At 44.0% G+C, this 72,089-nt stretch overlaps 1 non-coding gene across 1 annotated transcript; it reads right to left on the bottom strand.

The window, feature by feature from the left end:
- Positions 1-1,266: 1,266 nt before the first annotated feature.
- Positions 1,267-1,333, bottom strand: TRNAP-UGG (transfer RNA proline (anticodon UGG)). Its single transcript has one exon. It is a non-coding gene; the product is annotated as a tRNA-Pro (tRNA).
- Between the last annotated feature and the right edge of the window lie 70,756 nt (positions 1,334-72,089).

Raw genomic sequence — 72,089 nt, 5'->3', positions numbered from 1 at the left:
TTAGAGGCATAGTCAAAAAGTTGTCTGCCTCAAACTCGTCGTTCATCCAGAAAGGTACAAAACTTCATCCCTTTTATCAGCCACAGTTTTCACCCAACTTCTTTATTTAGGTCTTTGGTCAGCTGGGTGAACCCATTGGCCACTCCAGTCCGAGGCTTGACCCCCCCACACACCTTGTTACTAAAACAATCCCAACAATATTCCTGTGTCAACAGACTTAAGCACCCAAAGCTGGATGAAGCACATTTTGTAATAAGCTAAAGCAAGGGCATGAATTAGAGTCTAACATGATTAATTAAGCAGGCTTATTGATATGCCGGTGATCTTTAAACATTAGACAATTAAAAGAGCTCTGCCAATCCCGGGAAAGACATGTTGTGCTAGCAGATCTTTGGAAATGGACTTCTCAGACCCAACAGTGTTTTTTAACTTTTAGAAGATGTTAAAGAGCAGTGACATTTTAGAAGCAGAATTAAATATGTCGTCCCCCCCCCCCCAATATTTCTCTGAAGTCTTTTATAGGCAGCCCTGACTTTTCTGCCTGTTTTAATAGGTATCAGTTAAGTCTAGACATGTATAATTTTTGAAACTTGTGAAGCCATGGAATACCACCCCCCCCCCACCGAACCCCCCCCCCCCAATTTTGGGGGAAATTGAAATACATTTATTTATTTAATTCAATTTATATCCCGCCCTCCCCGCAAAATCAAACAATTTCAAGTGCTATCTTTGAATTTTTTCTATTCTGTTCCAGCTGGGTGTTCTATAGAAAGACCGTTTTGAGGTGGTCCAGTTGTTTTGGAGTCTATCGTAGCCTGTGATCTTAATTTACAAATGCCTGGTGGAAGAGCACTGTCTTACAGGCCCTGCGGAACTGTGCGAGCTCTCGCAGGGCCCTAACCTCCTCAGGGAGCTCCTTCCACTAGCTTGGGGCTACAACAGAAAAGGTCCTGGCTCTAGTTGTCATGAGCCTGGCCTCTTTAAGGCCAGGGATTGAGAGCAGGTTTTGTGACCCTGACCGAAGTGCTCTCCAGGGAACATGTGGGGAAAGACGGTCCCTAAGGTATGCAGGTCCCTGGCCATATAGGGCTTTAAAGGTAAGAACCAGCACCTTGAAACAAACCTGGTACATATGAACATATGAAGCTGCCTTATGCTGAATCAGACCCTTGGTCCATCAAAGTCAGTATTGTCTTCTCAGATTGGCAGCGGCTCTCCAGAGTCTCAAGCTGAGGATTTTCACACCTATTTGCCTGGACCCTTTTTTGGAGATGCCAGGGATTGAACCTGGGACCTTCTGCTTCCAAAGCAGATGCTCTATCACTGAGCCACCGTCCCTCCCCGAATGGGCAACCAGTGGTATGCAATGGGCAACCAGTGCAGCGCTTTCAGCACAAGTTGAATGTATATGAAACACATTCCTATCAACCCTAAATAAATTTTACTACTTTAACTACTTTACTTCTTTAACAAAATAAAAGGCATCATTTATAACTTAGCTTATAAAACAGCAAAATTTGCTATATTTATGGAATGTAAAACTAAGTTATAAATTGCCTTAGTTTTGTACAAGCAAAATTGCAAGTGTACCCGGTACGTGAAAGAAAGCTGCAAGCTGATGCACTCTATGCTATGTTAGCACATGTACCACAATCTTTTTTTTTTTAAAACCCAACGACCCCTGGGCAGAATTGTTGCTGGCTTGAATCATCTGATGGTGAATAAGCCTTTCTCCCCCTCCCCCCCCCCCTTCTTTCTTTCTACAAGTGATGCTAGGTTTGTATTCTTGGTGCTGGGAAGGCTTCTAGTGGCCTGGCCCCACTGGTGGACATTCTGGTGCTTTTTGAGCATTGTGTGAGAGAATTTTGGACTGGATGGTCCACTGGCCTGATCCAACATGACTTATCTTATGTTCCTTTCCTTTCCTTTCCTTTCCTTTCCTTTCCTTTCCTTTCCTTTCCTTTCCTTTCCTTTCCTTTCCTTTCCTTTCCTTTCCTTTCCTTTCCTTTCCTTTCCTTTCCTTTCCTTTCCTTTCCTTTCCTTTCCTTTCCTTCCATTTCATTATTTCTTTCCTTCCATTTTTACTGGATGAAACTTTTCTGTTCATCATACTAGTTGCCAACATAGGAGCTCTGCCAATGAAAAGTTAGCACTCCCAGTTGTAGCCAGCTGGTGTTTCTATGAGATTTCTGTGTGAGTGTGTGAGAGTGAGAGGTGTGGGGCAGAAAGAGATTATTGGAGATTACTGTGGTATATCTCAACAGCACTAGAAGAGATGGTATTATGAACTTGCCACCATTTTACTGGTCCTGCTTTTAACAACTGTCTGATACCAAAATTAAATTCCTCCTGTAGATATTAAAAAGGATGAAAGAAGTTCACTGGCTAAATATCTGCACAACAGGTTGCTTTTAAAGGCATGGGAAACACAGCCAGTAAAAAGCTGCAAGCCCCTCATAAATACCCTTTTTTGGGATAACTGCAGAAAAGCTTGTATGAACTTCATATAACTTGAAATTAATTCATTAATTGCAGTACAATTCTCTGCTACCTTTCACAGCAATTTCCCAGTGTTTCAGCCAAGGGAATGTATGAAAAATAGCTGTCAAAAGATTTTCTTGAAACCAAGCAAGATTGGTTGTAGCTTGAGGCAGGGTTCCAGTAGTAGCAGCTGACGGAAGGGTCTACTAAATGTGTCAGCATATTTTGAGGTAGAGCAGCTGCCAGGGCCCAGTGTGGGTGGTACACAGCACTGGCATTCCTGATGGCAATGGCAACAGCACTCCCAACTGCATACACTGGCCAGTGCTGCTGAGGAAGGGGTGCATAGGTGGTGCAGGCAATTGAACATGAGCATTAGGAGTGCTTGCAAGCTGGAGAAGAACACACAAACAGATAGCTGCCTGCAAATGTGGGGGTGGAAAGAGAGGCCCCTGGGAATGTATGAAAAAGTTGCAGACCATCCACTTTCCAAGCCCATTTTGGCTCAGCATGAGTTTCAGAGAGATTTTTCTGAAAACAAAGTTACTTTAGAAGAAGAGGCAGATTTGAGGGAGTGCCCTGGAATTGACATCACAGGAAAAGGTGGAGTTTTGGTTCAATGTGCCCTAGAAGTGACATCACTTGGCCTTTGACCTGGAAGTGACATCACAGGAAATGACATAATCCCTGTCTCCTGGCTCCACCCTCAAAGTCTCCTGGCTCAACCCCTGAATTTTAGTGGGCCACGGAGGAGAAGTGTAAAAATAACCAGGCCACGGGGGTGGGGTGGGGGAATTTGGGAAACCCTGAGTTAGAGTGTTAAGGCTGCAGTCTGGGAGACCAGAGCTGAAATACCCACTGTGCCATGAAACTTTTTGAGTGCTCTTGGGTGAATAATTCTCTATCAACCTAATCTCTTCACAGGGTTATTTTAGGGGTAGAATGGAAGAAGAAAAGCAAAAGCTTCTTTGGAGGAAGGACGGGATAAAAATGTGCTAAATAAATAAAGAGGCAGACTCATTTTTCAGAACATTTTAAGGGGATGAGTGAGCCATACCCACCCATGCTTCCACAAGTTCAGAGGGGCTCAATGTGGTACCTATAAGGACCATGGCACCTGCCAACACCTTTCCTGGCATCCATCAAATGTTTTTAGAAAGTAGGCAGGGCCAGCTGAGGCTTTTGGCCAGCCAGCAAGGTTTCTAATCAGCCTCTGGGGATCTGAATAGTTGAACAGATTTGTAAAAAAAAATTGCCTGGGCAGCAGTTGCCACCACCGCACAAGGATCTTCACGGAGTGCACGAATGTAAACTGTGTGTTTGCAAGAAGACGTCTTTAAACAATATGTTCATTTTAACAGACATTGTGTTAAACAGAGATTCTGCCTGAAACGTTGAATATTAAAGTTATTCATAACTTTACTCCTCCATCTTTTGTGTTTGGTTTTGCCTCTGCAGCATCCATTTTCTGGTTGGCTTTTCCTCTAGTGGGAACCATTTTGTCGTTGTGCCCTTTACTCTGCGTCAGAATTCCACAGGTGCCCCACAAAAGTTTTTGAGTCCCGTGATCTGGTTATTTTCTGTTTCTCATAAAGGAAGCCTAGATCTCAGACACAGATACTTTGAAGCTGCATACAGAAAACATCCTGTGATAACATGCCACATATCCATTGGCCAGCTCTGAACACCACCAGTACCTTGGCCAGATCTTCTTGGTTACCATATATTTCATGTCTTTTTTTGAAATGCCATAAGATTAGGAATCACAGAACAGTCCTCGCTGTCTGTTTCTTATGCGCAAGCTTCCGACATACTTAACTGCTCTCCAGCTCTCTTTACATTGATCCATCCCAATAACCGAAGAGTGGCAAATTGTTTTGCTAGTGCAGGAACAAAATGCCCACTGTTTATTCTGTTTCCCATTGAGTTTCCTTAGCAAGATGAATCAACTGCAATTCAAAGTCAAAAATTATGTGAGAAGCATATCTAGACTATCAGAAACACAGATCTGGGAGGCAGTCATGGGGTTGTTTCTGTAAATCAGTCAGTTCCCTGCTGATGTGCCTTGCAGAGTCTCTATCACTACTGGTGTGGGAAATGAATCCACTGTGCATAATATGTACAGTAATCTGTACAGTGTAAAGGGAAAGCAGATGGCAAGGAGGTATAAAACTTTAATGTTCTCCAATCTGTTTACTTATTTTAATCAGGGGCCATAATAATCACCCACTGTGTGCTTTGTTTACACGGGGTAGTGCTGATGCATTCTCTTAGGAGAAGATCCTGAGCAATGTGTCAGTTCTAAACTGCTGGTTAATTAGAATTTGAAAGCTAATACTCCACTCAACAGATTATGATAATAGGGATTGTATTAATAAAAAGGGTACATCTGTGCAGGAGTCCCCTGTTCGGAGAATACCCTCTCTATTTCAAGATGTTAAAGCGTGCTCCCTGTATCAGCCTCAGATTGGTCCCATTACTCCCCCCCCCCTTTTCTCATGCAGGTGGGTGGGTGACCAATACAGTCTGGAAAATGAAAGGTAAATCCATGCTGTAAAGTTATTCTTGTATGTCTACAGAAGATCATACGTTTGAATGATCACCCACATTGGGGAGAAGAAGCCTCCTTACGCACAGAAATCTCAGCACGAGGAGAAGAGCTAGACTAGACAGAAATTGCCCTCCGTTCCTGTTCAACATACAGAATCATTTTTTTTTACAAGGTGGAACATTTAAACGTACTATAATTTCCTATAAGGGACAATAAGTGTCTGGAGAGCCAGTTTGGTGTAGTAGTTAAGTGTATGGACTCTTATCTGGGAGAAACGGGTTTGATTCCCTACTCCTCCACTTGCACCTGCTAGCATGGCCTTGGGTCAGCCATAGCTCTGGCAGAGGTTGTCCTTGAAAGGGCAGCTGCTGTGACAGCCCTCTCCAGCCCCACCCACCTCACAGGGTGTCTGTTGTGGGGGAGGAAGGGAAAGGAGATTGTGAGCCACTCTGAGGCTCTGTCCTTGAAAGGGCAGCTGCTGTGAGAGCCCTCTCCAGCCCCACCCACCTCACAGGGTGTCTGTTGTGGGGGAGGAATGTAAAGGAGATTGTGAGCCGCTCTGAAACTCTTCGGAGTGGAGGATAAATCCAATATCTTCTTCTTCTTCTTATGGCCCTCTGAGAATCTTTCCAGACAGGTTCATAAAAGTCAAAAGACGGTCTACCATTATTGACTGAAGGCATAGCTAAATAATTTGTGAATAACCAAAGCAGATGTCCAGCCATTATTTCAGAATATCTGCTTGTTGTGGCATGCTCCCATACCATGGCACACACTAAAACAGTGAACTTGGTCTGCAGGCCAATTCCCATAATGGAGAATACAGGTTGGCCTTTATTAGTACTTGGATGGGAGACCGTCAGGGAAGTTCAGGGTTGCCATGCAGAGGTAGGCAATGTCAGGCCACCTCTGTCTCTTGCCCTGAAAACCCTATGTGGTTGCCAGAAGTCAGCTGCAACCGGACAGCACTTTCCACCATAGGTGTTGGTGTGGTTCTTGTGGCTGCCGGGTTCTTTATCTCTGAAACGCAAAACATTTGAGGGATAGCCTTGGTTCATTTATGATTAGACATCAAACTTAATTTTTTTTTTGTGGTCCATTGGAATGAATATTTCTAATATAAGACCAGGAAAAAAGAGGGTACACTTTTTGAAAAAAGGAAGGGCACAGACCTTTGCTGCACCTGCATATGGGAAGGTGGAGCCACAGAACATAAAGAACTCGGCCCCCAACCAGCAAAGCAGCTGATTGGCTGCTAATGCTGGGGGCCATCTTTTGCCTTCCCTGGAAGGAGAGGAGGCAGTAGACTCTTCCTGGACATCTGGGAGCTCAGGAGCAGGGCACGGGCTAAAAAGAGCCAGCCCCGCTCCCTGTGGTGCAGTTGAGGTGCTGCTCTTGGCTGGGAGGGAGAGCACAGTGTCTCTCCGTGGCAGGAAGTGGCGGGGATTTTGGGCTTGTAACACAGCCTCGGGGGCCTCAGTGATGCATCGGGCAGTGGCCGGGAACATGGCAGTGAGACCCTCAGCAGTGCATCAGGCGGTGAGAGGCAGCAGCGTTAAGCGGCAGCAGCTGGGAACACAGCATCGAAGGCCTCAGCATCGAAAGCCTCAGCGGTGCTTCGGGCAGTGAACAGCGGTAGCAGGAGTGGCGATTGTGGTGGTTTGGTGGCTGCAGCTAGGGATAGTGGGCGGCCTGGGCCCTGAGAGTCCTGCAGGAAATGCTCAGGGCAGTGCCAGTGTGAAGATGCAGGGGACATCAGGGGGACTACCTGGGGTTGGGACCCCTTATGGGTCAGCCTTCCCTCACCAGTGCCCTGCCCAATGGGCAGTATCTTTGGGAGGGTTTCACCTTCAGGCTTAGAATTCCCTGTCAAGGCCCACGGACACCATTTTTCTGCATTCTGTTAAGGGTTTGGAGCACATTGTTCATGCAAAAATTAAGAAAGAATGTTCAGAGGATGGGTGTTGGGCCTTTTCAGGAACCCCCCCAGTGCCCATCCTGCGGGTGTCCTCTTTGGGGGTGGTACCCAAGAAAGCAGTGGGCAAGTTCTGCCTGATCCATCACCTCTACCCACATGGGCAATTGGTGAATGATGCCATCCCAGAGGAGTTGTGTTCTATGAGGTATACATCCTTTGACCAGATGGTGGGTATAGTCCGACGATGTGGTGTGGGTGTGGAGATGATGCAATGCAACATTAAATCAGCATTCCACCTCCTCCTGATTCATCCAGAGGACTTTGATTTGTTAGACTTTGCGTTCGAGGGCAGTTTTTACCTGACAAAGTGCTCCCCATTGGGTGCTCCATCTCCTGTGCTGCTTTTGAGCATTTTAGCACATTTTTGGAACGGGCGTTCCGATTCAAGTCTGGGCTGTGCAACACAGCACACTCTTTGTGGGCCCTGCAGGATCAGGACAGTGTGCTTTCTTGCTTTCGACATTCGAGAATCTGACCAGGGACCTGGGGGTCCCATTGGCACAGGAAAAGACAGAGGGTCCAGCCACTGTTTTGACCTTTTTGAGTATTGAACTCGACACTGTGTGGCAGGCTTCCTGACTGCCTGCTGGCAAGTTGGAAGACATTTTGATTAGGATGCAGGTGGTCAAGGGAAGACATAAGGTCTCCCCCCTAGGGTTGCAACCATAAGTCAGACACTTGAACTTCGCCTGCAAAGTGGTGGCACCAGGCTGGGCGTTTCTACAGTGTTTCTGTGATGCCATGGCAGCCCTTTGGTTACTGAGGGCGTGCACAAGGACCTGAGCATCCAGGAGGACTTCTTGAGAGCCTTTAATGGTGCCTCTTTTTGGCAGGAGGACATGAGACTGGAAGCCGAGCTCCAGATTACTTCAGTTGCCGCTGTCACCCTGGGCTTTGGGATCTCTTTTCAGGGGCACTGGTATGCTGAGTGTTGCCCCCTGGAGTGGTTGGTGTCTGACCTGTGCCGAAACCTGACCTTTTTGGAGTTTCTTCCCATCGTGGTCACTATTTTTTGGGGGGGGACATGCTTTGGCTAATCACGCAGTGCATTTCTGGTGTGATAACATGGCCATTGTATACGTAGTTAATAATTTGACTTCTAAGTCAGTGCAGGTTATTTATCTTGTTAGAGTGTTTACGTTGCGTTGTCTCCAACTGAATATATTATTCCTGGCCAAGCATGTCCTGGGCATTTATAATGGGGTGGCAGACACTCTGTCTTGCCAACAGATGGAGCACTTTTGTCAACTTGCCCCAGAGGCCGACCCACTACCAGTACGCAACCCTGCAAATCTGTGGTGGATTGGAGGGAGGAAGCTGGCTGGGCAATCCAACCCACCATAGCACCTAGCACCAGAAGGTCATATGACCAGGCAAGTCAGTTTGGCATTTTTAGGAGGGAGGTGGAGTTATCTGACAATTGGCCAATACCAGTCACTCATCTGATGCACTTTTATGTGTCCCAGAAAGGGAAGGGCTTAACAGTTAAAACCATCAGAGGTCAGCTGGCTGCTCTGGCCTTTGTGAGCAAGGCCTGGGGGTTCGAGGAGGCCACAAGGGACTTTCAGATTCAGAAAATGCTAGAAGGCTGGTCCCACGAGGCTGGACCCCGGGTGGATGATAGATAGCCCATTTCCCCCACTGTTCTAAAGGGTCTATGTGCCACTTGGGCATCAGTTTGCAGTTCAGTTTTTGAAGAGGTGCTGTTTCATGCGGCCACATTGATGGCCTTTTTGGGGGCCTTGTGGGTGTCGGAGTTGGTTGTTCTTTCTCGCCATGATGCTTCAGCAGGGGCCTTGCGGGCCGGGGGAGTTAAGTTCAAGGGCGATCAGGTGCTATTACATGTCCAATGGTCCAGATGGACCAAAGGCAGTGGAACTGTGTTATTACCCTGGGAACCTGCTCGGATCAGGAACTGTGCCCAGTTGCCTCCCTTAAACATTATGTCGGGTTGCGGGGCGGAAGGGATGGTCCATTGTTTTGTCACAAGGATGGGACCCCCTGATGAAGTACCAGTTTTGGATTATTATTTGTCGGGCATTGGCAAAGCTTGGCCAAGGGGGAGTAAAATTTGGCACCCACTCATTTCGGATTGAAGCCCCCTCTATGGCTGCAGCCCTGGGATATGAGGGTGAAGCCATCCAACGAGTGGGACACTGGAGGTTGGCAGCTTATCATTATTACGTGCAGCTGCTAGCTTTGCCTTGAAACAATGTCTCCCCCTGCTGTCACACCCCTGTCCCAGTTCTGTTATAATGACTATGGTTGTCGTGGTTAGTTTATGTTAAGGAGAAAGTACTAACTGTATTTCTTTCACAGGTGCTGTGGCCTGTGCTGAGAGGAGGAGGATTCTCATTTGTGGCCACAGTATGATCTTTTGGGCAGCCCATCAAGTCTGATGGACACCAGTTGGTTCTCAGCTGGGCCTTAGTAAATGCGTCATCTTCGAGTAGCAGAGCCACCGAGGCATGCGGTGGCCGGGGCTCCTGCTGCTGCTGCTTTTTGAGGGGAGGGTCCTCCACCTCATATTTTGGTGATCCACCTTGGTGGGAATGACCTGGGACTGATGAAGGGGAAGGCCCTTTCACTGCAGGCCCAGGCCAACCTTAACTTGATTTGTGAAAGGTGGCCTGGGGTCCTGATTCTGTGGTCAGCCATGCTGCCACACTGGGAATGGTGGACAGCTTGGAATCCAGGCGGCTTGGAGCAGGCATGCAGAAAAGTCAAAAGGCAAGGGCTGAGAAAGGTGTTGGACTGTCCAATGGGCACAAAGGCCTAAGCCTTGATGGTGGCTGTAGATAGTTGGGCACTAGTTATGTATGGGTATTGGTGAGCACCTGGGACACCGCACCATTGGTGGTGTAACAGACTCTCTGTAATGACCATTAAACTTTACAGCTCAGGGCCCAAATCTAGGTGGCTAGGGGATCTCCTCACAATGGGAGGCATCCACATCCCAGGCTGTACGGTTTTGGAAGGGTGGAGCTTCAGTAAGTGGGGATCATTTGGGTTTTGCCGGCCGGTTGGGAGCTGTCAAGAAGGGTTCACACTTGAGGCAGGGTGCTCATCCAAAACCAGGTCAAGGAGGTGGATAGGTGAACATCCCCTGGCTTGACCTGTCCCATCGGTTTGCCCTTGCCATTTAATTTAAGCTAATAAAGTGGCCCTTTAGTTCCAAACCCATGTCTGTCTCATTCCAACTGGGGAGGCAAGTTCTGCTTTCTCCCTTCAGTGGACATGCTTGAAGGTGAACGGTCCGTTCACCAGGCTGTTATAAAGAATGGGAGGTTTGTGTTTGTCAATCCCATATCCCGCCCTCCTTGTACTGCTTGATCAAAATTGACGCGAGTCTGAATTCCTCCCTGAGAGGATTTGTTGGATTTATTTTGGACTTTTTAAAATCTGCTTTTTTTCCAAGCAAGGACTCAAAGTGGATGGAGCATGGAAAGTATACACAAAGGCACCCTAATTTCCCTCTAAAGAAATAGTATAGCACCTGTGTATGCTGCAATGTACTGTAGGAAAAACAGAAATGGACAGTGAGAATTCTCCCATTTGCTGGCACATTGTGGGAAGAATCATGACCAATGTAGTTAGTTACTTAAGATATAAATCTGATGGAAGGGATATAATTCAGTAATCACAACTTGATGGTAAAACAAAAACAACTTAATGGTAAAACAAAAACAACTTAATGGTAAAACAAAAACATCTTTTGTCACTTTGTTTTTCTCTCCTTAAAAGTTTAGATTGGATCCCAGCCCAGTTGGGTATTGGCATTACAAGCATGTGACTAATACTTAGTTATTCACAGTATTGAAGGCACACTTTGGCACACCACGAACCCTGAATAAGGCAGAGATTTCCACTGCTGAATTGTGCAGCTGTAAATATTTCATACCAGACTGTGCAGTAATATTGCATTTTAGAAGGCAAGAAAAAGGAGACGTTGAAAAAGAGGGTGAAAAAAAGGGAGGTTTGATTTATATACAAAACATCTACATACATTGCTATATATATTTATATATACACGTAAGACACAGATTGTAAAAGAGCAGGATTATTGCTGTTATGGGAGAGCAGTTGCGCATGATGCATAATTAAAGACGGGGAAAATACTATTAATATAAAGGAACACATCTTTTGTTGCATTTAGGAGGATTAGGATAGATTTATATGAAGTGATGGAAAATATCCCTTTGCTTCATTCTTACAATGACGTCAATGTTATGGCACAGATGGAAGAGAGATCATAGATACACTTAAGCCCAAATCCTAGTCTTCACCTTAATTTTTTTTCATAGAGTGTTTGTTTAGCAAAAGGTATAACAAATACAATGGAAGTCCTGATTATAGCTTTCATGGAAAACACTCTAATTAGAAAATCCAGCTCTTAAATCTAATAGAGCTTACATATTTATATATGCATGTACTGAGATCCAGCATGTACTGAGATCCTTATGACTGTGTTTTTTGTTGTTGTTCTGCTTTTTCCATTTTGTGTCATGTGCAGGATTTTCCATTCTGTGTCATGTGCAGGAGAGCCAGTTTGGTGTAGTGGTTAAGTGTGCGGACTCTTATCTGGGAGAACCTGGTTTGATACCCCACTTCTCCACTTGCACCTGCTGGCATGGCCTTGGGTCAGCCATAGCTCTGGCAGAGGTTGTCCTTGAAAGGGCAGCTGCTGTGAGAGCCCTCTCCAGCCCCACCCACCTCACAGGGTGTCTGTTGTGGGGGAGGAAGGGAAAGGAGATTGTGAGCCGCTCTGAGACTCTTCGGAGTGGAGGGCGGGATATAAATCCAATATCTTTTTCTTCTTCTTCAGGATGAAAATATAATGAGTTGATCTTGCAAGGAAAACAGTAGGTGTTATGAGCTACTTGAACATGAGAAAACGGATGTTTGAAATCTGGCCTTTGTCTCTGAAGTTAAAGACAAGTTTCTCATTACATCCCACAGGAATAACATTGGTGAGGACCAATGGCTGAAAAATAAATCTGTAAAACAGAAGAGTAAGGAGTGAAAACAAAAGCAAACACAATAGACAGATATTTAAATAAACTATTGAAGAAATTTGTGTCTCAAATCTAATTTGTCACTGACAATTCATTATTTAAAGGGCCAGGAAAGAATAGGAAAGCATTGGATAGTCCAGCATGCAGTATCCATCTAGGGTTCATCACCGATCAACCCAACACTTTCTCTATTTCCTTCCAATGCCGATGGCGCAGACTAGTAACTCAATTACTTTTGGCAGCACTTGCATCCTCACACTTCCCTCTCTCAGGGGTAGATTTTCCCTCCAAAATGTTGTTCCCTTCTGTGACTGAGTCACCTCAAGTAACATGGTTTTCTTCTTTGTATTCAAAAGACTGTCTGTCCCACCCTGTCACAGAGATATAATTTGGCTTGGTTTAAGAGCTGTCCATCGCAGATGTCTACAGCATAAACTTAATAATAGTTCTATGAGTGGACTGGATACTTCTTAGTATTTCAGCGGCATCAGAAAGCTCCAGTTCCCAGGATTCTTTGAGTGAGGGTGCCGGTGAAGACCGGTTGTTGATGTAAAAATAATATGAATTTATACCGCAAAATTAAGAGAATTTATTTTATTATTATTTATTATACATTATATAATTTTAGTTACTCCATTTGTACCCCGTATTTTCCCTAAATGGTGACTCAAAGCAGCTTACATCATTCTTTCTCCTCCTTTTTATCTTCGTAACAACCCTGTGAGAAATGAGGTAAGCACAGCAGCAGGGGGCAGAGGTGGCACATTGGGAGGGGTGCCCGCTGCTCTTGTGGTCAGATGGTACCCTAGGCACAGGGGCAGTGGGCACCCCTCCCAATGTGCCACCTCTGGTGCGGTGTCCCAGGTGCTCACCAATACCCATACATAACTAGTGCCCAACTATCTACAGCCACCACGAAGGCCAAAACTCAGCTTAGGCCTTTGTGCCCATTGTTGTCACTTCTACCGGCCTCTCTGCTGCCCTCCTCCACCTCACTGTCCAGTTGGAGTCCCTCAGCTTGGGCCCCTGGCTGTTGTGCTCGCCCTCTCCACTGCCTGCCTCTCTTCCACCCTCCTCTGTCTCATTGTCCAGACTGGTGGCCTATCAAGAGTGCTGTGGGTGGTGGTGGGGTGGTGGGGAAGGGGCTGAGCAGGGCGGTGGGGTGGTGCATGTCCCCCTCCCAGCAAGCCACTTGAGGGCAGAGGAGGAGCCATCTAGTGTCCATGCCAAGTGGAGAGGAGAGCTGCAGCCCAAGCATTGTCCTCGGCTTCCTCCAGGCACGCGGTGTGGAAGAATATCATTTACAAATAAGAAATAGTAGCCATTTTTCTATTCCCATCATGTGCAGCTTGTCCCACAAAATGTTCCTAGATATCAAGTCAAAAGCCCCTGTTAAGTCTAGAAAGCTGGTAAATAGTTTCCCATCACTAACACTGGGATATTTCCCTGCCAAATGGGCAAGGGTTATACAATGGTCTAACTTTCCCTCACAGAATCCAAATCATCTTTCAAAAGATTTTGATCTGACATCCAGGATGTAAGTTTGGATATGTCCTTTAAACTTGAAACTAGACAGCCCCAAACAGCCGATCAGCAGAAAGTGTCTCCTCACTGCTCAGATATTTTGCAGCTTTCACAGGGAACAGAAAGCATAGGTTTAAGAGACTCAAAGTCTCTTGAAACCCCTGCTTTCGGCTCCATCTAGAAACCACCACAAACTGCTTTAATAGTTTGTGGAAGTTCACGAAGGTAGACTTCTGTTCATGAATCATGAACAGGGCAAAATTTGTAATGAATTTTGCTTTGTGATTCTCTTTATGCCCATCCCTATTTCCAAAATAGACAGAGGTAGATGCCAATGAAAATTAAGTATTGACACATTTCTTTCTCACTTGGTCTCATTGCTGTATTGGACAGTACTGTCATAATGCGCAATGACAACTACTTCTAATTTGATAAACTGAATTAATTCTCTTACATATTGCCTCTGCCATGTAAATTTTGGCTCCTTGTATATTTCAGTTCTTGGGAAAAAACAGCAAATCGAATACAGCACCAATTTTGATAGGAGATCGCAAAATAAATTGGCCTCTGAACCTCATTGCTGTTTTCCATTCAATAAATTTCATTGAAATAAAAGCATCAGTGACTCCTAGGGCTGCTGCTCTACTGTTACCTGCTGAGGTATTACACAATTCAGCTGAGGTTCAATTCATCAAGCCAACTGACAGTTTGGAGAATGCATTTAAAGTTAAAGTTGCTTTCTTTACATGCCTCTCTCCCTCCCATTTGCTGCCTGCCTTCCTTCCTGTCTTGTGGCTCTCAAATGTCTGACATTTATTCTATGTGGCTCTTACATTAAGCAAGTTTGGCCACCCCTGGTATATAGTCAGGCTATGTTACATTGATGACATTTTTATATACCAATTGATCCATTGTATATAGCCAGGCTATATACACTACAGCCGCATTTGCTCCAGTCTACTGACATTCTCACCTGAGGAATCTACAACAAACCTTTTTTGAACTAAAGTACCCACCTGATGAAATCAGGAAACAGATCAACAAAGCCAGAATGATACCTAGGCCGTTTTCCCACTTACCTTACCCCGGAGCGACGTCCCTCTTCACCGCGCTGCGTCTGTGCGGATTTCGCACAAACTGCTGCGCAGCACCAGGAAGAGCCACATAGTCCCGGGGCTTTTGCGTCGCAAATGTAAACCGCCAAAAAGCCTGGTGCTGCGCGGTGAAGAGGGACGTCGCTCCGGGGTAAGGTAAGTGGGAAAACGGCCCTAGAGAAACAGATCAACAAAGCCAGAATGATACCTAGAGAAAATGTGTTACAAGACAGACCTCAAAAAGACAATAACAAAAGACCACTAGTGTTCACACACAATTCTCAACTCAAAACAATTCAACACATCAACAATGACTTACAACCTCTGTTGGGCAATGACAGCTCTCTTTCAAAAGTACTAGCGGGCAAACATTTTCTTGCACACAGACAGCCCCCCCCCCCAATCTCAAACAACTCTTCACCCGCAACAACACAACATCTAATTTGAGCATGGACACTGGTACCGGAGCTTGTAATAAACCCAAATGCCAACTTTGCTGCCACATACACCCAGACAACACAATCACTGGACCTAGCAGCATTAACTACACCATCTCAGGCTCATTCACTTGCTCATCTTCCAACATTATATATGCCATTCAATGCCAACGATGCCCTTCAGTTATCTACATAGGGCAAACAGGACAAACCCTATGCTTCATTTAAAGTAGGAGTGGCCAAACTGCAGCTTGGGGGTCACATGTGGCTCTTCCACACATATTGTGTGTCTCTCAAAGCCTTCACCACCCTGTCAGCCAGCTTGGAGAAAACATCTGTATCTTTAAATCACTTCTCCAAGCCAAGCCAGCAGGCTGATTGGAGAATGCATTTAAAGTTGCTTTATTTCCACCTCCCTCTTCCTGTCCCCACCGCCTTCTATTTCCTTTCCTTCTTGTCTTGCAGCTCTCAAAATATCTGACATTTATTCTATGTGGCTCATATGTTAAGCAAATTTGGCCACCATTGATTTAAAGACTTTATAATTTCAACCGGTACTCCCTCGATCTATTTATTTGGGGAGCTCAGCAGAGATGTGATGCCATGGAGTCAGTGATCCAAAGCTGCCATTTCATCTTGATAGTCTGGATATGGTTGCAATTCTGAGAGAATGCCAGACCCCATCTTGAGATTGGTAACCCTAGTTTGGATCCCTCCCAGAATTTCTGTGGGCACAAAGGAAACATTTTTTGCTGATTCCACACTACAGAGGGACTTCCGATTCCCTGTAAGCTCTGTTTGTGTATTCTTTATCCGTCAGAAGCAGCATTTCAGGAGCTGTTTGGAGCTGCAGAAGGAGGGGTAAGTTGGTGAAATCTCCCCTTTTCCCCTTGTGCTTGTTGAAGTTCTTATTGTAATAGTTGTATTACAATATACAACTTAGGGCGTTTTCGCACTGACCTTACGCTGGAGCAACGTCCCTCTTCACCGCGCATCATCTGCGCGGATTTTGCACTAATTGCTCCGCAGAACCCGGAAGAGCCGCAAAGTCCCACGGCTTTTGCATCGCAAATGTAAACTGGTTTTTGGCGGTTTACATTTGCGACCAAAAGCCGTGGGACTTTGTGGCTCTTCCGGGTTCTGCGGAGCAATTAGTGCGAAATCCGCGCAGACGCTGCGCGGTGAAGAGGGACGTCGCTCCGGCGTAAGGTCAGTGCGAAAACGCCCTTATTGTAATAATTGCTTACTGAAATGCCAAGGTATTTCATTTTAATCAAGGGAATAGTAATAACAGCAGTATTTAAATGTTGGTTGAAGTTCTGGTTCAGATTTGCAACGAAGATCCTTCATCAGTATCTGACAATTTATACTCCAAAAATGTTGTAGGTCTCTAAGGTGCCACTGGACTCACATCCAACAAAGATCCAGTTATCAATTGCTGGAGTCATGTCAATAGTGTAACTAACAGAAGTTTGAAAAATGTTATTAGAAACTCTTTTGTGTATTACAGTAATCAACAAGATAAATCAAGTTTAGCAAGAAATCAGATACATGCCCTCAGGACTGCTGCCGACAAACTGGAATTCTGTAATATGTTCCCTGTGGCTGCATACTTGATCTAAATAATATCTTAATATCTTCTAAATATTAATTAATGAGATGATATTTGCATTCCACTCTTGTAGGGTTACCCTGCCGCCTCTCCCAGCAGTACTATTTCTCACAGGAAACTGCATAGATCATGCTCACATACACAACAACATTGGGTCACCCACAGAAAGGTGTGCATTTCTGCATATTCAGAGGATTCCCCAGATATGCTTGAAAATGTGACTGTGAGTTTCCCAAAAGAAAACAGAAAACACTCAAGAATGGTCTGAGGAGGACAGAGAATAAAATGGTGAAAGAAACTGAGGCTCCAGCTATATGTTGGGCTGCCAAGAATTTGGAGAGGGGAGGAAGCTCAGTGAGGTATAATGCCATGGAGTCCACCCTCTGAAGCGGCCATTTTCTCAAAGGGAACTGACCTTTGTCATCTGGAGACTGGTTATAATTCTCAAAAATCTTCAAATCCTGAAGGCTGACGCAACGCAGAGAAAAAAAACACTGTGTGCTTAATGTAATACAATTATTAATAAATGCCCTGCAAACGATTTCAACATATTTGGTCTCTCTTTGTATGTATATAACAAATTCAATAACAAATGGTTGTTCAGACTTCGACTGAGGTTGAAAGAGGCGTATTGACATGCATCTTAGGTGCCAACGTTGCATGTTTCAGTAGATTACTTTATAACATTATATAACACTGTAGGCTGGTTTGCAATAAGCACTGTAACAACAATTTTTTGTGTAATAATGCCAATATGTCTCCGTTTATAACCAATGGCACGCAAAAGTCCATACGGCGTTAATAACTCTGGAACATTGCTGGTTGTTCAGACTTCGACGGAGGTTGAAAGAGGCGTATTGACATGCATCCTAGGTATTAATGTTGCATGTTTCAGTAGTTTATCTTCTTCTGGTTGCCTTTGTCTATGCAGAACCACTGCTCACTAAATCAAACACAACTCAAGGTTGTCACAGGTCAGCAGCATAATAATATAATAATAATAATAACTTTTATTTCTATCCCGCCCTCCCCGCCTAGGCGGCTCAGGGCGGCTAACAACAACTTACACATTAACATAAATAATAAAACTTTAAATTTAACAATTAAAATTAAACATAAAAACCAGTCAGTTAAATTAAAATACATGATTTTCATTAGACTAAATATATATGAGTATATCTGGCAGCGATAGAGCTGTTATGGCGCTGGTTCTGCCAGTTTAGGTAGTCTTATGGATGGCGGTTCTTACACCAAGCAACTCAGCAGTCAGTGTCATTATAGGCTTGCCTAAAAAGGGCGGTCTTGCAGGCCCTGCGGAACTGGCCGAGGTCCCGCAGGGCCCGCACCTCCTCCGGAAGCTGGTTCCACAATGCCGGTGCAGCCGCTGAAAAGGCCCGTACTCTAGTATGTTGGAGTTTGACCTCTCTCGGCCCAGGGATGGTCATTTTGTTTTTACCCACTGACCTCAGTGCCCTCTGGGGTTCATATGGGGAGAGACGGTCCCTTAGGTAGGCTGGTCCTCGGCCATATAGGGCATAGTTCTCCTGTATTACATTAAGCACACAGTGGGTTTTTTTTCCTGTGATTTATCAGTCTGTTGGCTGCGGGGAAGCTGGCCAGTGAGAAGTGGCAGGTCTGTTGTCTCCAAAATTTTTACTTTGGGGGGAATTTTAACCCTCTCCCAATGTATTTTTTGTTAAGATTTTGTTTCAGATTTTTCTGCAAACCTGGGGAGTCCACCAAGTGTGCAGGAAAATCTGTTTACCCTCCATATGTTCTCATAATCTGAGAACACAGAGGGGCTATTTGGCTTATACTGCAACATTCAATGCAACACCACCTCCGTATCAGGTTGTGGGCATTCCCATCTGTCTTTTAATGAAGGTGTGAAATAGGTATGTACATCTGTATTTTTGTTTCTTTTAATTTTCATACCTGGTCAGGGAGATAATTCTTGTTCTACGAATATCCTGGTTTTTTTTTTTAATTCTGACCCTAGATTACTTTATAACATTATACTTTTCATTTTATATATTTTAACATTTTATGCATTTTTGGCCATTGAGATTGTAATGAATTAAAGTTTTAAGAATGTGTTTCTAGTAAGCTGCAGAAGAACAAGGGGGTGAGAGAGGGGGATGAGTGAGGTGATTGGTTGGTGACTGAGAGTATGTAGGCAGAGCTTAAAAGTGTATTGGAGGAGAGAGAAGGCAGTCAATCAGCAGTTAACATTCAGTTGTGGTGAGTCAGCAGTCTACAGAGTCTGAGAAGCAGTTTTCTGATTAGAATCTCATATTAGTGCTGTAAAAGGCAATAGGATTCTAAAAGGACATATTAGTAACTAGAGATAGTGAAAACCTATTATTGTCAAAGTATTATAAGAATGTGGGGGACAGAAGGTGACAGAATCCTGAGTTAAGAAGAGAAAGATTAAAATGAGCTAAATACAATAAAGATTGGACAAAGTACATTTTGAAGAGAAAGGGAGATTTGAGAGTGAGAAGTGTTTGTGAAGTGAACGAGTGTGATACCACAGTCAGAAGTGATTAATATACACTGTTTTATTCACTGAAGAGTTAAGTTAAAAAAAATCTTGACACCAATATGCTTCTTGTACAAATAAAGTTTTATTTTGTTTACTGTTAACCTAGAATCCTATGCTATTGAAATATAAGAGTCTCATCCTCAGGACCACATGGTCTAATGAAGGAGCCTTGGCTTGCACACAATACTGTGGGAAAGGTTATATTAATAAGACAAGTGGGAGACCTGCAATAAACTTGCATGGAGGGGGCATTCCCTCACCCCTGCTTCCCTCTCCCCCCAAGAAATGTTCAGAATGGGTGATGTGGGGGAAGTCTCCTGCCATAGCAGCATCCCCACCATCTCCACACTCCACCCCTCAAATCTCCAGGAATTTCCCAACCTGGAGTTGGCAACCCTCTCTCCTTCCCAGACAACCATCAACCAATCTTTATTTGCCCCTCTGACTTCAGGTTTCTCCTCCCCCTCCCTGCAGCCTCTACCTAGGAAAAGGACTTTTTCTCTACAGTGAGAACCAAAGCAGCTCACATCATTCTTCTCTTCCCCTTTTTATCTGCACAACAACGCTGTGAGGTAGGGTAGGCTGAATGTCTGTGACTGGTTCAAAATCACCTAATCAGCTTCCACAGTAAGAACCTGGGCCTGGCAGACCTTGCTTTGAAGTGCTAACTGCCGTGTCACACTGGCTGCCATAGGAGAGCTGCTGCCCCCTCAAAGGCAAAAATAGGCCTGGAAAGAGCCTCCTCCCTCTGCCTTTACAGATAGAACCAAGTTTGAAATACTATGGTTGCCTAGCAACAGCCACTGAGAGATAATGGAGGACCCAGAGGGACGGGCCAATAGGACACAATGGCAGCTTCCTTGAGGCCAGGAGATAGAGGAGGCCAGTTGCTGGAGAGGGACCTGGTGGTGGTGGCAGCCACTGCTGTGGCTCCAGGGTATCCTTGGTGGGGGAGCATAGCTTCCAGTGGCCACCGAATTCCCCCCAACAGCAGCAATAGCGGCAAATCTCCCATGAACATCCAAGGGGTAACTGATGTGCATAGAATGGTCTCTGTGCAGAGAATGGTCTTTTACTTTTGGAGGGATTTAAATACACCTGTGTATTTTTTTAAAAAAGATTCAGATTTTCTGCAAACCTGAGAAGTGTCCCAAGTTTGCAGAAATATCTGTTTGTCCTCCATGTGCCCCTGATCTGCGGATTTAGATATCTACACAGAGGGGGCATGTGACTATTCTATATATATAAAAGCCCAGGGGAGTGAGTGGATGCCAGTTTGTGAATGACAGTCTTATGGGATATTGCTGTAAAAATGTGCCATGCTGGATAAGACAACATACATTCTTGCAGGTCCTACGGAAAAGAAGTGGTGTATGAAAGAAGTTATTAGTCAACTCCTTCATTGAGACTTCTCTTGGACACATGGTACCTTTAATGTGGAAAAAAAACCCATACTGTTATTGGACTGTGCATTTATTAAATTGGACTGTGGAATTCTTTTTTCCTTTTATGCCATTCCTGTTATGAGTTGTACATGAATTGAAGAAAGTGTTATGGACACACGGCACTTATTGTATAATTTATTAATTTCTAAAATTTGGACAAGGAATATTTTTGAATGTACAATTGTTGTGGAGAATTGTTTTGTTATCTGAAGTTATGATACATATTTCTATTACATGCAGTTTCCTAGTACTCATGATTGTGATACCTGAAAAGGTCTAGATAGACAGTAGTAATATATATTCTATCTCATTTCACACAACTCAGATGTACAGTTTTACGTATCAGCCTGATGACAACTGCACGTTATTGTTATCAAATGACGGCGCTATGCTAGCGATTTAGCACAATCTTTAGAAAATACAGTTTCCTTCCAATAAATGTTTATAAGTACAGGACAGCAGATGTCCTCCCAAGTTCTGTGAGGACTCCATTTAGCCTGCTAATCTTCTCTGACACAGTCTATTTCCATATCATTTGAGACACCAGGACTCATCAGTTTCTAGAAAAAAAGAATTACAACCGTGTTGATTAGGTAGCACAATCATTCACACATCCAAAACATTTGTTTTGATCAAACTTATTAACAAAATTAATTCATCTAGTACCTTCCTTGTATTAAAATAGGCTTAGTATACATATGCAGCAGATACATATGAATACCCAAATGGTAAGACTTTTTTTAAGGGATGGCAGTTTGGTGTAGTGGTGAAGTGTGCGGACTCTTATCTGGGAGAACCGGGTTGGATTCCCCACTCCTCCACTTGCACCTGCTGGAATGGCCTTGGGTCAGCCATAGCTCTGGCAGAGGTTGTCCTTGAAAGGGCAGCTGCTGTGAGAGCCCTCTCCAGCCCCACCCACCTCACAGGGTGTCTGTTGTGGGGGAGGAAGGTAAAGGAGATTGTGAGCCGCTCTGAGACTCTTAGGAGTGGAGGGTGGGATATAAATCCAATATATTCATCTTCTTCTATATATTTAATTCTCAATATGGTCCCATCTACGGATATTTATATCTACATATTGGAACAGGGGTGGCCAAACTGTGGCTTGGGAGCAACATGTGGCTCTTTAACCATATTGCATGGCTCTCGAAGCCCTCACTGCCTCATTCCCTTGCATGGAGAAGGCATGTATCTCTTTAAATCACTTCTCCAAGGCAAGCCAGCTGGTGGCTTGGAGAATGCATTTCAATTTAAAGTTACTTTCTTTCCACCTCTCCCCAATCTATTTGCCTGCCTGCCTTTTTTCCTTCCTTCCTTGTTCATGTCCTGCATGTCATGTCAGATGTTCATGTCCTGCAGCTCTCAAACGTCTCATGTTCCAGTCTTGTGGCTCTCATATAACTGATGTTTATGCTATGTGGCTCTTATGTTAAGCAAGTCTAGCCACCCCTGTACTGGAAACATGCAGAAAGAAAGGAGAACTTTCTGAAAAATTGGGAGAACCCCCAGGTTTGCAGAAAAATCCAAAAATATTTAAGAAAATGGAGGAGGAGCGAATTCTGTGAAGCAGAGGAGCATTATCGGTGTTCGTGTTGCATAGACAACACACCTCTATATGGATTCTATGATAGGCAGATAGGGGAGGTGAAGGGAGGTTATAATGATACATCCAAGAAGAGGAGGAATGGGAACTGGTGAGTCAAGTGGCGAGCCACTAAGGGGGATGGGATTCATCCCCTCAAGTCTTGCAAATCCTCTGCGTGTTTACTTCTATATGACTGACTGTTCATGCTTCACTTAAACAGTTGTTGGTGGAACATGATGAGTATTAGTAGTGGGTGGAGATGAATATGTGCTGCATTTAACTGCATGCGTGCACGGAAGGTAAGCAAAAAGTGGACTTAAGTGGCTCATGAACAACTTAGACTGCTCGTCAAACGATTAGTTATCTGATCACGATGAATAAGCAGGACATGGGTTGCATTTTCAGATGATCAAACATCCCTGTTTATAACTGGAAAATGGCTGCTGTGGAAACCTTAAGGCAGATGCTACATACAAGAATCCTTGTTGTATCCATTTGCTCATTTGGACTGCAGCTGATAGCCTGATTTTAATATTACTACTCCTTGTGTCAATGGAATGAAAGGCATACGTTTTGATTGCTGCTCAAGTCAAGGTTCTTGGATGCCTCTGTTAAATGAGATGAAATCATTTGTTGAAGTCATGCCATGTACTCTCAAAGAAAAACATTTACCCCACAAGAGTGAACATGTTAAATGAATCACCTGCATTAAGACAAGCCCATGCTTACCGCCCCCCCCTCCAAATGAGATGAGAACGGAAGCTGCACTAACCACAGTCCAATATGCTGTTAGTCACAAATTAAGGGCTGTTAATCACTAATTAAGGAGGTAAAGATTTCACATCAAAAGTGATGTTCTCTGTGCCCACTTGTCTAGTGCCAAGGCAGGGCATTATGACTGTTTCTGATTTCAGGTTTTCTTGTATCCTCAGGGGATGAAGAAGACATGAGAATAGTTTGCAAATAGTTTCCCAGGTTCTGCTGTTTATTTCCAGCTTGTAGACTTTTGGTAATTCCCACACATACATTTCTCACCTAATTCTTCCAGATGGTGGAAATTATGTCCCTTCTTGCATAAAATGGAAGAGCACTTGCACCTTAAGCCAGGTTAGTGTAGTGGTTAAAAGAGCCCCGTGGTGCAGAGTGTTAAAGCTGCTGTCTTCAGTCCTAAGCTCTGCTTGTGACCTGAGTTCGATCCCCGGCGGTAGCTGGTTTTTCAGGTAGCCAGCTCGAGGTTGACTCAGCCTTCCATCCTTCTGAGGTTGGTAAAATGAGTACCCACTTGCTGGGGGGAACGTGTAGATGACTGGGGAATGCAATGGCAAACCACCCCGTAAAAAGTCTGCCATGAAAACGTTGTGAAAGCAACATCATCCCAGAGTCGGAAACGACTGGTGCTTGCACAGGGGACCTGTCCTTTTCCTAAATGTGCAGACTCTTATCTGGGAGAACTGGGTTTGATTCCCACTCCTTCACATGCAGCTGCTGGAGTGGCCTTGGGTCAGCCATAACGCTCTCAGAGCTGTTCTGCTTAACAGCAGTTCTTGGAGAGAGCTCTCTTAGCCCTACCTACCTCACAGGGTATCTGTTGTGCGGGGGGGGGGGGATTGTAAGCCGTTCTGAGATCAAGTGAAGGGTGGGGTATAAATCCAATTTCCTTTTCTTCTTAACTCTGATCCTGGGTAACTTGAGGTTTCCAAAATTCATGCACTGATCAGTTGTTCAGTCAAAACAACACCCAGACTCGAATGTTTAAGAAATGGAAATTCAGTCTAGCAGCCATACATGGCACATTCACGGAGAGCTCCTAGTAGTTCTGGGGGGGGGGGGATGTTTGGAGATAGAAGCTGATTGGACCACTAAAAGGGCTGCTTTAAGGCATGTATTGTACGAACAGGTGAGATAGGGCTTGCCCCATAAGGCCAACATGGCATGGAGCAGACTTCAGGGCTTGCCTTGCAGAGATTATGCAGCACAGAGTGGGCTGTTGAGTTGGCTCCTCAGGGATGACATAACATGGAGCAGACAGCAGGGTTTTCTCTGTAGGGACAACATGGCATGGCACAGTGTGTATTTCAGAGCTTGCTTCGTAGGGGCAAAATGGCATGCAGTGCTTATTCCATACAGATTACTCAGTATGAGGTGCATTGCTTCAGATGGGACCAGAAGTTCCTTGAGAGTGGCAGTTGTCTGAGAAGTGTGCCTCGCCAGTTTCACTGGGTATAGTGATGGTTCGGTGGGAACCATAATGCAAAATAATGCATCTGAGGTGGATGATTCAACCATTTTGGTGTGGAGAGCCAGTTTGGTGTGGAGAGCCAATTTGGTGTAGTGGTTAAGTGTGCGGACTCTTATCTGGGAGAACCGGGTTTGATTCCCCACTCCTCCACTTGCACCTGCTGGAATGGCCTTGGGTCAGCCATAGCTCTGGCAGAGGTTGTCCTTGAAAGGGCAGCTGCTGTGAGAGCCCTCTCCAGCCCCACCCACCTCACAGGGTGTCTGTTGTGGGGGAGGAAGGTAAAGGAGATTGTGAGCCGCTCTGAGACTCTTCGGAGTGGAGGGCAGGATATAAATCCAATATCTTCTTATCTTCTTCTTATTATTATTTCAGAACAGCTTGTCCCAACTGCCTATCTTGCCCCAACAGCTTGTCCCAACATCTATCATTTTTGCCTCATAATCCTGTAACATTTCAAGAATGAGGCTGCGCTGCAGTCTTTCAGTAAAGTTGTGGCCTTGTTAAAAACGGGCTCAGGTGTTGCATGGTGCTTCCAGAGCCCAGGCACAAAACCAATTGAATGCGAAGAGTTTTGTGTCACCAAAATCTTTCTACTCTCCAAAATAGTCGAAAATGGTCAGTCTTGGAGAAAAAAGATGAAAATAAAGTACGAGTCTGTAAAGCTCATGAACCAAGATGGGAGGAGCAGCTGGAAATTGAGAGGGAGATATGGGGCCACTGAGAAGCTGGTGAGTGAAATGTGCTTGAGGGTGGAGACAAAGAGTATGAGCTAAGAAACTGTGGGTAATCTTACATTAGCTAAAAGGAGAAAGAACTAGAATGACAAAATTCTGGAGACCCTAGAATGGCCTGGCAACTGGGGGTGGGGAGATTGGGGAGTGGATACTTGCTATGGGGGAGGGGTGGCAATCTTCATTGCCATGCAATAATGTCAGTTCTGGTACAGCCCAGAAGCTCTGGCATCATACCAGTCTAGCACCCACCCCAAAATTCTATGGTTTCCATAGAGTTCCCATAGAGTTTTTTCACAAATGCTAAAGTATAACTCTAGTGCGATGCTGATACTTCTGGGTTGCACCAGAAATAACATCATCATGTGGCAATGAAGATTAGCCTCCACATACCCAATTTTGCTTGTCTGCTTCAACACTACAACTAGATAAGCATTGGCAGACATCCCCTTATAATATAACAGCCCAGACTTACTGGTAACGACTCACCACATCACCCATTGGCCTGTCAACTGCCACTCAAGTGCATTCCATAGGTTAAGTCTGCTCTTCTCTCTCACCTGCTATCATCTACCCACTCTCTGTGGCATTCAGAAGTGAAAGTTGGCAGTAGTGGTGGGGAAACAGTGGTGACTGCCTCTTTACTGTAACTCTCTCCCTTCCTTAGTGGTTAAGTGTGTGGACTCTTATCTGGGAGAACCGGGTTTGATTCCCCACTCCTCCACTTGCAGCTGCTAGCATGGCCTTGGGTCAGCCATAACTCTGGCAGAAGTTGTCCTTAAAAGGGCAGCTGCTGTGAAAGCCCTCTCAGCCCCACCCACCTCACAGGGTGCCTGTTGTGGGGGAGGAAGGTAAAGGAGATTGTGGGCCGCTCTGAGACTCTTCGGAGTGGAGGGCGGGATATAAATCCAATATCTTTGTCTTCTCCCTTAAACCTCATCCTAGGAGAGATGAGGATTGACCAGTGGGGAAGCTGCTAGGCAGTGGCTGTTGCTAGGCAACCAAGCTTGGTTCTGTCAGTAAAATGCAGGGGAAGGGAGCCCTTTCCAGGCCTATTTTGGCCTTTGAGGGAGAACTCACTGGGGCCAGTCCTGACTAGCATTGCCAGTTCCATGTTGATGGGAAATTTCTGGAGATTTTGTGGTAGAGTCTATAAAAGCCAGACTTTTGGGAGGGGAGAGTCCTCAGCTGAATATAATGCCATAAAGCAGTTATTTTCTCCAGGGGGAGACAGATCTTTTGTCTGCAGTTCAGTTATGATACCAGGAGATTTTTCAGGATCCACTGGAGGCTGGCTACCCTAGACCTGGCTGCTTGCTACTGTTCAGCAGCAGCCCCCCATGACAGCCAATGTGACATAGGAGTTAGTGCTTCAGAGCAGGATCTGCTAGACCCAGGTTCTTACTGTGGAAGCTGACTGGGTGATTTTGGACCAGTCATAGACTTTCAGCTTACCTTACCTCACAGTGTTGTTGTGCAGATCAAAAATTCATTGAGCAGTTTCTGAAACCCTTTGTTGGAAAGATTCCTAGTTATATTAAAGATACAACAGATTTTGTATCAAAAATTGAAGATTTTTGTATCCCACCCAATGCCTCATTAGTTACTATGGACATTCAGTCACTGTTATATGAATATTCCATTCGAGGATTTGAGAAGAATGGCACAATTCTATTTAGATCAGAGAGAAGATCTTGACCCCCCTACATTCTTTTTGCTTGATTTGGTGGACCTTATTATTGAAAAGAATTATTTTTGTTTTGGTGAGCAATTTTTTCTGCAGCGTAAGGGGGTAGTGATGAGAAGCACTTTTGTGCCCTCTATTGCCTGTTTATTTATGGCCATATTGGAGTGAATATTATTGCAATGCTGATAGGAACCCTTTTTTTGAGAACATATTATTTTATGTTAGATTTGTAGACGATATCTTTATAGTGATGAAGCAAGCGGAAAGGGTAGGAGCATTAATAGATTGGCTGGATTGTCATTCCAGTATAAAGTTTTCTTTTAAGAAAGATTCTGACATGATTGTGTTTTTGGTCACAGTTGTGTTTTGTACTACCTACAATACCTTGGCAATTAAGAATCATAAGAAACCGGTGGTGAAGAATGGATATCTTCATTATGCCTCTTTTCAACCTCCCCATCTGCGTAGTGATGTGCCATATGGCCAATTTTTACGCATGAAACGGAATAGCACTTTGAGAACTGACTATGTGAAAGCAAGTAATCAATTAGCAGCTCAGTTTGGTGATCGGGGATACCCTAATGCAGTTATTAATAAGGCAAAAATTAAGGCAATGGGACAAGATCGGACTAAAATGATACAGGGTTGGAATGGACAGAAAGTGAAAGGGAGAGTTAATGAAATACAAAAAATATTTTGATCTTTGCAGTATACTCCCAAGGCATTAGCTATAAAAAAATATTGTTCTCTGCCACTGGGGTATAGTGTCAAGTATTGAGGGATGTATGTCTCCACCCACAGTTTTCAGAGGTCACAGAATTTACGCGACATCTTGGTCCATATAGACCTGCAGGAATTGACAACACTATCACACTTACCTACTGGGCATTACCGTTGCAAAGGCTGCAAAGCTTGCAAATATTCTCTACAGATAAAAGAATATGTAGATTCAAGAACAAAAGTGACAAGTTGACTGGATTTACAAACTGTGATTCTAAGGGCGTTATTTATGCCTTGGTCTCTGGTGACTGTTTAAAAATCTATGTAGGATGTTCTCGGAGGGCTGTTAAGACTCGGGTCCTAGAACACATCTCAAGGGTTTGTCACCAAATTCCTGGCATTCCTCTTTCCCAACATTATATGGAAACAGGCCATGATTTAGAATCCCTGAAATTCTTTGTACTACAAAAGGTAGAAATCTTTAATGGTAGGGGTGGTGATTTACAAAAGACCTTGCTGCAGAAGGAGGCGAGGTGGATACATCATCTAAATACGATTGAACCCTTTGGTCTTAACCAGTATAATGATCTCTCATGTTTCGTGTAAGTTTTTTTGGGGGGTATGTGTCTGTAAAATATAAGAGGTTCCCTTTAAATGCTAATTAATACCAGCTGTGACTTGTCCTTTCAGGATACTGATTTTCTAGTATGGCCAAGCCGTCAATTGAAAATTCTAATTTGGCCATTTGAGAGAGGCCGGTCTGAGGACCTTGCCAGGTTGTATTATGTGTTGCATTTTGTATATTTTAATGTTTTATTTGCACCAGTGTTTATTGTATTATTGTTGTCACATTTGGTCTTATTATATAGTTGGCTTTGTGAAGAAGCTGCAGGTGCAGCGGAACGCGATTTAAGCCGGTGATTACGTGAAGGCAAGAATTTCTCCTTCAGAAGCAGACATCAGTGGAAGGACTCCATTTGGAATTTACTCCCGAGTGGTATTACTCCTTATAGACTTTTTGTAAAGAATTCGTCGGAGTCATCCTTAGAAACAGTGTTTCTGTTTGGGACTTTATGCTCTCTCTGTGATTTATGGTTTTGGAATGCAATTTGGATGTTTTTGCACAATATAATAGATAGATTTTTGTCAATTTTGTCAAACTGTATCCTTGACACAATTGTTTTTTAAATCTCTCTCTCCCTGGAGACAATGGCTGCTTTGCAGGGTGGACTCTGTGTCATTATACCCCGCTGAGCTTGCTTCCCTCCTGCTTTGGTCCCCACTGCAGAGAAAGACTGTACTTTTCCTCGGTAGGAGCTGCAGAATGGCAGCAGTTGGTGGCCAATGGGATCACTGGAGGAGGCTGCTGGGATATGTAGTCCAGTCAGTGTGAGGAAAATATTGTTAAATGGTGTGTTTGAGAACATCAATGTTTTCATTTCAAAGCTGGGGGGGGGAGAACAGAGAAGCTTCGTCCTGATCCTGTGTGCTGCTTGTGTTTTCATTTAAAAACCTGGAGCAAAGCTGGAGTGACAGGCATCATCCTTCTCCTCAGACTCCCTCCCACCTCCCTCTCTCCTTGAACCCCCCCCCCCTCATCTCTTTTCAAGTAACCCATTTCCCTTTCCCACCCCATGTGCTGCAAAGCACAGAAAAAAGCTGTAATGTACAGATATATTTCTTTGGAAGATTTTTTTTTTTAAGAAAACAAATTCCTCTGTGTGTGAGAGAAAGGGTGGTGGGAGAGAGAGATGTGCAAATATGCAGTTATGCACAATCACTATTTTTTTTTAAATGGCAGAAGTTAAGCAGAAGCCTGAGGCTTCCAAAGTAGTGTTCATGCTTGGAAAGCGTTCAGGCATCTGGAAGTGGCTTGACATCATGGCAGGAGGGTTCAAACAGTGAAACCTGAAGGGTGAAACTGGACAACTCAGAAAACACCACAATGGATCAGGTAACAAAATTATCCATCTTGAACAGGGAATAGAGCAGGAGCATGATGACTCAAGAATGAGAGACAGCTGTTGCTGTCTGATCATGCAGTTTTAATCCAGTAGAGAACAGCAATGACAACTGATTAAATTGCATATCTGATCACCACCATAGTCTTACAAGACTGCCTGCCATAGTGATCTCTTGGCCCTGGTCCCCACTGCCACACTTCCGTCCAGCAGGAGCCAACATTTGAGGTAGGAAGCATGCCATGATGTCACTTCTGGCATTATTTCTCACTTCATGTCACAGCGCTCTAAGAATTCCGCAAGTCTCTGTTTTTTTCCATAGAGCCTGGGGGTCCATAGAGCATTGTGACATTGCTTCGATGTATAACCAGAAGTGACATTATGACATCACTCCTCCCCCCATTTTTTGCTCCCAGTCGTCTGAAGGGATTGCTTGATATCCATAATGACATATCATGTCCGATACGTTTTTGTATTGTTTCTATTTTTTTGCAGTTCTAGCATCATTGCGTTGTTTGTTAGATGCCTCAAGCTATTTGATTTCATTGTCTTACATTTTGCAATCCACCGCGAGCCTCAGTGAGAAAGGAGGACTACAATAAATGCATTGAACTTCTCATTTGCACTACCAGCCTCAAAGGCACTGGATTTAAGCTGTGAAGCCGTGGAAAATAAAGCAGAGGGACCTTTTCCTATCAGCTGCTAGGTTAAGGTGTATTCTAACCTGCTGCCTTGAAAGCAGAGGTTGTTTCTCATGTATTTTTTTGCCTTGTGAGAGCTGGCTTTCTTTTCCTCTAATGGCTCACAAGCCAGTGTTTCTCTCTCTGCCTCTAACTCCTCCTGAGGCAAGATTCAACTCCGGCATGAAAATCCATAAAAGTTAATATTGACATTTCTAACAAATTAGAAGGCAGGCATATTAAATTAAAAACCACAGGCAGTATGTGGCATCTGATTTACAGTCAGAGAGAGAGTTGAATTTGGGTCAAAGCTTTAGACCTGTCAAATTTTGCAACGTGTAAAGCACTGGTGCGTGTCTGGGTAAATGGAAGGCAAAAGAACCAGAATGCAGTTCTCCTGAAGGGGGGTGGGTGGATGGCTTCATGATTTGCAAGAGCTGCAATCCTACACTCAATTAAGCTGTTTAAAAAAACTATTGATTTCAGCTGAACTGTGTGCAGAACTGTAGCCTTGGGGGAACTGCCTGTGAATTCCTATATGGTCATGTGCCCAAGTTGCATCATGGCTTAATTCTAATGCCTATTTTACATAGACCATTTGTAGACAACTATTTGCTTGCCACAGTGGCGGTGTTCTGTTACGCAGATGATACAAAGCAATTAGAAATAGGTGATAAGGTAAAAAAGGTTGCATGGCAAAAATCATACAAGTCATAGACTCATAGAGTTGGAAGGTACCTCCAGGGTCATCTAGTCCAACCCCCTGCACAATGAAGAAAACTCACAAATACCCCCCCCCCCCCAAATTCACAGGATCCACATTGCTGTTAGATGGCCATCCAGCCTCTGTTTAAAAACCTCCAAAGAAGGTGAGCCCACCACCTCCCAAGGAAGCCTGTTCCACCAAGGAACCCCTCTAACTGTCAGAAAGTTCTTCCTAATGTTGAGCCGGAAACACTTTTGATTTAATTTCAATACATTGGTTCTAGTCCTACCTTCTGGGACCACAGAAAAGAATTCCACACCAACCTCTATTTGACAGCCCTTTAAGTAATTGAAGATGGTGATCATATCACCTCTCAGCCACCTCTTCTCCAGGCTAAACATCCCCAGCTCCTTGTCACATTCTCAGGGCAAAGCCAGTCCAAGGTCAAAGTCCAGGAAGTCAAGCAGGAGTCAAGTCACCAAAGTAAAATTGCAAACCAGAATCAGAAGTCAGTGTCCAAAAGCCAAAGGGTCAGGGTGCCAAGGAATTCAAGCAGGTCAGGATCAGGAAGGAGTGTGGATGCAAGCCAGAGAATAGACTTATTGTTTCCACAAGGTTACCAGGTCCTGGGTGGGAGTTATATGGGAGCCTCAATCAGTCTGCTCCCTGGGTGGCAGCAACTCTGCTAGATCTCAGGGCTGAGAGATCTGAAGCATCGGCGTGCCTCATGTCTTTGCTCTGAAAATTCTTTCTGGAGCCTGCTTTGAACTCTTGAGATGGGAGGGGGAGAGCTTGGAGGAAATTGATTGAGAACAGCTGACACTGGTGCCTGGAATGTGGGGAGAGTGATTGATGGGCCAGCTGCTGGTTGTTTGGTTGAGGAACTGGTTGGTGACTCTTCCAGGTCTGTTAACCCTTCCAACTCCTCCTCGTCAGGGCTCATGACACTCCTTCATCCATTCTTTGTAGGACTTGGTCTCCAAACCCCTCACCATTTTTGTTGCCCTCCTCTCGACTTGTTCCAGCTTGTCTATATCCTTCTTATAATGTGGTGCCTAAAACTGAACACAATACTCCAGGTGAGGTCTTACCAGAGCAGAGTAAAGAGATACCATCAGTTCACGTGATCTGGACACTATGCTTCTGTTAATACAGTCCAATATTGCATTTGCCTTTTAGCCACCACATCACACTGTTGACTCATGTTCCGTGTATGGTCCACTAAGAATCCTAGATCCTTTTTGCACAGACTACTGCCCAGACAAGTCTCCTCTATCCTATAACCATGCATGGGATTTTTCTTACCTAAATGCAGAACTTTACATTTAGCCCTGTTAAAATTCATTTTATTGGTTTCAGCCCAGTTTTCCTGTCAAGATTATCCTGGATCCTCTTTCTGTCTTCTACTATATTTGCAATTCCTCCCAATTTAGTATCATCTGCAAATTTAATAAGAATTTCCTCTATTCCTTCATCCAAATCATTTATAAAGATGATGAACAAAACAGGTCCCAGGACAGATCCCTGAGGCACTCCACTTGTCATTCCTCTCCAAGAGGATGAGGAACCATTCACAAGCACTCTTTGGGTGCAATCTGTCAACCAGTTTCAGTAATTACAGTCATCCTTTCTAAATGTTCCAGGACTGACTGATGATTTGTTCTAAAACTTTTCCAGGTATAGACATCAAGCTGATGGGTTGATAATTACCTGGATCCTCCTTTTCCCCCTTTTTGAAGATGGGAACTACATTTGCCCGCCTCTAATCTTCTGGCACCTCACATGTTCTCCAAGAATTCTCAAAAATAATGGCCAGAGGCTCAGAAAATCCTTCTGCAAGCTCTGTTACTATTCTTCAATGCAATCTGGCCCTGAGGACTTGATTTAATTTAAAGAAACTTGATGTTTATGTACTACCCCTATGCTGATCCTAGGTTGGAACTCCACACTCTCATTATATGTTCTGTTTTTGCCATGTTAAGCACTGTTTCCCTCTGAAGATAAAACTGAGGAGAAGAAGGGATTGAGCAATTCCACCCTCTCTTCATTACCCATTACAATTTCACTTTCCTGCCCTCACAATAGACCTACCATGTCCTTGGTCTTTTTCTTATTCTGTTTTCAGCATCTTTGGCTAGGCTAAGCTCATAATGAGCTTTAGCTTTCCTAACTCTTTCTCTACAAGCACTGGTGATTTGTTTATATTTATCCTTGGTTCTTCCATTTTTTCTTCTCATAGGAATCATCTGTGATTGTGCTTTCAATATTTCGCTTTTAAGAAACTCCCACCCCTCTTGAACCCCCTTCTCCTTAAGTATTTGTGATCATGGGATTTTACTCAGCATAGTTCTAAGTTTGTTGAAGTTTGCCTTTCTGAAGTCCAACCTATATGTCTGGCTACATACAGCTTTTCCCTTCCCTAAAACTGTATATTCCAAAATCACATGGCCACTGCTGCCCAGGGTGCCCACAATTTCCACCTGATCAACCAATTCTTCTTTGTTGGTGAGAATCAAGTCCAAAAGAGCAGATCACCTTGTTTCCTTCTTTGCTTTCTGGAAAAGGAAGTTGTCAGCAAGACACGTCAGGAATTTATTTGACATTTATTTATTTAGAAGAGTTGGACTTCCAACAGATGTTTGGATAATTGAAATCTCCCATGATCATTGTGCCCCTTCTCTTGTTTTAAGGATGAATTGAGGAAAGGAAAGGAAAGGGAAGGGAAGGGAAGGGAAGGGAAGGGAAGGGAGGGGAGGGGAGGGGAGGGGAGGGGAGGGGAGGAAGGAAGGAAGGAAGGAAGGAAGGAAGGAAGGAAGGAAGGAAGGAAGGAAGGGAGGGAGGGAGGGAGGGAGGGAGGGAGGGAGGAAGGAAGGAAGGAAGGAAGGAAGGAAGGAAGGAAGGAAGGAAGGAAGGAAGGAAGGAAGGAAGGAAGGAAGGAAAGAGAAGAGGAAGAAGAAGAGGAGGAAGAAGAAGATGATGATATTGGATTTATATCCTGCCCTATACTCAGAGTCTCAGAGCTGTCACAATCTCCTTTACCTTTCCCTCCCCCCACAACAGACACCCTGTGAGGTAGGTGGGGCTGAGAGAGCTCTTACAGAAGCTGCCCTTTCAAGGACAACTCTTGCAAAAGCTGTGGCTGACCCAAGGCCATTCTAAAGGCTGCAAGTGGAGGAGTGGGGAATCAAACCCGGTTCCCCCAGATAAGAGTCTACACACTTATCCACTACACCAAACTGGACCTTCTGGCACATCAAACCAGGCTATGAGACAATGGTGTGAAGTGAGATGATTCACCTCAGCAAAGAGTCACCATAAAGATCTAAATCCAGCCTATCACCCAAAGGGAGAAAGTTTCTCAGTAAGGAATACTCTTCTTCCTGGGACCAACTATGGTCGCAGTTGTATGTATGAATTTATGCAGAGGTAGAACCCATGACCCTTTTCAAACAATATCCTGGGGAGATTAAAAGTACTCGTAAAGGAAAAAGCATTATGGAGGGAAGGTTCATTTAAGGGTGTGTAAAGGTCCTATACAAGTAAAAGCAAACCTGTAGAACTACTTTCTACTGAGTCAGACCATTTGTTTACAAAGGTCAATCATGCCTATTCTGACTGAAAGTGGTCTTCCAGGTTCTTTGGCAAAGGTCTTTCTTAATACATACTACCTGATCCTTTCTTAACTGGAGAGGACCAGAGATTAAACCTGGGACCTTCTGCATACAGAGCAGATGCTCTGTCACTGAACTATGGTTGCACCCCTAAAGTGTGCACACATAGGGCTCTTCCAGCATGTTAAGGGTTCCTATTGTGTGGAGAAGTGCCTTCACCTGTGAAAAGGGCTATAAACTCAGTTCAGGTATCACTCAAAAGCCATGTTTTTTTTTATTATTATTATTATTTAAACATAATTATTCCAATTATGTTTAATGTGATTGAATGTAGCCCAGATTGCTAATTAAGGTTAGTTAGGGCAGTGCTTCTCTACATGTATGCAGAAGTAATCTAGGTGGGATGCAGGGCTTTATTAACAGGTACTAATTTGCTCTCCTTTAGTCCATATGCCCATCTTCAAGTGTGACATATCTCCTGCTGACCTTGCATGCCCTGGATTATCTGACCTTTTGGCAAACTAACAGTAATGACAGAATGTTTGTAAACATATAAATGTCCATTTCAGGGGGAAATCGATGTCTTATCTCTATCATGGTGGAACCCAAGTTCTTTGATAGGGCAAGATGTAAACTGCAAAAGACTGAAAACCATGAAGTCAGGGCACGTCAAAGCAGGATCTGGGACAATGGTGTGAAGTTGGATTACTAAACCATAGTCACTGATGAACCAGTTTACCTAAAGTTTGTGCTGGATTTTGGACAGTTCATGGTTTGTGAAGTTTGTGGCAGGCCAATTGGCATGAACTTTCCATAATCTTTGAAGCTGTTTGTGAGTGGGTACATTTCCAGACAGGCTGTCTCTGCTCAATCTAAACGTTTACCCATCTTCAAAGTAACAAGGGAGGCAGAACTTGCAGGACGTGTAGAGAAGCATTGGCAGGAGGTCCCCTGTGACTTTGATGTCTCTAGTTTGCACAGGATGCATTCTATAAATTCCTGAACTTTCTGAAACTGTCATCTTGACAGGCACAGGTTCAGAAGGTTCAGGAGTGTACAGGACAGATCTTGTGAAAGCTAAAGACACTAAACTCGCAGTGATCTTCAGCTGATTTTCCTCTACTTGCCTTCCAAGTTTGTTAAGGATTGCTTTTACAGATTCTAGGTCACAACCCCTCCACCCCAAAGAAGATGCCCCCAGGAAAGTGCTTTCTGGAGAAATGACATTGCTGGGAATGAGCTTCCCAGGGTACAGAGCTGCCTGGCCAGCAGTGGTAATAAAACCAGAATTTCTTGAAGCAGACTTGGACTTGAGTGATCATTTATAAGATGAATCCTGGTTTCATTAAGTAACCATTGTTAGAAGACACCATAGTTTTTCATTATCTTATTTACCGTATTTGCCGGCGTGTAAGACGACTGGGCGTATAAGACGACCCCCCAACATTTCCACTCAAAATATAGAGTTTGTTATATACTCGCTATATAAGACTACCCCCTCTTCCGCACACCTGCCTCCGGCCCACCCCTGCATCTCCCTGTGACCGGCACTAGTGCGCAAGTGCGCATGTGCGAGTTCTGCATAGACAAGGGGCGGGCCGGAGCGCCGCTGCTTCCCGCCGAGCAGAACGGGCCGGTCACGCCGAAAAGGCTGGCACCCCTGTCTCGCTGCTGATGCTCGCCGCAGCCACGCTGATGACCTGCCGCGGCCAGGCTGGATACTGCAGCATACTGCATGGTATGTAGAATGAGGTGGGCAGGCATCGGGAGGCCACTATGGGCAGCTATGTCTATCCCAACTGAAGTGCACCTGGCATATAAGACAACCCTCCCACTTGGAGGCATGTTTTTCAGGGGGAAAAAGTAGTCTTATACGCCAGCAAATACTGTATTTTATTTCTATTTATTTACAACATTTGTATACTGTTTTTTCTGCCCTTACAAGGGCCACCAAAGAGGTGAACACTTTAAAACACACATAAGAACCATATTTTAAAACCATTAAAATTAACCTCATCAACACACTTCATTAAAACAATTAAAAAAACAGAGTTATACAAAACATAAAAATAGCAACTAAAACATTGGTTAGGAACTGATCCAGCCAGCATGGTGTAGTGCTTTGAGTGTCAGTCTAGGATCTGGGAGACCATGGTTTGAATCTCCACTCTACCAAGAAAATTTGCTGGATAACCTTGGGCTACTCACATACTCTCAACCAAACCTACCTCATAACATTGTTGCGAGGATACAAATGGAGATGGGGAGAATGTTGCAAACCAGTTTGGGTCCCCAGAAGAGACAAACATAGGTCATAAACTCCAGCTGATCCAAAATGCAGCTGCCCAGGTCCTTATGGAGGCCTCCTGGGTGGCATTCATTCAACCTCTTGTGCAAGCTGCACTGGCTTCCAGTGGAGCACTGGATCTGGTTCAAGGTCTTGGCTTTGACCTTCAAGGCCATCACTGATCAGGGACCCACATACCTTGGGGACTGCCTCTATCAATATGTCCCTGGAAGAGCACTACACTCTAGTAATAAGCAGTGCTGGCCCAAGGGCACATGACATCCCAGGCAGGTGCCCCCCACCACCATCCCCCGTAGCACTGCAACCCCCCAGGACACCACGCCAAGGCGCAACACTCACCCGCCTCCTCCTTCCCTTCCTGTCCCGTCCCACGCTGCACTGTGATCACATCAGGGGAGGTGAAGGGATGGGAATGGAAGGAGGGGGCAGTGGTGGGAGCGGGCAGGCACATGAACAGAGGAGGAAGTAGTTGTGCCACATCCAGCAGGGCTCAGGCCAGGGGGGGAGGCAAAGGGATGGGAAGGAAAGGAAAGGAAAGGAAAAGGAGGTGCATGGGTGTAGGAGGAGGCAGGCATGCCAAGGCCAAGACAGGATAGGAAGGGAAGGAGGGGGTGGGCAGCACGCGGGAGGAGGAAAAGGCAGGCGTGCCATGGCTGGCAGGGCTCAAGTGCAGGGGGAAGGGAAGCGAAGGGATGAGACAGGAATGGAGAGGAGGGACAGGCAGCGGCAGCAGTGCGTGGGCAGTGGAGGCAGGCAAACTGGGCACTTGCCTGGGGCACCGGGAGGGAGGAAGCCGAATTCGGCACCCCCACCCTCCTGGTGCTCTAGGCAACCACCTAGTTTGCCTAGTGGATGAGCTGGCCCTGGTAATAAGAGCCTCCTGGTAGTCCCCTGAGAGAGATCCAGCTGTCCTTCCATTGGCTGGAATTCTCTTCCAGAGAACTTCTGTGCCCTATGGGATTTACTACCCTTCCATGGAGTTTGCAAGGTAGAGATGTTCCACTAGGCATTTGGTTGAGGACAACAACAGTCTGGCATTCTTATAGCGTCTCCCTTTATTCTTCCATATCCTCTGCACCAAGGGGGCCCGTGGAAATTGGAATTCCTCCATCATCTTGGATATAGTATTGTTTTCTTGAGATTGTTTTCAAGTGTTTTGATGCTGTTTTAATCCTATTGCATTATATTTGCCCCTGTTGTAAGGCACCCTGAGCCCTGCTTGCAGAGAAGGGCAGCCTAGCTAATCGAATGTAATAAAATAAATAAATAAATAACTTTACTACAAGGAAGCTATATTTTAGCAGTCACAAGGCATCATTTGAAAAATATGAAACCTGCGTGAATGATCCTTTTGGATGTGGAAAGAGGTTTCTTATTGTTAAAAGGGAAAAGCGTGGTTTTGGCGATAAAAATAAGTCTCTTAAATCATTAGGTTGTTGTTGGACGATGTATACGGAAGGAAAATGAGAGAGACTTAACATTTGTGCTGTATTTATGACACACAGATCCAAGTTGGCTTGAAAATAGGAAAACTGAAGACGTTTGGAACAAGGAGAGGTTTTTTTAGCAGACACTAGGGCTTTTGAATTATGGGGGGAAACCCAGACCCAATAAATACAGAAAGGTTATTCTAGTTTGTACACACTTTCATTGTAAAGGTTACTTTCTTTTATTCTTTCATTCTTTTTACTGTTCAACAAATCTCAGTTCTACAGTGATGCTTCCGGGCAGTTCATGACACGCCAAATGACTTCGTGAACTAGAAATAAACAGAGGTTACAAATTAAGATTTGTAGCATTAGGTAAACATCAGCAAAATAAAGATGAGGTACTGCACTGAACAGTAAGTGCTCGGATTGGTTGTGGTATCATATGCATCTTAGGAGTGAACAGTGGCCAGGGTCTAGAAGAAAAGCAGGCGAGCATGGGAGAAAGCCATATGTGCAGCTGATTGGGGTGGGCAGGTGTTACTACATCTGTTCTGATAATCAAAGAGAGAAGTCACTTTTTCAGCTAAATAGTGGCATATCTGCTCTGCAGTGGAAACAGCTGCAGTGAACATAGCAAATAAATCTCCAGCTGTAGATGCCATTCTTTCCTGTGTGGATATAATATCTGTGAATCCAGGTCCATATCGAAAGCTGTGTTTGCACTATAGCGATTCCTCAATACGTTTTCTGCTGCCTTTTGTATCTTGTCTTTTCTCAACGGTTTTTCCTCCGCCCTGTATTTTATGTGGATTTTGCTTTTCCCTGTGTCTCATACATAGGGTTGACAACCTCCAGCTGAAGCATGGAGATCTCCCAGAATTACAACTGAATTACAGTTACAGTCTCCAGACTGCATAGACCATTTTCCCTGGAGAACTAGCTTCTTCCGCAGATGGACTCTGTGACATTATACACTGATGAGGCCTCTCCCCTTCCCAAATTCCACCATGCCCAAGCTCCCCTTCGACATTTAAAGTTTTCCAACCCAGATTTGGCAACCTTGCACATAGTAGATTGTAAACATGTATGAATTGAAGCATTACATTTCAAAATCCACATGCTCTCTCCATTGGCTTTTGACATATGTATGGGGGAGGGACGGTGGCTCAGTGGTAGAGCATCTGCTTGGGAAGCAGAAGGTCCCAGGTTCAATCCCTGGCATCTCCAAAAAAGGGTCCAGGCAAATAGGTGTGAAAAACCTCAGCTTGAGACCCTGGAGAGCCGCTGCCAGTCTGAGAAGACAATACTGACTTTGATGGACCAAGGGTCTGATTCAGTATAAGGCAGCTTCATATGTTCATATGTTCTAGGTGATCCGTACTGGCAGCTTAATTATCAGGCACATGCAGGTCTGATTCAGATTGAGTCTATGCTACCCGTCTAGATGAAACTTAAGCCTTTTCCCCCTCTGCATCTTGTCCCCCAACTGCAAAAGGTCAGGGAAGCCACCATTTGCCCAGTAAGGAAACTTCTGTGTACTGATGGCTGTATGTAAAATTCCCTAGTGGCGCAAATAGCACTTCCCCAATTGGGGCCATAATGCCTTCTTCTCAGAAGTAATGGTCTTAATCTGGATCATGTGTGCCTGTGGAAATCCAGGTATGCACTTGATCCAAAGTTCTCACGGAAGTCACATGGACTTTGTAATATGTGTATCAGCCCTTAATTTTACTTTTCTGTAGCTTTCTTCAACATTTTTTTTTAAATGCATCTCATTAGAAGTAGTTAAAGAGACCAATTTTCCTTGGCTCAATTTATAATTGGTTGGGGATGTATTTATGTATTTTAAACATTTTTATGTCATCTTTCTACTCAGCTTAGGATCTGCAAGGTGGTGAACAATTTTTAAAAATCAAAACATGCATATGTGATGGACAGAGCCAAGTCTGCCTCTCTTTTTAATGTCTGCCAAACTGGTGGTCTGTCAGAGGAAGCCAGCAATAGCCAATCAGGGCCCTCTGACCCTTCATAGAGAGAAGGGAGGGGTTAAGAGGGGAAGAGCTATTAACTAGGGATTGGCAAACCTGGGTCTTTTCTCAGGTTTGTAGAAATATCTGTCTTGTCTGTTCATGGCTACAGTAGTCTTTGGATTTCAGTATCCACAGATGAGGCCATGCTGAGAATTAAATGTTGATTGATTGCTTCTAGAATGTATGTATAGAGAGCAAAGGCACCACATGTTGCAAGGAGCAACTGATTTCCAAAATGAGGTCACTCAACAATGGAGAGGATTCTTCCAGTGCTGAAACTCTTGACTTGTTCCTTGCTATGGTATACCTCCCGGTACTTGGCCTGAATTTCTTGTCCTCTTTATTTTGCTGTCTGCTATATCTGAAGAAAGGCGCTTTCACTGTCAAAAGCTTACCCCAAAAATCTTGTTTGTCTCTAAGGTTCTACTGGATTTAAATCTAGCTCTTCTACTGCAGACCAACATGGCTGCCCTCTTGAACCTGATCCTCTGCCTGTGACCCTGGTCTTGATATTGATGAAATTGTAGAGTAAGCCCAAGGCCTAAATGAGTGTTGGTTTATAGATCTTTGGGAAATCTCCTGGAGCAGGCTTTGGGCCTCCAGAAAGCGGTTGTCCACAGTAGAAGATAGAAGCAATCTGTTTTTTGTCATTTTAATTAGCTGTCCTCATTATCCACAAGCCATACAGTGGAATGCAATAACGAGCTGTCAAAATGAGGACTAACAGAAAATTATAGTTTCTGAACAGAGAAAACAACTTGGCAAAATGCCCTTTCTTTGTTTGAGGTCAATTAAAGTTTAAAGTTTCAAAATGTTGCTTTATTAGCCCATAATATCTTAATATTAGCTAAGAAATTTGTTGCTTATAGTTTAGATCCTGAGAAAGTTCATAAAATAATAGTTTTGAGCATTATAGATTAAAGAAATTGTAATTAGTCTCTGAATGAGGCAGACAACAGGAGAGGCTCTGCTAGTTAACATGATTTATTAGCACCGAAATGTGAAATAGCTTTCCGTTATTATATGTTTATCACAATACTTCTAAATGTTTAATACTGTGTTATATTGAATTGTTAAAGGATTATTAGCTAAAGAAATGCATAAATAAGCAGCTTGATAATTTAGACTCTATGATACTAGCAAGGAATTAACAAGCAAAGGTAAACCTTGTCATTGGAAAGTATTTTCAGCCAATTAAGACTAGACTAGAACTTTTGCCAAAAAAAAGATACTTCTAATAGAGCAGATGTTTTTAAAATTTATTACTTCTGTCTAGAACTTTTGACCTAGGTGAAAGTAAGTTATCAAGCTCTGACAATTATAAGGCCCAATTAAGTTACCAATTAAAATAATGAGAAAAGTTTACAAAGAAGACCTTCATGTAGTTATACCATACCAAACCTTTAATGGCATAATAGATTCAAATAAAAGTACACAGAATATAAACATTTAAACAATGGAGATAAAATCAAAATGAAACCAAGCTTACAGATGCATTCAAACATGGTCAGAATTAAATTTAAGGATGTCAGCCAGAAATTTTGCCACAGCCTCACTAACCACCCCCTCAGTATCACTCAATAAATAATAACAGGGTGGCAGAATAGACAAATCTGGAGAAAAAGAAAGCTTGCCAAATAAATCTTTACGGAGGTTATGGTAAAAAATAACAATCAAGCAATATATGCTGGATTGAGTCAGGAGTATTCGCTCCACAGGAGCAAAGTCTGTCGGCTAAAGGGACTCGCTAATATCTCCCTTGTAAAACTTTGGAGGGAAACGCATTTAGTCTAGCCAACATAAATGCCCTGTGATGACTTGGAGTGGTTAAGTCTGATAGATAATTGGGCATTTTGCCACAGAAAGCATAGAGACCTAAGGAAGCTGGAGAGCAAGTATAAGGGTCTGTTGGCCATAATTTCGTTTCCTCCGATTCCCACCGTCTCAATTTAATACATCTGAAGATATATGACTCATCAGAGGTAGAAAAATCATCTACCTCTAACCCCAATTGATTGAGTTTGGACAGAAGCACTGCTGTCCAGGATGAAATATATGCAGACATAGGGAAATTTCTGACCATTTTTTCTATCACTCAGTTTCTCCAGTGCAGGGGACAGGTGCCACAGGACGTCAAACGACAATTGGACATGATTCTAATGACACATGCTTACATTTCTGCGGACTTCCGGTCTGGAAAATGTGAAGACTACTTCCCTAATATGTGTCTCTGTCGCTGTCTCCTGATTTCTACCATGTCTAAAGTGAAAGGAAAATCTGGTCTAGTATGATTGTGATGATAGATCTGGGATTCACTGTTGCATGCCTGTGGTTTGTGGCATGTTTTAAAATTAGTAACTTTTGTAACTCAGCCTGGGTCATAAAAATACTCCTGCTTCTCATAACCATTCATAGGTTTGTGGGAGTGATAAAAAAAAATGACAGCTCAGCTGCTTGGAATTTCGCTTGTAAATCACCATTGACATCTTGCTTTTCATGTGCTGGGTGTCAAAGCCTCAACTGCTTTTATTGTCCCTGCAACTGTTCATTTTGTGCCATAAAGAAAGTGCTTGAGAGACACTGTTTGCACTAGAGATCACCTTCAAACATCCTGTCAAAGTTTTGTTTGATCGTACCAGTGAAATACTTCTTGCCAATAAATCAAAGCAACAGCTACTTCTCAAGAAGGTGTTTTTGGCGGTGTTTTTGGTCTGCGTTGCCAACCTAAAGGCATCTGATCGTGATTTTGTTGAAGAATTGATACATCAGAAATATGCCTGTGACATGACAATTAACGACGGGGTTGCATTCTTTATGTAACCTTGACCCCAGTATTTGCAAGACCTTTAAATTGGTAGGCTTTCCCTTTTCTGCTGAACGAACGGGAAGGTAGTTACAACCCAGGCACAAAAACTGAGAGAGAGTTGTGGTAGGGAGATTCAGATGGGTAACGTGTTGGTCTGAAGCAGCGGAATAAAGGTCAAGTCCAGTGGCAGTGACACCTTTAAGACCAACTTAAGATTTTTGTGTGCATGCGCACTTCTTCAGACGCATTAAAATGGAAGTTACCAGTCCGTACATATAGGCAGAAAGCGATCAGCAAATTAGCACAAACATAATAAACAGTGTTCAACAGATGCAAAGACTGAACTGGAATAACAAGCTTGGTTTATACCTCATATTAGAAACCTGCTGATTGACAAACGTATCTACATGCAGGGGTCGTTTTGTAGAAAAATAGGTGGTGGAGCTCATCCAGGGATTGTTATGCAGCTGCACCTACTATTCAATGGACAAGGTGGGAAGAAGAAGAAGAAGAAGATATTGGATTTATATCCCGCCCTCCACTCCGAAGAGTCTCAGAGCGGCTCACAATCTCCTTTACCTTCCTCCCCCACAACAGACACCCTGTGAGGTAGATGAAGATATTGGATTTATATCCCGCCCTCCACTCCGAAGAGTCTCAGAGAGGCTCACAATCTCCTTTCCCTTCCTCCCCCACAACAGACACCCTGTGAGGTGGGTGGGGCTGAGAGAGCTCTCACAGCAGCTGCCCTTTCAAGGACAACTCCTGCGATAGCTATGGCTGACCCAAGGCCATGCTAGCAGGTGCAAGTGGAGGAGTGGGGAATCAAACCCGGTTCTCCCAGATAAGAGTCCACACACTTAACCACTACACCAAACTGGCTCTCGGAAGGAGGAGGCGGAACTCTCAGAAAGGTTCAGGAGTGGCGCTCCTGTGAGCTCCCGCTGAATCCAAGGTCTGTCGACATGCGTTCAAATACCATGCTAAACATATCAAACAATCGTTTGTTTACAGCCAGACACTATGTTTCAACTGCGTCTGTTCCAAACCTACAGACAGAGATTCTCAGAGATCCGTTGTCCTGTGGGATCTACAACAAACCTTTTTAGAACTAAAATATCTGCCAGATGAAGTCAAGAAACTGATCAACAAAGTCAGAATGATACCCAGAGAAAGCCTGCTAAAAGACAGGCCCAAAAGAGACAAAAACCATTCGTGGCCACATACAGCTCACATCTCAAAACAATTCAACGCATCATAGAACCACAGAGTTGGAAGGGGCCATGCAGGCCATCTTGTCCAACCCTTGCTCAATGCAGGATTAGACTAGAGCATCCCATGCCAGTTTATCCAGCCACTGCTTCAAGACTGCCAGTAAGGGGGAGCTCACCACCTCCCTAGGCAGCTGATTCCACTGTTGAATAATTCTTACTGCACTGGAGAAACTGAGTGGTAGAAAAAAATGGCCAGAAATGTCCCTATGTCTTTAACATCTTTACCATAGAGATTAGGGGAAATTTCAAGAACATCACCCAGAAGAGACTTCCCAAACACCATCCTCCTCAGGCACCACCTTTAAAATATCCCAGGATTTGCCATGATAATGCTGGCAGCTCTACAATCATGCCACAGAAAGGGAGGGGGTCATAATGGTGATTTCATCAATATCAAGACCAGGGTCACAGGCAGAGGATCAGGTTCAAGAGGGCAGCCATGTTGGTCTGCAGTAGAAGAGCTAGATTTAAATCCAGTAGAACCTTAGAGACCCATAAGATTTTTGGGGTAAGCTTTTGACAGTGAAAGCACCTTTCTTCAGATATAGCAGACAGCAAAATAAAGAGGACAAGAAATCCAGGCCAAGTACCGGGAGGTATACCATAGCAAGGAACAAGTCAAGTGTTTCAGCATTGGAAGAATCCTCTCCATTGTTGAGTGACCTCATTTTGGAAATCAGTTGCTCCTTGCAACATGTGGTGCCTTTGCTCTCTATATAGGGGAGGGACGGTGGCTCAGTGGTAGAGTATCTGCTTGGTAAGCAGAAGGTCCCTGGTTCAATCCCTGGCATCTCCAAAAAGGGTCCAGGCAAGTAGGGGTGAAAATCCTCAGCTTGAGACCCTGGAGAGCCGCTGCCAGTCTGAGAAGACAATAATGACTTTGATGGACCAAGGGTCTGATTTAGTATAAGGCAGCTTCATATGTTCATATACATACATTCTAGAAGCAATCAATCAATACTTAATTCTCAACATGGCTTCATTTGTGGACACTGAAATCCAAAGACTACTGTAGCCATGAACAGACAGGACAGATATTTCTACAAACCTGAGAAAAGACCCAGGTTTGCAGAAAAAATCTAATTAAACCCCCCCGGGGGGGAGGGGTTGTGCCTAAAACACCTCCAAATAATAGAAGCTGTACATAAGGCTTTAAGAAACAGAAGCCCTCTCAGTGGCTGTTTTGACTGTTGCTAGGCAACCAGAACAGTATTACCCACTTTTAAATTTTGGGTTATGTTACTAAAAGGCACGGGGAGGAGCAGAGTCTATTCAAGGGCTGCTTTGGCCTGAATTGGAGAACTCATTGGGACAGGCCTGGCAACAACCACCAAACAACTTGCTGCCATCTGACTTGGGTGACTCATGCAGGCCCAGCTGATTGCTACCATTCAGTAGCATCCACTCTACAAAAGCCAGTATGGTGTGGTAGTTAGAGTTTCAGACTAGAGAGACCCAACTTTGAATTCCCACACTGCTATGGTGTTCACTCGAAATGAAGGAAAATGAGTGGGACTATAGGGAATTTCAGGGACGGGAAAGAAGAAATAGTGAGTGAGAGCAAAAGTAGATGCCCCCTGAAAGTCCTTGTCCTGGGCTTGTTCCTTCTAAAAAAAAAAAAAAATGGTGGCTTCATAAGCCTTGTGAGGTCCAGATCACTAACCTACAGAATATTAAGGATTAATATTAGGAATGACTCATCCAATAAGAGAGAAGTTGTAAACAATGGTATTGGTTTACAGAGTCCAAAACCAAGAACAAAATACATGCAATCTTTTTTTATGAGGACCAACCAAACTGACACAAAATGTGCAAGCTTTCAAGCGCCCAAATACCAGCAGTGTGATGTCGCTCTTGGTGTATGCTGGAAGTGACATCACCACATTGCTGGTGATGCAGGCCTGGGCCCAGTTTTCTTGCTGGTAATGGCCCCTCTACCTCTTTCTTCAGATATAGCAGACAGCACAATAAAGGGAAGAGGACAAGAAATTCAGGCCAAATATCTGTAGGTATACCATAGCAAGGAGCAAGTGAACACCAGGGGGGGGGGTGGCAACCCTAACAGGCGCAGAAAGACAGAAGACCACTGGAAAGTAGGGAGAGCAAATCAAGAAAGAAAGAAGTAGGAGCATAAAAAGGCAAAGAAAGTTGGCGAAAAGGGGTGGTGTAGGCATTGAATAAGTTTGAGGCCAGAGGGAGGATTTTGAAAAAGGGGGGGCGGGGACTGGGAAAGAGATGAGAGCTGTATATTGGCAGGAGTTACAGATAGGTTTACCAACTTTCAGGTGGGTCTTGGAGTTCTCGTATATAATGCAACTGTAATATACAACTGTAATATATAACCAAATTTGGGTACATATTCTCTGGGGGATATTCACTGCAGTTGTTCCCTGACAACTTTCTGTGACGTTATGTACTTTAATAAATAAGCTTCTCTAGAAATAAGCTTTGAATCTCTTTTGAAAGCCACTACTACATTCTATGGCCTCAGTATGTCTGAATACTTGGCAGTGGTATGTGCAAAAGGGATCTAGGGGTCTTAGTGGACCATACACTTAACATGAGTCAGCAGTGTGATGCAGTAGCTAAAAAGGCAAATGTAATTTGGGGTTGTATTGATATAAATTTAATGCCCAGATCATGCAAAGTGATGGTATCGCTTTACTCTGCTCTGGTTAGACCTCATCTAGAGTATTGTGCTTTGTTTTGGACAGCACAATGTAAGAAGGATATAGACAAGCTGGAATGTGTCCAGATGAGGGCAACAAAGATGGTGAGGAGACCAAGTCCTATGAGGAAAGGTTGAAGGAACTGGTATGTTTAACCTGGAGAGGAGATGACTGAGAAGTGATATGATCACCATCTTCAAGTATTTGAAGGAATGTTATACAGAAGATGATGTGGAGTTGTATTCTGTTGCCCCAGAAGGTTGGACCAGAACCAACAAGTTGAAATTAAATCAAAAGTGTTTTAACCTAAACATTAGGAAGAACTTCCTGAATGTTAGAGCAGATCCTCGGTGGAACAGTCTTCCTTGGGAGGTGGTGGGCTCTCCTTCTTTCAAGGTTTTCAACAGATGCTAGATGCCCATCTGACAGCAATGCTGCTTCTTTGAATGTAGGCAGATTATGAGAGGGAGGACAGGAAGGGTTGTATCAAAGCTTAGTTACTGTGGCCCTTTCTTACACACACAGGGAAACACTGATTGCCAGGGTCAGGAAGCGATTTTTCTCCAAGCCAGTTTGGCCAGGGATCCTGGAGATATTTTGCCATTCTCTGGGCATGGAACAGACATCACTGTAGATATGCGGGATATTTATGTATTCCCTGCATTGTGCAGGAGGTTGGACTAGATGGCTCTGGAGGTCCCTTCAAATTCTGTGATTCTATAATTCTATGAATGTGAATCCCGAGAAACCCAGTGATCAGCTGGAAAATCCATGTTTTGCCCCTGCTCATACAATATGCTGACAGAACGATACAACTGCAGCCAGTATGTTCCTAGTACTCATTCTTGTCTCATGCTGCTAACTCTCCTTGAAGTCAGTGCCACTAGAGCTGGCATGTCCATTAGGCAGCATAAGGCAGCTGCCTGGAGCATGGTTCAGGGGGGAGGGCATCGGTTTTGGTGCTTCCACCTGCCCTCACTTCCTCAGCAAGGGAATGACAAGCTCAGCAGCTGCTGTGGGGCTTCTAGCTGCAGTGCACACATGTACACTGTTCACTCGCTGTTGCTCTGTCCCTTGCATCTGTGCTTCCAAGCACAGACGTGAGGGGCGGAGTGACAGCATGCATGATGGCAGAAGCCCCACTGCGGCCACCACTGAGCTCGCCCTCACTGAGGAAGCGAGGGGCGGTGGGGGCCCCTGGGCTGGGGTGCCAGCCTTGCGCTGGCTCCCCAGCACCAGCGGTGAGTGGCACTGAATGAGGCATGACTGGTGGATTGGATTTTACTACCACTGAAGACTCAAACTGAATAGATGGAAAAGCCAGGATTCTTTTTGCTATTAAAATCAGCCAGGCAGTTTGAATTGTAACTACAAGAATATTGCCGGGGGTGGGGGGGTGGGCGGTAAGTCTGTGGAGTCCATTTGCTCCACTACAGAAACATAAGGCGTTTTCGCACTGACCTTAATCGGCAGTGACGCCCCTCTTCAGCACGCAGGATCTGCGCGGATTTCGCACCAATTACTGCGGAGCACCCGGAAGAGCCGGAAAGTCCCGCGGCTTTTGCAGCGCAAATGGAAACCGCCAAAAACCAGTTTCCATTTGCGCCGCAAAAGCCGCGGGACTTTCCGGCTCTTCCGGGTGCTCCGCGGCAATTGGTGTGAAATCTGCGCAGATCCTGCGCACTGAAGAGGGGCGTCGCTGCCGATTAAGGTCAGTGCAAAAACGCCCATACAGATTCTCACATAGGTGCCTGAATGATAGCACAAGATACAGAATTAAAGATTCTTAATTTACCATCAAAGTAGGCTATATTTGTGTTAATTTGTCTCGGCTTTCCGTCTCCGGTTTCAGAACCAAAATATGTCCTGGGTTGGATTCCGCCAGTTATTACATTCAATTCCCCTTCTTGCTACAGCCGCCAGTCTATGTGGCTTTTTTTCATGCGGGTCCCATGCGCTTCAACATTGCTTTTCTGTGATCAAAGTTGAACTCCTCCTCTCTTTTTCAATGGTGAAAAAGCTAGTTGGATTCAACTCCCTATCCTGTATCCTTTTAGCCCCAGTAAGGGGGGTGGGGAAGCACCCCCTTTTTTCTTTGGTATTTTATTCACCTCAAACTGAAAGCATTGGTGTGAGAAACAGACAGTAGTTATCAGTGTGTTTGAGAAGTAAGGCTATTTATTTAATCTATACTCTGCTTTTCTTCCTATCAGGGACTCCAAGCAGCTTACATCATTTCTGACATTTTATCCAACTTTATGAGAAAGGATAGGCTGGCATGCATGACTGGTCTAAGGCTACCCAGCAAACTTCCATGCCAGAGTGTTCTTTCAGCCCTGGGTCTCCCAGACTCTAGCCTGACACTCACCACTACACGATGTAGTTTACCTGGATTGCAGTAAAGCTTTTGACAAGGTTCTCCATGGCATTCTGATGGGCAGACTGGAAGACTGTGGACTGGACTATAGGACAGTTTGGTGGATAGGAAAATGGTTAGAGGACCATACCCAAAGAGTGGTTGTCATTGGAGTTTTTGTCAGAATGGAGAGAGGTATCCAGTGGGGTGCTGCAGGGCTCAGTTTTGGCCGGTTCTTTTCAACCTTTTTAGCAATGATCTGGATGAAGGGGTGGAAGGACTGCTCATAAAATTTGCTGATGATACCAAATTGGGAGGAATAGCAAACTCCCAGGAGGATAGAGTTAAACGTGAGTGGTTGTGAACAGGATGCAATTCAACAAAGGTAAGTGCAAAGTCTTACATCTGGGCCAGAAGAATGTGAAGCACAAATACTGGACAGAGGATGCACTTTTGGGAAGTAGTGTGTGCAAAAGAGATCTTGGGGTACTAGTGGACTGTAAACTAAATCAGTGCGATGTCATGGCAAAAAAGGCAAATTCAGTCCTGGGTTGTATCAAAAGGGTCATAGCATCAAAATCACAGGAGGTCATAGCTCTGCTGTATACTGCCTTGGTCAGGCTACACCTGGAACACTGTGGGCGTTTTTGCACTTACCTTACGCCGGAGCAACGTCCCTCTTCACCGCACAGCGTCTGTGCGGATTTCGCACTAATTGCTCCGCAGAACCCGGAAGAGCCGCAAAGTCCCGCGGCTTTTGCGTCGCAAATGTAAACTGGTTTTTGGTGGTTTACATTTGTGATGCAAAAGCCGCGGGACTTTGTGGCTCTTCCAGGTTCTGCGGAGCAATTAGTGCGAAATCCGTGCAGATGCTGCGCGGTGAAGAGGGACGTCGCTCCGGCGTAAGGTAAGTGCGAAAACGCCCTGTGTGTAATTCTGGAGGCCTCACTTCAAAAAAGATGTGGACAAAATCAAGCGGGTGCAGAAGAGAGCAACGAATGCTCTGTGTTCTTGGTGCTTGGGGGGGCACAGTGGGAGGGCTTCTAGTGTCCTGGCCCCACTGATGGCGCTTGGTATTTTGGCCACTGTGTGACACAGAGTGTTGGACTGGATCAGCTATTGGCCTGATCCAACATGGCTTCTCTTATGTTCTTATGTTTTAATGAGGACGACGAAGGGCCTGGAGGAAAAACCCTATGAGGGAAGTCTGAGGACCTTGAGAATGTTCAGTCTGGAGAAGTCGAGATTGAGGGGGAACATGATTGCTCTCTTTAAATATTTGAAAGGCTGTCATTTAGAGGAGGGCAAGGAGCTGTCCCATTTGGCAGCCGAGGATAGAACCCAAAGCAATGGGCTCAAATTACAAGCAGCAAAGTACTGGCTGGATATTAGGGGGGGGGGATTACTATCAGAGTAGTTCAGGGGTGGAACCAGCTGCCTAGGTTCTTCAAAACACGACTGGATGATTATTTGTCGGAGATGCTTTAGGCTGATCCTGCATGGAGCAGGGGATTGGACTAGATGGTCTGTATGGCCCCCTTCCAACTCTATGATTCTATCTCCAGAATGTATATGTATATACATTACCCTGCGTTACATAATGCCGCATAACAGTTGTGTGTTTGTGTGTGTTTGTATTAATTGTATAATTGCACTAAGATGTTCAGAAAATGACCTGCCAAAATGAAGCGGTCCGGGCTCAAATTGGTGGTGGAGTAGACATTGATGGAATTTCTCAAGGGTTTCACCTCTCACAAGGTTATTTACACTCTAAGATTATAATAGCCTCCCTTTGTGACATTCTGATTACCCATGTTGCATAAGACCCTGAAACTCTTACGCAGAGGTTTACACCCTTTGAATGAACATTAAAATGAAGGTGGATAAAGACAAAATAATTGAAAAGCTTTGATACAACAATACATTTGTCAGTCAGAGATCCTTTCAGAGGACAAAAGATTGCAGCCCGGCCTTTCCCATCTGCCTAAAATGATTCACCAAGACTTTAAAGCAGCCTGAGGTAACTTCAGTGGGTATGGCTTACTCTTATCTACAGGAGAAAGTGATGACTGGAGAAGCTCTTTCCAAGCAACATTCTCACCATCATCTTTTAATAAGGTGATGCAGCTTAATAACTTCACTCACTGGATGACAGATTAGTCAACAAGTTTAATTGAAACGTATCAATGGGAAGCTGGATTTTCTACTTTGCTAGACTAATATGTGGAAATATTGTTTTTAAAAAGATATTGTATGGAAACACTTTTTAATAGAATTATTGTGTGACAATTGTGGTGTCCTATTTATTATTTATTACGTTCAACTTATATCCCGCCCTCTCCGCAAGCGGACTCAGGGCGGCTCACAACATCATGTCCGTACAGTTAAACCAATAAAACATATAAAACCATAATTTACATTTTTCAGTTTTTAAAAACATATTACAATTTTAAAGCCATTATATAGTGCTGCATCCATACATTATAGACGGCATTGAATTTCCGAACAGTGATCACCGGCATTCTATGTGATGTCCGGTGGCAGCCGTCTTTCCGTCAAGCATCGAAGGCCTGCTTGAACAATTCGGTCTTACAGGCCCTGCGGAATGCAGGCAGATCCCACAGGGCCCTTATGGCTTCCGGAAGAGTATTCCAAAGCTCTGGTGCTGCCACCAAAAAAGCCCTAGATCTTTTCACACATAACCTGGCTTCTTTTGGTCCGGGGGCGGACAGTAAGGTTTTTGCCCCTGAACGCAGTGCTCTCTGGGGGATATATGGAGAAAGGCGGTCCCGTAGATAAGCAGGTCCCTGACCATAAAGGGCTATGGTCAGGGACCTAATTACTGTACATATTAATTTTCTACCAATACTTTTTCAAAGATATAATATGTCTCATGAGGAAAAACTTTTGTTCTTAGGAACTCTGTAATATAATATTTGAGGTCCTGGTCGCTGCTTTTAAAAGATATATCTTTTTCATGCAGCAAAACAACTGGCTGCCTAAGAATTTTTTCCAGTGCCAAATCCAGGAAGTGAACCCCATAGATTCTTTCTCAGTTATTTGAGAAGGAGCCTACCTTCTTTCAAGTCACTGAAGGCAGCATATACTGTTCTTCAGTTTTGTCCATGTAGCAACCTTGTGAGATAGGTAAGGTTGAGAGAGGGTGACTGTCCCCGGATCACCCAAGGAATTTCATGGCTGCATGCAAATTTGAATCAAGGCCTACCCCATTCTAGTATAATATATTGACCAGAAGCAAAAATGTCCCAGTTCATAGGGCTATCTACACCAGCACTTGAAATCCCTGGAAATTGGGGGTGAAGTCTGGGGATGGTGGGGTCTGGGGATGCGAGGGACTTCGGTGGGATACAAAGCAATAGAGTCCACCATCCAAATCATCCCCCCCTCCCCCAGGAACAGATCTCCGTAGTGTGGAAGTGAGTTCTGGAAGATCTTCAGGTCCCACTGGATTCTGGCAACCCTATGTTAACATTTTTACTTCTAAAGTTAGGTAGACTGGTTGTTGCTACAGTCTTGTAGAATTCTGCCCCTAAAGTGGTTTACTTGACTTGAGCAGTTTTTGGTTTTAGGAGAGTGGTTCAGAACTTCTTAAAGACATGCTGTTCTTTTACCTAGTTATGGAACGCAGTACATTGGTTTATTAGGACTGTGATGATACCACTGTTGATAGATATTCTTATCATTGTGATTTGAATACTGCTATGTGAGTTCCCATGAGAGTCTCAGTAAATTAAAATATAGGATGCGACTCTGAAAATGGAATCAAAACAAATGCAGTTGATTTAAGAAAGTGCAGTGCTATACCTAAGCCAAAGTTGTAAAGCTCTTTGAAAGTTCTCAGTGCTGAGTGGCTTTAGTCAAACTTGTATTAAGACAAGGTCATGATAAAGTCAGCAAGTTTAAAGAAGTTTTAGTTTCAACCATCAGGGATTATTATAAAAATGGGTTAAAAGCTGGGAAAGCTATTCTAAGCATTCACTTTAAATAAACCTTGAATTCCATACCTATGTACGTGCAAGCAGTGTTTTTGTAACAAAGTCATTCAATATGATTTTAAGAGTTCACACCCAAGCTGTGTAGTAAATAGCCACCCCAATCTTTCATATCTGCCTTTGCTGGTGGGAATCTGAATCATTCAACATGATTCTCATGCAGCATGAGAAGGCTGGAAGGAATTTGAAAATTATACAGACCAATCTGTACCCTTTCACTGAAACCTGTAGCCACTATTCTTACAGATGGATCATCATTATTGGGATTTGGTGGCTGGGACTGAATGACTGGATTTAGCAGGGGTTTATGCCTGAGTTGTTTGATTCTGTATTTCATTGCTCAGAACTAAATTTTTCCTTTTGGTTGTTCATTGCTGTGCTATATATCATGCTGTTAACAAAATAAATGAAAGAAATCTTCAAAATTATACTTAAACAGGTGTATTCTATTCTATTTTTTTATTTATTTGCCACAGGTAAATGTTATTTTATTGCACTGGTCATTTTTTAAAATGTATTTGCCACAGGTAAAAATATTGCGACAATCTAGTGGGGAACTATGGAACATCCATGGTGAATTTTGGTACTTTTATTGAAATGTTTTCAGCTAACTTAAACGTTCTCATTTGTTTAATTAAAGATGCACCCAATTTTATTGTGAACAATGCCGTTAGATAGAATTTGGATTCTATCTCTAGAATGGACTAAGATAGCTGTGTTTGACAATACTTCTCGCCTGCAGTGTTCATTTTGCAAGGATCTGAATACACATGCACATATGAAACCCCCCTGTACTAAATCAAGAGGAATTGGGGACAGAGGTTAATTCACCAGCATCATCCCAGTGTACTCATATCACTTTTGGTTAAAAATGAAAGTGACATGTGGGACACTCTAGTGTTCTAGCATACCATTTTTGTGAAATTCTAGAGTGTCCCCTACATCACTTCTAATTAAAATCAGAATGACGTGGGTCTGCTGAAATGACACTGGTGTACATTTCCTCCACCCATTTCCTTTTGTCATCACCTGAGCCACCAGAACCCACTCAAAGGAAGCTGTGTGCTAATCAAGTAAACTGTACAAATAACCAACACAGCTGCAATTACTGGCAAATAAACATAAATAAAGATAAATTTATGAACGATTAAATTGCATCCTTAAGACATAAATTTCATATAGTCCAATTGTGCAAATTTGCTTTCATACATAAATACTAGACCCGTCCAAAAAGCCGCTAAAAGCAGAAATTGTAGTCCATTCCTAAATGTTTAGAGTTCACTGTGTTCTTGAAGATTTCCAATGGGGGAAAAAAAAAATCCCTTCTCCTTACACCAGTGGAGAGAGAAAAAGAACCCCACTAATTGGAACTCTGGTGAGGGGGCCTCAGGCTGGAACTGGCCATTTCACTGTAGAGTTTCATCGGACATATAAATCGGGGTGTCATTCAGTGCTTGTGCTAAACATAAAATATATATTATAGCAGCGCCCGCCTCACGGCCTCACTGGACCTCTTTATTTCAGTCTCTTCGGGGTATTTTACTTGTTTATTTGATGGGACCACAGCAGCTTTGTTTGTTCTTCCCACAAAATATAGGCTCTTGAGAACTTTAACTTAAACCACAGATTTATTGTAACACAAAGTTCTTAACTTGGGGATATGGGAGATATTTACACAGGCTAATACGTTGTTCAGTTGTTTCAGGCTTTACATTCACTTTATCTTTTCTTGAATCTCTCACAGTTACACAGTTCACAGTTTCCCTTTAACTCACTCTCCACCTCTAGCCAAGGTCTGGCCTCTTGGGATTGATGTGTCAAGTCTCACCCCTCGACTGGAGTCTCTCCTCTCAGCCCTTCTGGTGTCTCAGACCCACATCCACTCCCTCAACCTCCTCACTAGATCTTCAGAGTAGTCTCTAGGTGTCTGTGACCATTCAGGTCTTAACTGACTCACACACACACAGCCCTCTTGGCTGGTTTTGTCGAGCTTGCAGTCTCTGGAAGACTTCCCCGTCTCCGCCTCAAGCTTCTTCACAGGATCAGCTGTCCTCTCAGCCTCTCTGGCAGGCTTGAACTGACCCTCTCAGTCTCTGTCAGGTCCCCACTGACAGACTTCTCTGACAGGCCTCCACTCTGTCAGACATCAACTTGACTGACTGCCTCAGCAGTTTCTCTTTCTCAACTACTTTTCCTCCCTGAGAGCTCTGAGCACTTTGCCCCCACCCTCAGGTCACCTGACGCAGCCCTGTGCGTCTTCAGTTTCTGGTTAACCCCTAGCTTTCCGTCACACATATATAAGCATCACATCTTTACATACTAAAAATCCATGAACAACTCATAAATTAACGCTCACCATTTCACAATACATCTCTAGACCTGACGAGTCATGAAGCTGGCTCCTCCCAGGATGTCCAGAAAGAACCTCCCGGAGGTCTCACAATTTAAAAGTACTAATTGCAAGCAGCTGCAATACACCACACTCACAATTTAAAGATACAAACTCCTTGTTACATTTTCTGAGTTTTTACAAATTTTTAAAGTTTAGATAGGTACAGATCAGAATGACAATTATTAACACAGGTAGAAAACAATGAAACAAAGCCACATTAAATATCAAACAAAGCCACATGTCAAGAGAAGCCAAAATACATACTTCACAGGAAACAAGTGAAATCCAAAGAGGCATTCAAACCCCTGGGAGCCATGGTGTCCAGTTTAAAAGTCTACCGGGTCTCCTCTCTCAATAAAATGTGTCTTATATCCTGTTCCTGATTTACCTTGCCCTCATACTTATAGAGAACAAATAATTTGATGTTTTCAGCCCCGTGGTTCATTCAACAAAATGGCTGACCAACGGGGCATCTGGCACAGAGAGGCAGACCCAGGACCTATGTTCCAGGATCCTGGACTTCACCTGACGAACCGTGTTCCCTACGTACCTCTTTGAACATAAACAGGACAGGCAGTACACCACTCATTAGGTCCGACAATTACTGAGATCAAAGATTTCAGGTTTTCATGGCTGGTAACATCATTAGGGTTTGTAGAATCTTTCGGGCTCAAGTGCCGTGTTCTACTGGAGAAAGTTTTCCTTCCAGACGTTTCGTTCTCAGCTGCGGAGAACATCCTCAGTGGCGTTGCAGCTGGAGCAGGCGCTCAGACCTTCTTGGTTGCTGCTCAATTCACAGCAGCCAAGAAGGTCTGAGCACCTGCTCCAGCTTCAACGCCACTGAGGATGTTCTCCGCAGCTGAGAACGAAACGTCTGGAAGGAAAACTTTCTCCAGTAGAACACGGCACTTGATCCCGAAAGATTCTACAAACCCTAATTACTGAGATGTTTAAGACTGACCCGCACACCATTAGGACTACAAAATCCCTTTCCCTGCCAAGTCTGAGAACAGACAGAGCACCCTGCGCATTTAAAGTGCCTTACTGCATTAGACAAAAAAAGTTCCTCCCTCCGCAATCTCGCTCCCACCAAATGGTCCCTAATGCATTTAGGAGGGAGCGGTGGTGGTGCCCTTTCAAGACATAGTTCCTTCATGCTGCTTCTGGCCTGCCCCGGCGCTAATGGATAGTGAGTGCTGCGCTGTTTTACCCGCCGATCAGCTGATCAGTGGAGGCACCTTTAGATAGACCGGGAGCAGTGCTCATCTGCCGTTCTGGGCATTGAAATATACCTGGGGTGGGGGAGGGAGGAAGGAGGAGGCTGAGGTGTGGGCAAACTAATTGTTTGCCTAGGGGGGAGGCTGGATTTGGTGCCCTTGCCCTGCCAGCGCCCTAGGCAAGTGCCTAGTTTGCCTAGTGGGTGAGCTGGCCCTGCCTGCACAATGCAGGAACCTCATAAATATCTCTCTCACACACATACATCCCCAGTGACCCTGCTCCATGCGCGAAAGATGGCAAAAAACCTTCAGAATCTCTTACCAAACTGGCCTGGAGAAAAATTGCTTCCTGTCCCCATAGTGTTAGTCAACATTTCCCTGGGCATATAAGAAAAGGCCACAAGAACTAAGCAGTGATGTAACCCTTCCTGCCCTCCTTCTCTTGATCTGCCTAAATTCACAGAATCAGCATTGCTGTCAGATGGCCTTCTAGTCCCTGTTTAAAAACCTCCAAAGGAGGAGAGCCCACCACCTCCTGAGGAAACCTGTTCCACAGAGAAACTATTCTGTCAGGAAATTCTTCCTCATGTTCAGTTGGAAACTCTTTTGATTTAATTTCAACCCATCGGTTCTGGTCTGACCTTTTGGGGCCACAGAAAACAATTCTGCACCAATCCTCTATATGACAGCCCTTCAAGTACTTAAAGATGGTGATTGTATCACCTCTCAGTTGTCTCCTCTCCAGGCTAAACATATCCAGCTCCTTCAACCTTTCCTCATAGGACTTGGTCTCCAGACCCCTCACCATCTTTGTTGTGCTCTTCTGGACATGTTCCAGCTTGTCTGTATCCTTCTTAAATCGTGATGCCCAAAACTAAACACGATACTCTATGTGAAGTCTAATCAGAGCAGAGTAAAGTAATATCATCACTTTGCTTGATCTGGGCACTATACTTCTGTTGATACAGCTCAAAATGGCACCACATCACACTGCTGACTCATGTTCAGTGTATGGTCCACTGACCCCTAGATCCTTTTCACACATACTAATCCCAAGACAAGTCTCCCTCATCCTATATTTATGCATTTGATTTTTTCCTACCCAAATGCAGAACTTTACATTTATCCCCATTAAAATTCATTTTATTTATTTTAGCCCAGTTTTCCATCCTGGATCACCCACAAATTTAATAAGCATTCCCACTATTCCTCCATCCAAATAATTGAAGATATCGAACAAAACAGGTCCCAGGACAGACCCTTGAGGAACTCCACTTGTCACTCCTCTCCAAGAGGATGAAGAACCATTCACAAGCACTCTTTGAGTGTGATCTGTCAACCAGTTACAGATTCACCTAATGGTAACAGGATCCAAACCACATTTTACCAACTTGTCAACAAGAACAGTGTGTGGAAACTTGTCAAAGGACTTACTGAAATCAAGATAAACTATGTCTATGGTATTCCCTGATCCAGCAAGGTAGTAACTTTCTTTAAAAAAAAAATAGAGAGAGAGATAAGGTTAGTCAAACATGAAATGTTCTTGAGAAACCCATGCTGGCTCTTAGTGATCACAGCCGTCCTTTCTAAATGACAGACTGTTTGATGTTTTGTTGTAAAACTTTTCCAGGTATAGATGTCAAACTGATGGTCGGTAATTACCTGGATCCTCCTTCTTGAAGATGGAGACTCTTCTCCACCTCCAGTCTTCTGGCACCTCACCTGTTCTCCAAGAATGCTGAAAGAGAATGAACAGAGGCTCAGAAATTACATCTGCACATTCTTTTAGAACCCTTGGATGCAGTTCATCTGGCCTCGAGGATTAGTTTCATTTAAAGAAACTAGGTGTTTATGTACTATCCCTATGGTGATCCTAGGTTGCAACTCTCTTCCCTCAACTCTCTTGAGGAGAATCAGTGGGACACGGTGATTCCTGGATATAAGTTATATCGGAAGGATAGGGAGGGAAGGGTTGGAGGTGGGGTGGCTCTGTATGTCAGAGAGGATATACGGTCCAGTAAGACTGAGGTCAGAGAATTAGATTCCCTTTTAGAAATGCTTTGGGTTGAAATAGAGGGCCCCAAAGGAAATTTAACTATGGGAGTTTGTTATCGCCCACCAAATCAAAAGAGAGAGGACGATTATAATATGATGGAGGGATTAAAGATAGCGGCTAAACGTAAAAACTGTGTCGTAATAGGTGATTTTAACTACCCGCAGATTGATTGGGTCAATATGTGTTCTGGTCGAGAGAAAGAGATTGAGTTTCTTGATGCTCTCAATGACTGTGCTATGGAGCAGATGGTCTCAGAACCTACCAGGGGTGGGGCGATCCTGGATCTGGTCCTAAGTAATGCCCAAGACTTGGTGAGAGACGTAAAAGTGATTGCGCCGCTTGGGAACAGTGACCATAATGTTATTGATTTCACCATTTGTATAAATAGGGAGTTGCCCAAAAAGACCGCCACAACCACATTTAACTTTAAAAGGGGTAAATTCTCTGAGATGAGGAGGCATGTGAGGAGGAAACTGAAAGGAAAGGTAAATACGGTCAAAACCCTTGGGGAAGCTTGGAGACTATTTAAAACTATAATCCTAGAAGCTCAGATAAAATACATACCACAAGTTAGGAAAGGCACAAACAGGTATAAGAAGAGGCCAGCATGGTTAACAAACAAAGTAATGGAAGCTGTAAAAGGTAAGAAGGACTCCTTTAAGCGGTGGAAAACCAGTCCAAGTGAGATTAATAAAAGGGAACACAGGCAGTGGCAAATCAAATGCAAGACTGTGATCAGGCAGGCAAAAAGGGACTATGAGGAGCATATTGCAAAAAACATAAAGACCAACAATAAAAATTTCTTCAAATATATTAGAAGTAGGAAACCAGCCAGGGAAGCAGTGGGGCCCTTGGATGACCATGGGGTAAAAGGATTACTGAAGGAGGATGGGGAAATGGCTGAGAAGCTGAATGCATTTTTTGCCTCCGTCTTCACCGTGGAAGATGAGAAGTGTTTGCCCGCCCCAGAACCACTAATATTGGAAGGGGTGTTGAAAGACCTGAGTCAGATTGAGGTGACAAAAGAGGAGGTCCTACAACTGATAGACAAATTAAAAACTAATAAGTCACCGGGTCCGGATGGCATACATCCGAGAGTTCTGAAAGAACTCAAAGTTGAACTTGTGGATCTTCTAACAAAAATCTGTAATCTTTCATTGAAATCTGCCTCCGTTCCTGAGGACTGGAAGGTAGCAAATGTCACCCCCATCTTTAAAAAGGGTTCCAGAGGAGATCCGGGAAATTACAGGCCAGTCAGTCTGACTTCAATACCGGGAAAGTTGGTAGAAACCATTATCAAGGACAGAATGAGTAGGCACATTGATGAACACGGGTTATTGAGGAAGACTCAGCATGGGTTCTGCAAGGGAAGATCTTGCCTCACTAACCTGTTACATTTCTTTGAGGGGGTGAACAAACATGTGGACAAAGGAGACCCTATAGATGTTGTTTACCTTGACTTCCAGAAAGCTTTTGATAAAGTTCCTCATCAAAGGCTCCTTAGAAAGCTTGTGAGTCATGGAGTAAAAGGACAGGTCCTCTTGTGGATCAAAAACTGGCTGAGTAATAGGAAGCAGAGAGTGAGTATAAATGGGCAGTCTTCGCAGTGGAGGACGGTAAGCAGTGGGGTGCCGCAGGGCTCGGTACTGGGTCCCATCCTCTTTAACTTGTTCATAAATGATTTAGAGTTGGGAGTGAGCAGTGAAGTGGCCAAATTTGCGGATGACACTAAATTGTTCAGGGTGGTGAGAACCAGAGAGGATTGTGAGGAACTCCAAAGGGATCTGTTGAAACTGGGTGAGTGGGCGTCAACGTGGCAGATGCGGTTCAATGTGGCCAAGTGCAAAGTAATGCACATTGGGGCCAAGAATCCCAGCTACAAATACAAGTTGATGGGGTGTGAACTGGCAGAGACAGACCAAGAGAGAGATCTTGGGGTCATGGTAGATAATTCACTGAAAATGTCAAGACAGTGTGCGTTTGCAATAAAAAAGGCCAACGCCATGCTGGGAATTATTAGGAAGGGAATTGAAAACAAATCAGCCAGTATCATAATGCCTCTGTATAAATCGATGGTGCGGTCTCATTTGGAGTACTGTGTGCAGTTCTGGTCGCCGCACCTCAAAAAGGATATTATAGCATTGGAGAAAGTTCAGAAAAGGGCAACTAGAATGATTAAAGGGCTGGAACACCTTCCCTATGAAGAAAGGTTGAAACGCTTAGGGCTCTTTAGCTTGGAGAAACGTCGACTGAGGGGTGACATGATAGAAGTTTACAAGATAATGCATGGGATGGAGAAAGTAGAGAAAGAAGTACTTTTCTCCCTTTCCCACAATACAAGAACTCGTGGGCATTCGATGAAATTGCTGAGCAGACAGGTTAAAACGGATAAAAGGAAGTACTTCTTCACCCAAAGGGTGATTAACATGTGGAATTCACTGCCACAGGAGGTGGTGGCGTCCACAAGCATAGCCACCTTCAAGAAGGGGTTAGATAAAAATATGGAGCAGAGGTCCATCAGTGGCTTTTAGCCACAGTGTGTGTGTGTGTGTGTGTGTGTGTGTGTATATATATATATATATATATATATATATATATATATATATATATATATATATATATATATATATATATATATATATATATATATATATATATATTTGGCCGCTGTGTGACACAGAATGTTGGACTGGATGGGCCATTGGCCTGATCTAACATGGCTTCTCTTATGTTCTTATGTTCCCTCATCTTATGTTCTATTTTTTGCCATGTTGGGCACCATTTCCCTCACAAGAGAAGACTGAGGAAAGGTAGGAATTGAGCAGTTCTGTAGTAATTTAGCAGAGAGAACAATTGCCTTCCAAAGAGCCAGTTTGATGTAGTTGTTAAGTGTGTAGCCTCTTATCAGGGAGAACCAGGTTTGATTCCCTACTCTTCCACTTGCAACTGCTGGAGTGACCTTGGGTCAGTCTTAACTCTCTCAGAGCTGTTCTGCATTTTCACCCCACCTACTTTACAGCACGTCTGTTGTGATGAGAGGAAGGTATTATAAGCCACTATGAGACTCCAAGTGAAGGGTGGGGTGTATATGATACTCCTCCTCCTCTTCTTCTCTTTACTTCCTACCAAGAAGATATTTATATTATGCTCTGGGACTCTTTGCTTTTGGAACCAACTATGTTGTGTTAAGACTCTAGAAAAGATAGCAGCTTGATTATTTTTTGTGCATTTTACTGAACTATATGCCTTGTTTTTATACCTTTTCTTGAATTCCTTCAATAGTCTTCTTTTGGTTTTTGCTCAGAGAGTTACTGAGACCAGATACAGCTTGGTTACCTTACTGCATCACTGAGTAGAGTGCTATCTGGGCTATAAAGGTTTCCTAGACTACATAGTTATACTGAACACCCAAGACAGTCATTAACTTTCCTTGACCAGGAAGGACTACAAAGCTACTATTGCCTGGACAGCAATAGCATGTTCTGGAATACAGGTGGGCACAAACCAGGAAATTGATGGTTTCTGGTTTGTGGTAAAGCATGAACCGCAGTTCAGGAATCTCCACAAAACGTTCCATTTGCCAAACCAGTTTGTGGTTCATTAGGTTTGTGACACAGGGCGTTTTCCCACATAGCTTACCTCAGAGCGACGTCCCTCTTCACCGCACAGCATCTGCGCAGATTTCGCACCAACTGCTCCGCATAACCAGGAAGAGCCGCGGCTTTTGCATCGCAGATGTAAACTGGTTTTTAGCGGTTTACATCTGCGACGTAAAAGCTGCGGCTCTTCCTGGTTATGCGGAGCAGTTGGTGCGAAATCTGCGCAGACGCTGCGCGGTGAAGAGGGACGTCGCTCCGAGGTAAGCTATGTGGGAAAATGCTCTTAGTATCCAAAAGATGCTCCTGGACACCCTCCAGGGGGTTTACATCCTGACCCCCCTTTCACTGCTGCTGCAAGCAAACTGTCTTCCTTTTTGCCTTTTGCCCCCTGGATTAGCAACTTCCCGGGGTGCTGGAGACCTCATTCTTTCACTGCTCACAACTCCTGAACGTTTACCACCTCCAAGGGTTGACCCACTGGCACAACCCCCACAACCACCATCAGATCCACCATACTCCCTTTTCCTTATTGACAGCTTCCTTCCCCTGTGTCAAACCCCACCTTCCTGGGGGCCTGAGATCAAGACTGAGTACCCAAAATATGTCCCTGGGTATCCTCTCCAATATCCAGGGTCTTCTTCCCACCCACCCCTTCACTGCCACCATGAGCAAGCCCCCTTTTTGCCTTCTCCCCCCTGCAAAAGCACCTTTCCAGCCTTCTGGGGGAAAGCACCTTAAATGTCTTCTGAGCTCATTGGAGAGTTAAGCACTGTGGGGTGCAGCCCACCATCGTCTTGGGCACCAGCACATCTGACCCACAAACCGAAACTGAACAAACCAAAAACCACACAACCTGTTAGCCTGAATCGCTATCCACAATCCAAATGAACCAGTCTGGTTTGTCATGGAAGTTGGTTCGTAATTCGGTTCATGCCCATCCCGTCTCTGGATTGCAGGCCCCTGACCATTGCTTAGTAGTTGTCTGAACTGAAATTTCCAGACATTTTAGCTCCGTCGTATAGGAAAAAATGTTTGTGCGGTCACAGGCTGTCTCCACATCGCTGTACCATGGCTTCCTTATAGCAGCACAGTTTCCAGGAGCATCCACAGTATGTTATCCTCCATTCGTCCTCTTTTGGTGCTTTTTCCCACTTTGCTGTGATCTTTTTTCCAAACCTGAGCTGGTGCAGTCTTTTAGGAAAGATAACAGTCAAGGAGTCTTTGAATGCCATGTGGATGAGAAAGTGTACATTTCTGCTGGCCCCACCCACATTGCTGTTATCTTCCTTACTTCAGCCCCTGCAGTCACCATTCCTTTGCCCAACCCCCTGGTTATTTTGGGATCTTTTGAAACAACTGGGAAGTGCTAGATTACCATAGCATTATAGTATAAAAATAATCTATTGCCATGATCTCCTGTTTCTCAGCTTTTTTCAAGGAAGTCTTTTTTTGTTGAATTATTACATTACAGCTCCTCAACATAAAGGGCTAGAGTCTTTTTTTAAAAAAAAAAATGAAATCAAGGAACTAGAAGATGATGGCAACTGATCACCAAAGCGTTATAATAATATAGCAATCTAGCAGTTTGGTGTAGTGGTTAAGTGTGCGGACTCTTATCTGGGAGAACCGAGTTTGATTCCCCACTCCTCCACTTGCACCTGCTAGCATGGCCTTGGGTCAGCCATAGCTCTGGCAGAGGTTGTCCTTGAAAGGGCAGCTGCTGTGAGAGCCCTCTCCAGCCCCACCCACCTCACAGGGTGTCTGTTGTGGGGGAGGAAGGTAAAGGAGATTGTGAGCCGCTCTGAGACTCTTCGGAGTAGAGGGCGGGATATAAATCCAATATCTTCATCTACCTCACAGGGTGTCTGTTGTGGGGGGGGGGGGAAGGTAAAGGAGATTGTGAGCCACTCTGAGACTCATCGGAGTGGAGGGCAGGATATAAATCCAATATCTTCATCTACCTCACAGGGTGTCTGTTGTGGGGGGGGGGGAAGGTAAAGGAGATTGTGAGCCGCTCTGAGACTCTTCGGAATGGAGGGTGGGATACAAATCCAATATCTTCATCTACCTCACAGGGTGTCTGTTGTGGGGGAGGAAGGTAAAGGAGATTGTGAGCCGCTCTGAGACTCTTCGGAGCGGAGGGCGGGATATAAATCCAATATCTTCATCTACCTCACAGGGTGTCTGTTGTGGGGGAGGAAGTGAAAGGAGATTGTGAGCCGCTCTGAGACTCTTCGGAGTGGAGGGGGGGATATAAATCCAATATCTTCATCTACCTCACAGGGTGACTGTTGTGGGGGAGGAAGGTAAAGGAGATTGTGAGCCGCTCTGAGACTCTTCGGAATGGAGGGTGGGATACAAATCCAATATCTTCATCTACCTCACAGGGTGTCTGTTGTGGGGGAGGAAGGGAAAGGAGATTGTGAGCCGCTCTGAGACTCTTCGGAGTGGAGGGCGGGATATAAATCCAATATCTTCATCTACCTCACAGGGTGTCTGTTGTGGGGGGGGGAAGGTAAAGGAGATTGTGAGCCACTCTGAGACTCATCGGAGTGGAGGGCAGGATATAAATCCAATATCTTCATCTACCTCACAGGGTGTCTGTTGTGGGGGGGGGGGAAGGTAAAGGAGATTGTGAGCCGCTCTGAGACTCTTCGGAGTGGAGGGCGGGATATAAATCCAATATCTTCATCTACCTCACAGGGTGTCTGTTGTGGGGGGGGGGAAGGTAAAGGAGATTGTGAGCCGCTCTGAGACTCTTCGGAGTGGAGGGCGGGATATAAATCCAATATCTTCATCTACCTCACAGGGTGTCTGTTGTGGGGGGGGGGGAAGGTAAAGGAGATTGTGAGCCGCTCTGAGACTCTTCGGAGTGGAGGGCGGGATATAAATCCAATATCTTCATCTACCTCACAGGGTGTCTGTTGTGGGGGAGGAAGTGAAAGGAGATTGTGAGCCGCTCTGAGACTCTTCGGAGTGGAGGGAGGGATATAAATCCAATATCTTCATCTACCTCACAGGGTGTCTGTTGTGGGGGAGGAAGGTAAAGGAGATTGTGAGCCGCTCTGAGACTCTTCGGAATGGAGGGTGGGATACAAATCCAATATCTTCATCTACCTCACAGGGTGTCTGTTGTGGGGGAGGAAGGTAAAGGAGATTGTGAGCCGCTCTGAGACTCTTCGGAATGGAGGGTGGGATACAAATCCAATATCTTCATCTACCTCACAGGGTGTCTGTTGTGGGGGAGGAAGGGAAAGGAGATTGTGAGCCGCTCTGAGACTCTTCGGAGTGGAGGGCGGGATATAAATCCAATATCTTCATCTACCTCACAGGGTGTCTGTTGTGGGGGGGGGGAGGTAAAGGAGATTGTGAGCCACTCTGAGACTCATCGGAGTGGAGGGCAGGATACAAATCCAATATCTTCATCTACCTCACAGGGTGTCTGTTGTGGGGGGGGGGAAGGTAAAGGAGATTGTGAGCCACTCTGAGACTCATCGGAGTGGAGGGCGGGATATAAATCCAATATCTTCATCTACCTCACAGGGTGTCTGTTGTGGGGGAGGAAGGGAAAGGAGATTGTGAGCCGCTCTGAGACTCTTCGGAGCAGAGGGCGGGATATAAATCCAATATCTTCATCTACCTCACAGGGTGTCTGTTGTGGGGGGGGGGGAAGGGAAAGGAGATTGTGAGCCGCTCTGAGACTCTTCGGAGTGGAGGGCGGGATACAAATCCAATATCTTCATCTACCTCACAGGGTGTCTGTTGGGGGGGAGGAAGGGAAAGGAGATTGTGAGCCACTCTGAGACTCTTTGGAGTGGAGGGCGGGATACAAATCCAATATCTTCATCTACCTCACAGGGTGTCTGTTGGGGGGGAGGAAGGGAAAGGAGATTGTGAGCCGCTCTGAGACTCTTCGGAATGGAGGGCGGGATATAAATCCAATATCTTCATCTACCTCACAGGGTGTCTGTTGGGGGGGAGGAAGGGAAAGGAGATTGTGAGCCGCTCTGAGACTCTTCGGAGTGGAGGGCGGGATATAAATCCAATATCTTCATCTACCTCACAGGGTGTCTGTTGGGGGGGAGGAAGGGAAAGGAGATTGTGAGCCGCTCTGAGACTCTTCGGAGTGGAGGGCGGGATAGAAATCCAATATCTTCTTCTTCTTCATCTTCTAGCAGTTGCTTATTTTTAAACGAAGCCCTCTGAAGGAAGGCGGAGTAGTGTTTGCAGGAGCTGGAGGCGAGGAAAGATCATGGGAAACTGCTGTGTGTCCGCTCTGTTGTCACTGTGGATGGTTCTGCATTCACAGCGGCAACAAGAGCTACATCATCACATCAATATGGAAATAGCCACAGTTTCATAGAGCTGAAGCCCATCTGTAGCCACAGGCTGGGTTAGGCCCGTGAAAAAATTTCAATATATAGAAGAAACGGTCTTAAGAAGGTCTACTCAGCGGTAAATCCCATTTTATTTTGCTCCCAGGAGAAAATTTTTTTTTAGGATTCCAGCCATAACGGCTTAGGCTTCTAAAATGTGGACTTGAGTTTGGCGGCTGGGTTTATTGGTATTTTATTGGTATATCTATTATTGCCGGTACCTGGTCTTAATCTCTATATCTGTCTCTCAGTTTTAATATGTTCTTATATAACCATTTAGTTTCAGGATAGGGAAGCAAACATTGAAATATATGTATACATAGAACATACTATGCAAGGGGCAGAAAAGAATCAAGCGCAAAAGTGGTTAATGGAAGTGGCTAAATCATTCTACATTGGGATTGCCATGTTCCAGATGCATTGAATGTCATGATGCCACTTCTGGGTAGAAACCAGAAGAGATATCGTACGCCGTGTGTCATTGTGCAATGTCATTCCCTACCCTTCAAAGACTCCTGCTGGTTTCCACTGTTCAGCAGGCAACCCTGCTACTTATACACAGCGCTATGTCCACAAGCAGCACTGAAATGGTTCTTCAGAACTTCCAAACCTTGAAGAAATATATTTGTTCCATCATTCCTGAAAGATGCAGAGCTCCCTTTTTATTTAAAACATTGTCAGCATCTCTGAAAATGTATCCAAAATTCATGACTGCTTCCTCTGAAGAAACACGTGGGTAGGTCCCACTGTCTAAGTGCATGAAGATGCACAGTGCGCCTGCTGTTATCAGCATCAAATCTCTAAAAAGATAAAGCACGCACATGAACAGAGGGTGTATTCAAGATTAAATCCCATTACGAGATCCGACTTCTCAAATATATTTTCCAGGAACAAATTACTAAGCCCTTCCACAGAAGAGCACTTAATGTAAGTGCTGGCAAAGTACTGTTGCCTCCCTACTTATTTATGGTTGTGAAGTGTGGAACTGCTTCTGTTTAAATGGGAAAAACAAATGAGCAGGAAACTCAGGCTCTTGGCCCTCTCTCATTTCTGCAAACACAGGCAGAAGTTCATTGTTCCAAAAATTTATGAAAGAAAGCAGGAAACAATGGAGTTCTTGTTGTTGTTCAGTTGCACAGTCGAGTCCGACTCTTTGTGACCCCATGGACAAAGTCACGCCAGGCCCTCCTGTCTTCCACCATCCTCCGAAGTCTGCTCAAATTCATGTTTGTTACATCAGTAACGCTGTCCAGCCATCTCATCTTTTGCCATCCCCTTCTTCTTTTGCCTTCTGTCTTTCCCAGCATCAGGGTCTTCTCCAGTGAGTGCTCCCTTCTCATTTGGTGGCCAAAGTATTTGAGCTTCAGCTTCAGCATCTGACCTTCCAGGGAACAGTCTGGGTTGATTTCCCTTAGGACTGACTGATCTGATCTTCTTGCAGTCCGAGGGACTCTCAAGATTCTTCTCCAGCACCACAGCTCAAAAGCATCTGTTCTTCTGCGCTTAACCTTCCTTATGGTCCAGCTCTCACAGCCATACATTACTACTGGAAATATTATCGTTTTGACTATATGGACTTTTGTTGGCAGGGTGATGTCTCTACTTTTTATTATACTGCCCAGGTTCACCATAGCTGTCCTCCCAAGGAGCAAATGTCTTTTAATTTCATGGCTACAGTCACCATCTGCAGTGATCTTGGATCCCAGAAATGTGAAGTCGGTCATGACTTCCATGTCTTCTCCTTCTATTTGCCAAGGTGTGATGGGGCTGGATGCCATAATCTTAGTTTTTTTGATGCTGAGTTTCAAGCCTACTTTTGTGCTCTCCTCTTTCACCCTCAACAAGAGGTTCTTTAGGTCCTCCTCACTTTCTATCATTAGAGTGGTGTCATCTGCATATCTGAAGTTGTTGATTTTTTCCCCGGCAATCTTAATTCTGGTTTCTGCTTCATCCAGGTCAGCATTCCGCATGATGTACTTTGCATATAAATTAAATAAGCAGGGTGACAATATACATCCTTGTTGAACTCTTTTTCCTATTCTAAACCAATCAGTTGTTCCATATCCCGTTCCGACAGTTGCTTCTTGACCCTTATACAGGTTTCTCAGGAGACATGTGAAGTGGTCTAGTACTCCCATCTCTTTAAGGACTTGCCACAGTTTGTTGTGATCCACACAATCAAAGGCTTTAGCATAGTCAATGAAACAGAAATAGACGTTTTTCTGATACTCCTGTGCTTTCTCCATAATCCATCAAATGTTGGCAATTTGATCTCTAGTTGCTCTACCTCTCCGAAACACAACTTGAACTTCTGGTAGTTCCCAATCTACATACTGCTGAAGCCTAGCTTGTAGGATTTTTAACGTGACCTTGCTGGCATGTGAAATGAGTGCAATGGTGCAATAGTTTGAACATGGAGACATGCAGCTAAATATTTGTGGCATTTTGTTCTTTTATGCATGTATGTTGTATGTACTAATTCTGAAAGAAGAAAACTTTAGATTCTTAGCCCTTTAGGTTCACAGCAAATACCACCTACACAGAATGTCAACATATTCAAGGCCAGTTAATATATATAAAACACACAATTTTGTGTAAGGGGGTCTATATTTAATGAGTGAACCAAAATAAAAGTATTATTGGATATGATCCAAACAAACATTTCTATGGGTGCAAAAATGTTCACCCCCAGAAATATTTCCAGCAATGTTTTTTTAACTCTTCTGTACTTTCCAGTGCAAAAACCTGTCCCAGAGCTAGTCACAGAGGAAAACCCCTGGATTTATTTATTTGTTTTCTTCATATATATCCCACCTTGCCCCCCCCCCCATGTTAATCCAAAGCAGTATACATCATTCTCCTTTTCTTTACTTTATCCTCACATCAACGTTGTGAAGTAGATTAGGTGGAGAGGTTGTGACGGGCTCAAGGTCACCCAGCAAGCAGAGTTGGAATTGGAACCTTGGTCTCTCAGATCCTACTCTGGCATTCTAAACCATCAACAGCAGTGAAGAATAGGGAAATGCAGGATATCTTAATCACGGGTATGGTGGGTTGCATCTGTTTTAGCCCTATAATAGCTACCTTTATTATGGCTCCACCCCAGACCTCCTGAGCAGGCCTTTCAAAAAGTAATCCAAAAACTTGTCCTAAAATATATTGCATCGATAAGTAAGTGTTTAGAATTGCATTGATACCAAATATATTGGCATGATGGTTTTGAAGGCACTGGCATAATAGGCTGCAGCATGCGTTTTAGACTGCCACAGTAGAAAAATATAACTTCCACAGTATATTATGCTTTATGAGCTATTATAAAATGTCTATTTCTGTTGATATAACAGATAATCATCAGCACCTTCTACAACAAAATTATCTTTGCACATGCAAAATCTTCTTCCTCCCTTCCCCCCCCCCAACTGCCACAAGACATACTTAGATGACTTTAGAAAAAAAAATATATAAATTCATAGAGGGAAGATCCATCGATAGCTAACAGAATCTCCATTTTCAGAGGCAGTATGCTTCTTAATGTCAATTACAGGTAAAGATGTCATTCTTTATTACAGTCATTAGACCAATCATATAACACATTTGCATGTAAAAAACCCAAGGCATTTAATAAACCAGATAAAATAACTTAAATTTAAGATCTGATTACTGTACAGTTTCTGAGACCGAAAAATCACCAAACAGAATTTAGCTGCTTGATGAGTAATCTTAGCATTCTTATCAGAGAAAATAAATCAAGTCTGACTTTTTTGGCGAGACCAGAGATTTTGTCATACAGTGGAGTAATAATCTCATCACGTGCTTCCTTATAAAATGGGCAGCTAGAAAACATATTCTATGGCTTCAGCTTCTCTTAGTTGACGGCAGCAGAGCCTTTCCAGGTAAGAAGTTTTGTTATACCTTCCTCCCAATACTGCAGAAGGGAAGGGAAGGGACCTTGCCAGGGTAAATGCCCTTCTGAATACATTTAATTCTAAAGCTGTTAAATAAGCTGCCGACTTCACGATATTTTGGAAGTTTGACCATACATACAAATTTGTAGACTAGTGATATCAGTTTGGCATTCTGTGTCCTCAGTCCTCTGTTTAACTAATCTCTTTGCCTGATAAATAATAATAATAATAATAATAATAATAATAATAATAATAATAATAATAATAATAATAATAATAATAATAATAATAATAATAATAATAATAAAAAATTTTATTTATATCCCGCCCTCCCCACCTCAGCAGGCTCAGGGCGGCTAACAACATTTTATAAAAACATACAATAGTAGATAAAAGCCTTTAGATTTAGCCACAGGATCATAGCCACAGGACAGGAGAATGGGTAAAGATGTAAAATTTCTAGTAATATTGAAGCCATGTCTCCAGTGGATATTTGGGTGAAAACTGAAATACATGAAATGCATATTTTCTTATTAAACTTAATTAAATATTAAACTTTTTTTACGTAACATATATAATTTATAATTTAGCATATCAATTTGTATCATTTGGCATATATATATATATAAATTCACTCTGCCATGGAAGCTTACTAGGTGACCTTACCTTCCTCACAGGGTTGTTGTAGGGATAAAATGGAAGACAGGGGGACAATGTAACCAGGTTTGGGTCCCCACTGGTTAGAAATGAGGGGTATAAATCAAATAAATAAATGCCCTACAAGCAAAACTGTTAAAAATATCCGGTGCTAGAGAAAGCTGAAAACTCCAGGACCCTGTTACCTTACCACATGTATCTAAGGGTGCTTTTTAACATTTGAGAGGTAGCAAATGAATAAAAAACTGAATATAGAAACAAACATTTTGTAGTAAGCCAAAGGAAATAGTTTCGTACAGTAATAACAGGACTAGATGCATGTATAGATAAAGATCAAGATAATTCATCGCATAGTATTCTTCATTACTATGCAAAGGTGTGAAAGTTGGACAGTGAAGA

The sequence above is a fragment of the Heteronotia binoei genome, chromosome 8 (genome assembly GCF_032191835.1).
Source record: "Heteronotia binoei isolate CCM8104 ecotype False Entrance Well chromosome 8, APGP_CSIRO_Hbin_v1, whole genome shotgun sequence".
NCBI classification, from domain to species: Eukaryota; Metazoa; Chordata; class Lepidosauria; order Squamata; family Gekkonidae; genus Heteronotia; species Heteronotia binoei.
Note: the sequence above shows the minus strand (reverse complement) of the source record. Positions and strands in the feature narration are given on the sequence as shown.